General features: G+C 36.0%; 1 protein-coding gene across 1 annotated transcript; it reads right to left on the bottom strand.

Moving 5' to 3' along the window:
* Positions 1-48,485: 48,485 nt before the first annotated feature.
* Positions 48,486-71,785, bottom strand: RAD51AP2 (RAD51 associated protein 2; the record flags this gene model as incomplete). The annotated part of the gene is made up of 4 exons (XM_079720736.1): positions 48,486-48,618; positions 64,043-64,186; positions 68,085-68,168; positions 68,521-71,785. 3 exons carry the CDS (start codon positions 71,783-71,785, stop codon positions 64,068-64,070), a joined length of 3,468 nt encoding a protein of 1,155 aa, XP_079576862.1. The 3' UTR covers positions 48,486-48,618; positions 64,043-64,067.
* Between the last annotated feature and the right edge of the window lie 304 nt (positions 71,786-72,089).

Raw genomic sequence — 72,089 nt, 5'->3', positions numbered from 1 at the left:
CAAAGTGAAAGAAAGCATATCAGAGAGAATTATAGGTCTTTCACAGAATGAAAAGTCTATAAATAGACTTACTAAACACTTAAGGAAAACTTTAAAAGTATTTTTATTGCTGACTTTTCAAAAAGGAACCTATGTTGAAAATTTAAGGCTGACATTTACTTTTTGAACAGCTAAAATTCTCTTTTTCCTTTAAAGGGTCTGCTGAAAATTTTGTGTTTCCTACTTCTCTATTAAAGTTCCCGAACCTCACTTAATATGAATTCCTGTGAAAATTAGAGTTACACATTCCATAACATGATGGCATTGAAAACTCCCTCATAAAGGACTTATCTCTCCTAGGGCTTGTGAGCTAATGAAATGTAGAGTGGCTATAGAAAGCTTCATGGAAAGCATACATTCCAAGGAATAGAAGGTGAAGAGGAAAACAATGCATCAAGTTTGTGTGCAGTGTAAATTCCAGAAGAGATTCTAATTATGACTTCTAAAGTTAGGCTTGCAGTATGCTTTCAGAGCCAGGAAGACTGTGGGTGTAATGCGATGGCTAGCTTGTATTGTTTATACCCCTCATAATTTATTATTGCATAGGAAGACTTACCTACACCAAGGTGACCAGAGGATAGTCTAGGTAAGTACGATTGCTCTTGAACACCCCACCAAATAAAGTCTAGATCAAAAAGTGTAGCAACGGGCTTCCCTGGTGGCGCAGTGGTTGAGAGTCCGCCTGCCGATGCAGGGGACACAGGTTCGTGCCCCGGTCTGGGAGGATCCCACATGCCGCGGAGCGGCTGGGCCCGTGAGCCATGGCCGCTGAGCCTGCGCGTCCGGAGCCTGTGCTCCGCAGCGGGAGAGGCCACAACAGTGAGAGGCCCGCGTAACGCAAAAAAAAAAAAAAAAGTGTAGCAACCACTGTCCTGTGTTTTGCTGCTTATTGCTCAAGTGTATTTGGAACTTTCATTAAGCTATTTTGGAAACTGTCAGAGAATCATCCTGATTTTACCTTATGAACCAGTCACAGAACTTCTGAGAAGCTTTTGATCCCCTATGACATTTGGTTTTGGGTTACTTTTTCTAATTCTGCCTTTAAGAAAAAAGGCCTGTTGTGGTCCTCTCAAATGCCAAAAGGAGGAAAAACACTTATGATGATGTTGCATAACATTTACCTTCTAAATACCAAGCTTAGCATATACACAGGGTGATAGGGCATAAAGTATCTTCCTATTATATGTGTGTGTGTTTTATATTCTTTTATAAAATGTCATGGGGTGATTTTAAATGCACATTTAAGTACTATTTCCCAAGAAAATGTAAAATTCTAAATATAGAAAAGTTGAGCCCTGAACAGAATTAATCTTCCTGAAATGAAATACCTTTAAAAATACAAAAAGACTAACTGTCCAAGTCATCATTGACTCCTTTCTTCTCCATCATATCCAATATCCACTCCATCACTGGATCAAGTTGATTTCACCTCAGAAATATCCAGGGGGCACACACTCTCTCTCTCTCATCTTTCATTAGGACTATTTCAACAGCTTCCTTACTAGTCTTCTAACCATCTGTTTCAACCACTTTAGTCCATTCTCTCTGTAGTACTACCAGAGTAGTCTTAAAACTGATGAGTTTGTATCCCTGATTGATAACATTTCCTAGTTCCATATTGCCTATATGATTAAAAAATACAAAATTCTTAGTGCAGTGTCTCACAAAGTGTGATTCCCAGAACAACTGTATCAGAATCTTCTAAAGTCCTTACTGAAAAAAAAAAAAAAAGCAGATCCCTGGCCCCAGCCCAAGACTACTAAATCAGATCCTTGGGTCTGAGTTCAGTAATCTACATTTTAACTCAGAAAGAATAAGTCTCCTGGAGAGAAGAGAAAGCATAAAATATTTTAGAAGTTTTGGAATTTTTCAGTATCTGGTAACATTATGAATAAGAACTCCTAAAAATCATGACTGAAAAATTCCTAAAAGTACTAGATAAAGGAATGAGGTAATATGTAAAATATTAAAGGAAATCCATCCAGTCTAGAAAAGAAAAGGAATAACATGGATCCAAAGATGTGAAACAGAGTAGGAAATTTGATCGCAAAGTTTCCATAAAGTCAGACCCAAGTCTCAGGAAAAAGGGGAATTTAAAATATATATATAGCAAACTCAGAAATAGATAGCAAAATTCCTCTTCTGTCTTAGCCTTGGTTCTGAGAAGAAAGAAATAAAATCATTTTCCCTGAGTATTCATAACCACTACCTGGTTCCTTATGTGAGTTGATGTCTTAAATTCACACTATTTGCTTGGAGAAAAACATAAAGGCAAACTATTTTATTTTATAGTAGACCCAAATCTGCAGCATCCCCAAAGGCAAATCTCTTTCAGATAAACATGGAGTCAGTTCAAGCAACAAAGAAGTCACATAGATAAATTTCCAAATATGAACTACCAATGAAAAGCTATAAAACACACAAGGAGACAAAGAATTACGGTGAGAGTCATCATTTACAAAAAAACAGAACGCAGTTCAGAAAGGCTTTAAACGTATATGCTAAGAGATATAGAATGTAAAATAAATGTTTACAATTAGCAAAAAGATTACGGTCTATAAATATTATTTCTCACTAAAAGGAACAGTGGTTACTTGGAGAATTGGCTGAGCCAGATCTGGAAAATAAAGTATAAATGTTGATCTTGGAACACCTTGTCCTATCAGAAAGCAATGAAGCTATTAAAGGCTAATATAGCCATGTCAAAAGACTCAAGGAACAACTGAAGAGGCCCCAACTGAAGAGGCATACAACTGGCCAACAACTCCCAAATTTATATCACCAGCTCAAAGTGCTCTCTTAAACTTCAGACTAATATATAAAACTATCTATTCGGTATATCCACTTGAAAAATCTCATATACATCTCAAACTTAGCATGTTCAAAATGAACTCTTGAATCTTTCCCCAAAATCTGTCTCATCCACAGTCATCCCTACAAAAATTATTGCATAAAACCTTAAAATTACTGAAGCCAAAAACCTTGGAGTTACCTTGACTTTTCCCTTCTCATTTCTTATGCAAATTCTTTTTTTTAAATAAGTTATTCACAAAAAGAAAACCAGAATCGACTGATGACTCACCACTTACACTGCTACAGTGAACCAAGCCACTATCATCTCCTATTAGGATTATAGCAACCCTTGTCCATTGTAATCTATTACGCCCAATATCAAACAAAATAAAAGCCAATGTTTTTACAATGGCCTAAAAGATCTTACCCATTCTGCTCCCTCTTACCTTTCTGGTTTATTCTACTTCTCTTTCCCTCATTTACTCTGTTCCAGCCATGTTGGCCTCCTCGCTTTTCCTTGAACACACCGTAGGGTCTTTGAACTGACTATTTCCTTAGCCAGGAATCTTATTCCCCCAGTTATCCCCTGGTTAATGTGCTACCTCTTTCAAGTCTTTGTTTAAAAGTCAGTGAGGCCTACTGGCACCGCCTCCAACTTCCAATCTCTATGTTCTATTGTTTTCTCATAATATTTATTATCTTCAAACACACTCTAATTTATTTTGTGTGTTGTTGTTGTTGTTTTATATAAATTTATTTATTTTTATTTATTTATTTTTGGCTGTGTTGGGTCTTCCTTGCTGCACGCGGGCTTTCTCTAATTGCGGTGAGTGGGAGCTGCTCTTCGTTGAGGTGCGTGGGCTTCTCATTGTGGTGGCTTCTCTTGTTGCAGAGCATGGGCTCTAGTCAAACGGGCTTCAGTAGTTGCAGCATGCGGGCTCAGTAGCTGTGGCTTTCAGGCTCTAGAGCTCAGGCTCAGTAGTTGTGGCGCATGGGCTTAGGTGCTCCACGGCATGTGGGATCTTCCCAGACCAGGACTCGAACACGTCCCCTGCATTGGCAGGTGGATTCTCAACCACTGCGCCACCAGGGAAGCCCTGTGTTCTGTTTATTGTCTGTCTTCCTCTATTGGAGAAATTCAATAAAGGCAAGGATTTTGTTTTGTTCTGTTTTGTTTTGTTTTGTTTTCCAAAGTAGTCCAGTATTTAGTAAATGTTTATTGAATTAATCAGTAAATCAATGAACATATAAATAAGAACTTCTATTCATCAAAAAACATCATAAAAGGTAAAAAATTGGCCACAAAATATGAGAAAATATTTACAACAAGTAATTAAGGAAGGATTAATATCAATAATATTTTAAAATAAATACTATGAATAAATAAGAAAAAAATAAATATCCTAATAGGAAAATATGCACAAAATAAAATAAAAAAGGAATAGGCATTTTCTAAACAGGAAATGTGAATGTCAATAAATAATGAAAAGGTGTTTAGCCTCATTAGTGATCAAGGAAATGCAAATTAAAGCCATAATAAGATATTACATATCTACCAATTGGTAAAAGTAAAGTTTTCTGGCATTAACATAACAAGACACCTTTATTTCCTTTCTCATTTAGGAAATTCCAAAGTTTTAGGAGCTGTGTGACAGAAATGGGGGTGAAAACCAAATATATATTTCTTATTATAAATCCCAATACCACAGGTGTTTGTACTATTTGTTATGCTTTAGAATTTATATTGCATATATTTATTTATATATATATATATATATATATATATATATATATATATCTCATTACTTAGTGTTGATTAAAAGTGAATAATAGATCAGAAGTTTGCCCAGAAAATAAACCATCTCCTTGAAGCTAATAATGCTTTGTTAATTCAGGTTCTGTGCTGAAAATTGCTTTACTCTCTGTTGATAACAAAGCTGTCTGATACAGAATATTTAAGACCCAATGATCTACATGAAAAGAAACCTTAGTTAAGGCAAATATTTAGAGTGAGATTAAATTCAAGCATGTTTATCATAGGTTATAGATATTTTCTGTTGCATTTTACTGATAGTCAAAATAAAAGATGATTCCCTAGATATCAAGGTGTGTTAAGACAAAGGCTGTATTTACCCATCTGGTACGTAACCTTTAACCCCAAGGCTTGTGCTATCATCAGAAATTTGTAAATATATTTTAGAGAATTACATGAGTCATGTTTATTATAAGAAAGCGCTGTTAGTTTATGAAATATCCTGGTTACTTAATTTGTCAATTATCTCGCCATTTTTTTTCTCTCCTTTTCTCTCCTTTTCTGGACAGAAAAAAATCATAATTCAGTGGACTAATCATCAAATAGAATTGACTCTGGCTATTTCTAATTCAACCAAAATACAAAATTCTGTTTTCTCCACATTTGAGGTGACCTTTAAATACATTTACTTTGATAATGATTGCTTTAGCATAAGAAACAAGATTCTTCTTGTTCTGAACCCTATCCGCCCCACTATATGCCTTCATGCACTCCTCATTCTAGTTTATGATTTCTGTTATAGACCCCCTGTCTCTAGGCCCAAAGTCATCCATCACCCCCAACTCGGCATATGAAGTTCTTTACCATTCACCCTCTGTCTTTACTTACCAATCCCTGACTCAATCCACACATTTAACTTTCACTGTTTCTCAAATCTAACAAGTCTGCTATAGCCTGAATGTTTGCATCCCCCAAAATTTATATGTTGAATCTAGTCCCCAGTGGAATGATATTTGGAGATGGGGACTTTGGGAGGTTATTAAATCATGACAACAAAGCCCTCATGAATGAAATTAGTACTCTTATAAAAAAGTTCTAGAGAGCTTTCTTGCACCTTCCATCATGTGAGGACACAGAGAGAAGATGACCATCTATGAACCAGAAAGTGGGACTTCATCAGACACTGAATCTGCTGGTACCCTGTTCCTGGGCTTCCCAGCCTCCAGAATCGTGAGAAATAAATGTATGTTGTTTATAAACCACTCAATCTGTGGTATTTTGCTATAGAAGTCTGAAGGGACTAAAATATAGTTCATTCATATAAGCAGGATTTTGCACACTTGATCCTTCTGACTGAAAAGCCCTACTCATCTCTGAAGACCCTCCCCAAATCATACACCTTCCATGAAGCCTTCCTACTCCTTTACCTAACAAAGCAAGTTGTTCTTTTCTTTAGGTCTTCATTGCATTTTGTGCTAGCTTTGATTAACAGTGTAATTATTTGCTTAAGTATCTAACTCTCCAAGTGCCGTGGGAGAATACTGTCTTTAAATCCAGGCAAGCAGAGCCCCTGCCTTGGCCCTGCACCGCTGCAGGACCCTCCTCTTTTACAATACCTTCTTGGAAACTTCCTAAGTCTTTCTCCAGTGCCTGGGATTAGGCAGAGTGGGCAGTGCTCTCAGAGCCTGACATCCTGAGCCCAGAGCTGAACTCACATGGGCTGGGTTCTATCTCCCATTTGGAGGGCCTTCTGATTTCTAAATGCCAGCATGACATTGATCAGATGCCCCAAGATTTGAACTTTTCAATCTTGGTTCTTTCATTAATTTGCTCTAATGATGACTTTAGATAAATTAAAATGGACTTCAATTTCTTAATCGTGAAATTAGAGGATTGAACCCTAGATAATATTTGAGATATCTTTCAGATAAAAGAATTCATGACCTTCCATTCATCTAGTCTTATTACTTTAATTGATTGAATATATAATTATAATAAGGAATGAACACTCACCGTATCCTTAGTTGCATCAATAAATACTAAGAGCTGGAGAATGAAATATTTGCCATAATATTTAAATTAATAATAAAACAAAAATACATGGTATATTGTATTTGGGGGCATATATTCTCAATGATCCATCTCCTAGGATTCTTCCGTTTGATTTTCTAAAGTATATTTTTTTAGTGATTTTGAAAGGGAGTAGAATATGCCACTCCAAAATATGCTACTTTGTCATGTTGATTACTTTGAGCTGAAGGCCATCAAGACCCAGCCAACTCAGGAAAAAATTTTATCTCTCCCTTAACCACCTAGAAGAATTTAGAGAGGTGGCCTGTACTAGAAAAAGAAGTATTACCAGAGATAAGTTTTTACCTGAAAGACTTATCTGCATGGCAGGGAAAACTTCTAATTAACAAACACCAGCTCTTCTGATTGTCCTGTGATTCCCCTTCTCCCCTTTGAAGCCCCAGGCCACAATCCCCTTCCTTACCTCAGGATGGCATAGAAGATTCAATTACCCAACTTATCCCTGAGGCTAGTATCTTTGGAACTTCCAGACAAATTAAGTTAAATTTGTTTTTTCTCCTTAATATGTCTTGTGTCAATTTAATTATTAAATCAGGCAAAGAACATAGAAGAAAAGAAGGAAAAATATTTCTACCCCTATAATTTATTATTAACCATTTGGAGAATTTAATTTCATTTTAAGATTAATTAATTAGGGTATGCAGTTTTAATAATCTATATTTTTTCTTTTATGAGAATTCTAAAATCTAGTATTTAAATAGACATAAGTAGATATTAAGTATAATAAAAAAGAAAAATAACACTTAATCCTGAAATTTATTATGACAGAAAAAGCACTACAATGCCAACAAATAGTTGACATGTGTTGAACACGTTGACAGAAACAGCAGCTAAAAGATAACATAAAACAATCCATATTTTCAGCACTAAGCATGCTATGTTTTATTTGATTAATTTCAATAATTTTGCAGTTAGTACTTGTAACATAATTTTGGTATCTGTATGCAGTAATTTAAAAGAAAAGTGGATATCAGAAAGAAAATGAAAAAAGTAGAAATAAGCTAAAAGAATACAAGGGCAAAGGAACTAAAAAGTAAACATGAGAAAAAGGAGTACAAAGTTTCACCACACAATCCCTACGTGTATTGTTTTCAATGTACAAACAAGTTCATTCTTCATAACATTCAAGTTAAGTTGGCAAAACAAAGCATGATAAATGTTTTTTTATAAGGTTCTCGACAGAATAATTTTTTTAAAGATTAAACAGTATCATTTAAATGCTTCTAACTTTATATTTGTTCCTAATTAGATTCTAATTGGTTAGTAGTTTCCCACTTAGCCCCAGAGAAAGAGGGGAGTACCTGACCTATATTTAGTGACTACTGTCTCTGAATTTTTTGATCATAGGAATGATAAAATGGTTTTAGAAAAGCAATATTAGTAACTATATCCAACACTGCACTAAAAATGTGACCCCTGCAGAGAAGATCACAATTTTGTTTCTCTATAATACTTGAATTTTTAAAGACTTTGGAATGCTTTAGCTAGCAAGGATCCACAAGGGAAAGTTCCACCCTCCATGTGAAATGCCTGAGCCAAAATGATTTTGGAGTATAGCATAACCATTCTATGGAGTTACCTGCTCAATAGGAGAGATGAAGAACCCAACCAACCTTTTAAAACAAAGGAGTAATGTCAGGACTGCTTCTCTAAACGTGGTCTCCACTGAGAGAGTGACTTGGAGTTTCACCTTAGGCATCAAAGGGGTATATGTTCACTCTTTGAAAGAAACCCTCCAACTGTACATTCCCATCCATTTAAAATGTATCCATGATTTACCAAGCCCCATACAAAAGGAATTTGGCAAGTCACACAACTTTGGGGATAAGAACCTATTTATATCAGCTGATAGTTTTGCAGGGATTTAAGAAATACAAAGTAAAATAAACAGGATAGTGTTGATTTACATGTAGAAGTAATGCTTATGAAATGTTAAGCAATGTGTAGCCTTAAAAGGAGGTATCACAACTTTCCCACTGGGACGCTATGTATTGTACTGCATTAAGATGTTTAAGGGAGACTACACAGATCCACATTTAAGATGGAATGTTGATTACAGTCAACACAGAAAAACTGTAAGTGTAAAACATTAGATGTCTCAGGATTCCCTTTGTAAAAATTCTCTGTGCCTTTTCTTTTTCCACATTTTAAGTTGTAATTTTCTTAGGCCACCTCTTTCTTTCCCCTTTGACGCTATGTAATGATATTACAGTGCTAAGATTTGAAATTGCATGTGCTCCTAAATGCTGGTGAAAGAAATCTCAAAAATATAAGAAAGAGAAAATGTTTCTCTCTCCCTACTGGTGCAGAAAAAATATTATTCTGCCTCATACAGCTAGTTCTGATAAAATGGTCAATGGAGAACATCTACAAGTATAAGATCGATACATCTTATACTTTGATAGATGTATCAATCTTATACATCTATCAAATATGTGTGAAAAAGTGTAATCTATTCTAGGTTAGGTTATTGAAACTGTCCTTAGAAGTGTTATTTGTACAAAGGAGTCTTTTGGGACACCGGACTTTAAAGCTTATTGTTCTGCCCTGAGAAATATAACCTGTTAGCCTTTCAAGTTTGTGATTCTGATTGTGAGTATTTCAATGATTATTTGCCCTGGTCATAATATTCAAATTGGTATCCTTATAAATAGTTGTGAGGTTTCTATTTTAACAGTGCTCCAGAAGAGCACTTTTGGAATTTCCTTTCTTCTCCGTTTGTACATAAATGTCCCAATAACACCATGAAAATGCTGAATTCTTCATTCAAAGGGTTCAAGACTCTTTGTCTCATCAATTAAATCTAGTATATCCTGGGGCATTCTGAATCACAGTAACAAACATAAAAATCCTGAGACTATATAATTTTTAAAATGCAGAGGGAAGATAATCATTTCTAGCTAAAAATATATTTAGGGAGGACCTACTTAGCATCTTTCTTGTAGCCTGGAATTTGACCAAAAAACAGTATACCTTGAACTTCTCTTTTCCTTTTAACTTGAATTTCCAGCATGTATTTGCAAAACCATGTTCAAATATAGCATGCCAGTCCCTCATGGGAATCTCCTGATTTACAGATGAGCAAATTAGAGAGCAATGGGGTTAAGTAAGAATGTCAGAATCACACATAAAGCAGGAAAAGAGTAAGACATTAAGCTGCTAAGTACTAATTTCAGGGTGTGTGACCCAGCAGCTGCTTCTGAAGGAATACAATTAATTCTGTATGAGATTTTATCTAGTTATTAATGCCTCAATTCTAGTGCTAGGGGAAAAAATTCTGAACTGTTTCTGAAATGTTACAGAAATAGACATAGTTAAATGGAAGAGAAATCCTTTGCTATATTACTCATAATGAGTCTTTTTCTAGATCACTCATAATAGCTATCATTTTACTTTGTTTTTCTCCAATTTTACTCAGAATTATTATTAGTTCTCTTCCCCTTACAGTATATCTCAATTTAACTAAGATTAACATTTCTATAAGCATATTGCCATAAACTGGATTTTGTTATCCGTGTAGCATTGTTGATGCTTTCATAAAATGACATTTAGAAGGAGAAAATACAGGTATATAATGAGGTGGAATAGGAAAAGCACTTCAGCCCTCAACTAGAAGAAAACTTAAAAAAAAAATAAAGTGATTAACTGTTATTTTATTTATTCTTTCTGTTAACTACAATGAGGAAGGAAAAGATATGATTAGTTAAACCAAATCCATATTTCAAGTAATCAAGGAGAGGAATGAGAGAATCAATTGTCCAACCAACTGATAAGAAAAGCAATTGTGTTTTCAGATGTTAATTTGACCTTATTGAGCCAAATCATTCTTTCAATAGTATGACACAAATTAGGAAAGGCCCTTGTGGAGTGTGTCTAGGAGCTGAAACAACAGACACAGACAGAAATAATCATGATAAAATGTTCTGTGACTGGAAATAGTGCTATCATTGAAGAAAATACTACAGGAACATAGAGAAGGAAAACATTATTTTTGTTTAGTGGTAATGAGGCAAGGGTGAGAAAAGACTTCAAGGTGATAATGTTTTCTACCACCTTGTCCAAATTATCCCTTGCTGTGATGAATAGGTTAATAGAAAAATTACTTATAAACTATGCATTGTGGCACAAGTAGTAAGCTCTCCTCTCAGAAAGATTTAACAAAGTTGGATGGTTAAACTGTACATTCTTTTACAGTTACAGCCTGCTGGCTCAAGCAGAAACTCCTCTATCAAAACCTCTGTTGTCTGGCTTTAACCTATATTTCTAATTTTATGTTTCAGCAAGTCACTTTTTACTTACTACACTCCAGAAAACCAGAATATTCTTGAATTTTCTCCCCCTGTATACAATTTTACCATTTCCTCTGTCTAAAATGTCCTTTTCTAATTTTACTTTTGTCTGTCATAATTATCAATCTCTCATTCCAGACTTAACTCAAATGCTATGTCATCCATCTTTCTATTCATCTGTAGTGGGTTAAAGACTCAAATTCTTTGTCATGGGCTTCTCTGGTGATGCAGTGGTTGAGAGTCCACCTGCCGATGCAGGGGACACAGGTTTGTGCCCCGGTCCGGGAAGATCCCACATGCCGCGCAGCGGCTGGGCCTGTGAGCCATGGCTGCTGAGCCTGCGCGTCCGGAGCCTGTGCTCCGCAATGGGAGAGGCCACAACAGTGAGAGGCCCGTGTACCACAAAAAAAAAAAAAAAAAAAAAAATCTTTGTCATTCCCCTGCCAAGAGGTGGGATTTATTTATCTACTCCCTTAAATCTGGGCTGAGACTGTGACTATTTTGACTAGTAGAATACAACTGATATAATATTGTGTCCATTTTGGACCTAGCCTTTAAGAGAAATGGCAGTTTCTTCATCCTCTGTCACAGTATGCTCCCTCAGAGAAAAGTCAACTGCCATGTAAGAACTCCAACGGCCCTGCCATACTGTGAGGAAGCCTGAGTTACCCATGCAGAGCGGCCAGATTTAGAGTGAGATGCCCGGCCAGGCCCAAGCGTTTCCCGGCATCCCAGCTGATGCTCTAGACGTATGAGTGAAGGAGACGTCTTGGACTACTAGCCTAGTTGAATCTCTAGATGGCTGCATTGCCAGTTACTACCTGACTGCGGCCCTGGGAGCGTCCAAGCAAGAATGGCTCAGCTGAACTGAGTCAGCCCATAGGAAAGTTAGAGATAATAACAAACCGTTGTTAAAAGTCACTACATTTTGGAATGGTTTGTAATACAGCAATTGATCATCGAAATACTATGCAAAAAGTATATATTGAAAAACTATGGAAATAGTAAAAAGATCAGTGGTTGCCAGGACTTTGGGAGGAGGGAAGGATAAACAGGTGGAGCACAGGGGATTTTTAGGGCAGTGAAACTCTTCTGTATGTTTCAATAATGGTGGATACATATCATTATACATCTGTTGAACACAGAATATGCAATACTAAGAGTAAATCTTAATGTAAACTATGGACTTGGGGTGATAATCACATCAATATTGGTTCATTAATTGTTTCCCAAACAAATCCTCCATCCCATCACCTTCACAGGATGAAAGCATTTAACTAGAAGAGGCTACCTAACATTGAGGGTTTGGTGAGTTTCACAAAGTGTGACGATAGACTTAGTCATGGAAGAATTTTTTTGTGGAGAGGGTGGGGAATGTGGTTTTAAAAGGTTTCTAACGAACTCAGAGTGATTTTTTCTTTTTTGTTTATTCTTTTTCACTTGGTATTTAATGTTACCCCTGACTTTTGATACATTTAATTTAAAGTACATGTTTCCTAAATTATAACATTTTATTTTCTATGCTTCATCATTTTTATGTTTTTTACAATAAATTGTATATAATTTTATAAGAGAATTGTTATTTATTCACATTATTGGTAATATGAAAATATTTAAAACTTCATTGGTAATAAAGTTTTAAATAGGCTCTTCAATCAGGAATATCACTTCTGTATCAGCAAAATAAAACAAAAATTTATTATATACAATACAATCTTGTGATTTGTATTAATTACAGAAAATATTACAACTAAGACCAATCTAGATGAATAAAATCAGAAGATAAAAATATTTTAGTTTAAATTTTTTAGATTAACATAAACATAGTACTAGTAAATATTTCTTGTATTTGATTTGCTTAAGTAGGACACAGTTTTATTAAGTTAAGCTTGTCTCAATATGTTTTTGTTTTAAAGTCTCTAGGTATGTAACTATAATCAGGTTACTTAGTCATGAAGATGATAATATTTACTTCTTAGGGAATTTAAAAGAAGGAATGTGGACAAAGTACCTAACTGCCTGACAGAGAGTAAGGTTGGTATTAATGAGAGCTCTTTAATTAAGGTGAGCTTTTAAAAGTTAATTTACATTCTGCTCTCTCTTCCAAATCTGCCATCGTTACAAATGCAAAACCTTTTTAGGCACTTCACAAAAAAGGTTTACAAAGGACAAACAAGCGCATGAAAAAGGGCTTAAAAATCATCAGTCATCAGAAAATGCAAATTAAAACTACAGTGAGCTGCCATTACACCCTAAGAATGGCTAAAGCGAAAACAAATGTTGGAGAGGATGTGAAGCAACTGGAATTCACAAACGTTGCTGGTAGGAACGTAAAATAGTACAACTTCTTTGGGAAACTGTTTTGCAGTTTCTTAAAAAGTTAAACATAAATCTGCTCTGTGATTCTGCAATCCCCCTTCCAGGTATTTATTCAAGAAAAATGAAGTATATACCAACCAAAGGCCATGTACAAAAATGTTCATAGTAGCTTTATTAATCAGAGCCATCATCTAATTCATGAGTAAACAAACTTTGGTATATTTATACAGGGAAACACCACCCAGCAATAGAAAAGAACAAATGATTGATATACACAACAGATGAATCCCAAAGCATTATGCTGAGTGAAAACCTAGACATAAGAATGTATGTGCTGTATTATCCCATTTATATAAAATTCTAGAATAAGCAAAACTAAATTTTTTTTTATTATGTGGAGAAAGGTGGATGGGTCTTTTCATAGTAACAGTTTTATTTGTTTTTGTGTATGAGGGCTCTTATCTTTATTAGGTTTGGGCTTATATTAATCAATATTGTTAATTTCATCCTTTATCATTTTAATATAGTATTCTAAAGTAAGTTTTCCTTTTAGTACCATCTTTGGTTGCATTTTCTGTAGTTTGTTCTCTACTATAACTTATTCCTAAAAAGTTTGTCAATTCAATTGGGTTTCTTCTTTTAACTGGGAGTAGTAAGAAGAATTGTTGTTGTTGTTTTCTTTTATCAATTAACTTTCTAATTCTTCTTTGGTTGCCCTTTTTAGTTTTACGACATTGTGATCAAACAATTTGACCTAAACAATTTCTAATTTTTGAAATATATTGAGGTTTTTCTGAGACTTAACATACGTTCAACTTCTGTACCTGTTCCATAGGTGTTTAAAGGAATGTATATCATCTATATATATTTATTTAAACAAGTTTAATAATTCTTATTCAGATGCTTTATAACCATATGTATATTAGACCTGTCTGGGTCTCCTTTTCATAGTATATTTAACAATGTTTTATATTTCAATTATATGTTGCCTGATGAATAAAAGTTTGTGTCTGTTATATCTTACTGGTAGATCATGAAGTCTGTTGATATAAAATATGCTTATTTGCCTCATGTAACACAGTGTAAGAAAGAAAACCACCTCAAGTCATGCAGCTTGATGGGATTAAAACTAAGACTGTCTTCATAACATTAGTATTTGGCTACCTGTATTAATATGTTTACTACTCCAGGGTATCCAAAAGAAGTTGCCTAAATGTATTTTTCAAGTTGCTTATTTCAAGCACAACTGGATCTTTGGAAAATACATAGCAAGGATAATCTTGCACAATTTCCTACATACAATAAACGTTGAGAAACGAAACTAGTAGACTGAAATTTATTCCTAAAGTTATGGAGTTGAAAACTAAAATTCAAAGATGATTCTGATGTCATACTGTATAAAATAAACAAACACAGGGCTTCCCTGGTGGCGCAGTGGTTGAGAGTCCGCCTGCCGATGCAGGGGACACGGGTTCGTGCCCCGGTCCGGGAAGATCCCATATGCTGCGGAGCGGCTGGGCCCATGAGCCATGACCGCTGAGCCTGCACGTCCTGAGCCTGTGCTCCGCAATGAGAGAGCCCACAACAGTGAGAGGCCCGCGTAAAAAAAATAAAAATAAAAAAAATAAACAAACACAATTATGTAGGAGTGGATCTATTATTAGACTTCACTGTTTTATTCTTCGGCCCTAACATATTAGGAGTCCTCTGTCCTGCCCATTATTCCAAGAGAAGTTCTCAGGATTTTTACCTGGAGGAAACCCTAGCCACTGGCTGCTTTGTATAAAGATGGCTCTCCTCTGTAATTAATCATCCAATCAATTACCCTGGTATTGCCCCAAGCACCTTTTTGATTTATACTTGATCCTGAGTTGAGTGTTTCTTCAGGATTCCTCTGGTAAAAACAGTTTTCACCTTTGCAGCTGGTTACTTCTATCCATGTCTATGTCTTTTCAGGTTATAATTTCCTTTGTCAATCTGACCCTACCTGCTTTCCATAAATCAAAAATTATGCAAAATATCTGAAATATGAAATACGGATTTCCAAATGGATATGGACTACTTTCTTGCTTTTCAACACTGTTATAGAACACACCCACCCATGTGCACATACACACAATTTCAACAGGACCAGAGGATTTTAGGAGGGACCTGGATCTTCAGAGGGACCTGAATAAGACCAACATCTTGGCTAAGTCAAGGAGACACCGTTCATATTATGTTGGTTTTGCTTTTTGTGAGACTGTACAAAACAGGACCTTAGAGGAAGAAAGCATGTATGCTCAGTCTGCCATCTTGAACTTGAAGTATGAATCGTCCACTGGTCTTTTAAATGGGTCTTTCTTCCTTCTTCATGCTAGTTATAATTGCTTTAGAAGTCTCAGAAAATCTCAGAATTGGTTATTTCAAAATGTGTACAACTCTGGCATCTGGGTTCTATGTAAGATCAGCCAAAAATCTTTTGTAACTTACTATTTCTAGATATGGTTAAATTAAAAGAGGGATATTAAAAAAAAAGAGGGATATTAACAGTTTCCCAGATAGGGGAAAAAAGAGATTGTAGGTTTAAAGACAAATAGTTATAATTCTCCAAATGTTCCCATGTATTTGCATTTGCCTGTTGACTGCTTTTATCACTCAGTAAAACTAATGGTCTTCTGCATCCAAATACAATAGAAAATAATCTTTACTGAGAAAAAAATTAAAAATATGAATTGTTATGTGGTAAAGTCTTATTGAAACATTTTGGCAATTTCTAATTGCCAAATTAGAATTGACTGAGGCCTCCTGAGACATGAAAACAACATTTGCTGATAGCAGAATATATTCTAGATAACAACAGGACTCAGTGTTTTGGCTTTAAGTATTTGTTAATTCAAAATGCGTAATGCCCATTTATAAATGGGAGCATATACATCTACAAAATCAAAACAAAACTTCTTTCCCAGAGATTTTTCTACTATTCCAACAATCCAGTATAGCAAAATAGTATTTCCAATATATCTTATGATTAAAACAAATATCCATATCACCTGGAACCTCAGAGGAAAGTATTTATTATAATAAAATAAGCAGATAATATTTTGATAAATGTGAACCCATGTGTGTTCATGGAGTCAATGACAAAATTTTGTCTTCATGACACCCACTGCTTATAGGACAAGCTTCAAATTCTTTCCATTAGCATTTAAGGCTCTCCTAATTCCAGCTTCTATCTCTTCATCCTGTCTTGTCTCTCATTACTTTCCAACATAAATAAATTTTTAAATCTAGGAAACTATTTTCCTCACTTGCTCATTCATTGGTTTATTCATTCAATAAATGTTCATTAAACCCTCGCTATGTATTGGGCACAGTTTTAGGCACTGGGGATATATAAGTGAAATGACAGACAAAAATTCCTGCTCTTGTGGAGTTTATATTCTTGTGAGGTCAGGGGGAGACAGACATTAAAGCATAAATTTAATAAATATGTAAACTATATGTCAGAAGCCAAAGATTATGGAAGTTGCCCAGAATAAGTGCTAGCAGGAGTACATGGGAAGAGGGAGGGGTGCAGTTGATCCAGCTCAAGCCGTTGGCTTCCAGTAAAGCCCTTCATAACTTCTCCAACCTATAATGATTGTTGCATCCCATGAACCACTGTAACACTACTTGACAATCTGCATCATTCAATTGACTTTTCTTAAATACTGTCTTATATTGACATAAGAAGTAAAGTAGAAGCAGGAGGCTTGGGAGAGCAGTCTAGGAGTCTAGTTCTAGCTCTTTTACTTGGTACATCATATAACCTGTCTGGGTGGTTATATGATGTACCTTTAAAATGAGAGGTTTAAACTAGATGTTATCTGAATATCTTTCGAAATTAAAACATCATTATTTTTATGTTTAGTGTTCTTCTCCCCTCATCCACAATTTCACCATAAAAATCCTTCCTAAGTGTCCTTCCTTCTAGAACCATCCATATATGTAATGCGTAATAAGCTGTAATACATGTTAGTTGATTTACTGGCAAAAACATCTTCAGTCTCATCATCAAAACAGCATTCATGAGCTTCCCTGGTGACACAGTGCTTAAGAATCTGCCTGCCAATTCAGGGGATGGGTTCCAGCCCTGGTCCGGGAAGATCCCACCTGACACAGAGCAACTAAGCCCGTGTGCCACAATTACTGAGCCCATGCTCCGCAACAAGAGAAGCCACTGCAATGAGAAGCCCACACACCTCAACGAAGAGTAGCCCCCGCTCGCCGCAAATAGAAAAAGCCCGCACGCAGCAACAAAGACCCAACGCAGCAAAAAAAAAATTAAAAACACCATTCAGCAATGGAAACTTTTCAGGCACATCCCAACTTTTCTACTGGCTGCAAATATTTCAAGCAATGAACTCTCTCTCTCTCTCTAGTCTCTGAGTAAGGTCTGGATTTTAAAGGAATTTAAGCTCAAGTACTTATGGTTCTCAAACTCTATTGCTAATATTCTATGGATACAAATGGTTTATTTAAAAAGCATGTGATTCTCTCTAGGAAAATCTGCCCCTGCAAGGCTTCCACATCATCTGGAGTTTGTATTACCACATAACCACTCCCAGTCGCTAGTCAGTCTATAACTCTGGAAAAGAAATTAATCCACCAGACTGCCCAGATGAGTGCTTTGCTGACTTTGATGTGCATAGGAATACCTGGGCAACTTGTAAAAATGCAGATTCTGACTCAGTAGGACTGGGGGGTGACACTTGCATTTCTAACAATCTCCTAGGTGGTGCCAATCCTGCTTGTCTACATACCACACTTCCAATATTAAGGGGCTAAAAGAAATGATGGCATTATTAAACACTTTCAAGATGGAAATATGACTTGTTCATTTTTACCACCATTGAATTGCTGAAGCTACTTTTTTCTCCATTTAAAAAGAATGGTCTTTTCTTATAGTCTATCATATTTGTGGATAGTTCTACTGAAGGATGCATATTTATATTATTCTTAATCTATCAAGGAGTGGACTGAGGTAAAAACATTATTTACATTATGTGGTACAATTAATCCTAACAGGAAAATGGTCACTCTGATTCAGTAAATAGAGTTTGGGCCTAACATTTTCTTAAAAAAACAAAATTTTATTGATATAAACCACATCATAACTGTCAGGGATAGGAAGGAAAAAAATATTGTTTCTGACTATCCTCCAAGACTTGTCCAAGTATTTTTAAAATTTTTCATAATTAACAAATTTATTTTTTTCCATTTAAGTTGCTACAAAAATACTTACTGCATACAATGTTTTGGCTTCCATGCTATGTGCAGATGTGAGTGAGTCAGGAGAGGAGAGTTCATTCAGTCAGGCAAGGTTGGAGTGGGGAATGGACCTATGTCTCACCTTAGAATGAATGCTTACAGATAAAAAAATAAATATATAACTGAATAGAGCCTGAGAGAAAGTGCCAAGGCTGAGCCAAAAAGTTTGTCAGATGAATCATCAAAGCCAAGAGATCTTAAAATTTGGAATACAAAATACAGAACTAAATAGGCTTCAAAAAAACAAGTAAGTTAAGAATAGGAAACCATGGTTCAGAAAGGGTAAGACCAGCCATGGTCTATATCAATTCTGGAGAAAATTAATACTCACACAAGGCTTCCACTGCTCCTATAGATAACTGTGTGAGTGGATCAGATTTATTTATCAAGAATGGGATTGATACTAGATAAAGAAACTATTTATCTTGCATAAACCTTTATTTTAATTAAAATAAATTCAGCCTTACCTGCCTGTGCAATTTATTATATAATCTAAGTTAGGAAAATTCATATTAACAGATTAGATAACCATCATCCATTAAAATGATATTAGAATTGTCTCTGTAGATTAAATAATAAAAAGCAATCTGTACTCATCTGTACAAATTTCTTAAATGACTAGTAAATAAAAATGAAATTTTCATCCACTGCTGTTGCCCAGTCTAGTTACTGAAAAAAATTCTGTTCCTCAAAAGATACCATAAGAACTCTTAAAGTTTTAATTATTGACACAGAGTTTACTGTTCATCTTTTTATTGTTCAATGCCAGTTTGAAGTATAAATATCAGAACATTTAACTCAGATGTGGAATCAGCAGAGTTACACAATTTATATTTCATGGCTCATTCCCAGAGGGTGTCAAACTGGCCAAAAAGGAAGAACACAAGCCAGACTCTGAAAGGCTGGAAGGAGAAAGATTGTATATCCTAAGCACAGAGCCTGTTGAAAGAGAGCTCCTGGTCAAAGGTATAGTCATGGGGTGAGAGTAGAGGGCCCTAGGGGGTCCCACTGCCACATGAAGCAGGCATGTTCTCTCTTGAGCCTGACCACTGCCAGGTTCGACGGCTTAAAGCCCCTGAACTGACACATTATGCACCATGTTGGGACGGGGTATGAGGAAGTCAGGCTGTTCCCCTTCTCGAGAGACTGCTACCCCAACCCAGACAGACAAGAAACCCCTAAGGATATTTCACCCTTTACACGAGAACATGCTTGGTGTCTGGATTAGGGGTGAATGAGAGGCTTATCCCCACAAACATGAAGCTTCAAGCTGGCAGCCTAACAAATGCATTATGGTGCTCCCAGCCAGAGCAGGAGGGAACACTCACCACGCCCTGTCCCAAGAGGATGCAGGCAAGCACACCAGGCCCTGACCCCCCATATGTCCACATCAAGGATCCTGCTGTGAGCAGAGGACACCACGGGTCTCAGAAAAGGGCACTGAGAGAGAGGCTCTGTGGCCAGGACAACAGGGTCCCTGAGTGAGCAGTTAAGATCTCATTTAAGAGAGGCAGCAGAAAGTGAGACTCAGCATGAACCAAGGCTCCAAACCTCAGGGTATATTCAGTTGTCCCATCAGACTTCTTACAAAACATAAATTCAAAGATAGAATTATTAAGAATTTTAAGATAGGGGGCCTGATGTACTGCACTGCCCACGCCCATGAAGACTGTCCTGCTCTAGATACATAAGAATACAACTGTATAACACCATCAACATATAGTTGCTAAAAACTGGGAGGGGATCAGTTCTCCTTGGAGAAATGACGGATTCCAAGTCTGGGCCAGGGAAAGTGCAAGTAGAACATGGACAACCTAGTGTCAGAAAGCAAAGAAGTAGCCAAAGACTAAAAGGAATGTAGCAAATGGACATAAGAGCCAGTGTAAATGTGCTCCCATTGCCCACATTTAGGATAACTTGAGCATCAAAATTTGTAACTGTAATTGATTGTAATACGTTGAATAAATAAAAATCCATAAGGACAAATGATACTCAAAAAGAAAATAAGAGAGAACAGGAAAGAAGGCAGGCAGGGAGGGAGGGGGGATAGAAAGAAACTCACTTGCTTCCATTGGAGGTAACTATTATCCTAACTCCTTACTCTGAAAATTGGTGATTGGAGGGAAAAAATAAAGCATTTACCCTGCTTTTTAAAAATGAACTACAGTTCACTGCCAGTTGATGAATGAAACCTCTTTTTTACAGAAGAATGATGCATAATAAATGTAGAAGGAATGATAGTCTTAAAATGTAATTAAAAGAAATAGTTCAGTCAAGGATCATCAATGGATATTAAAACCATTTAGATGGAAGGTTGATGGGGAACAGGATAGCAAAAAGGAAAATTTACTTTTATAATGGAAAGATCTTGTGATTACCACCGCAACCACATAATCAGACCTAGCATCACAAATAGTGACATTTTATAGCTCTTGATGTGCTACAGTATACTTGTGAAGACCTCTTTGCCAAAAATGATCAATGGAATCTAATTAAGCCTTTAGACACAATCTACTGTTATAGGAAACACAGTGGGTAGAGAAACAAATGACATCATAGGAAGCAGAGAGACAAACCCAAAATGTAGACATTCTATTAGGCAATTGATCTGGTCTCTTCAGTAATTCAATGTCACGAAAAATAAAATTGAGAGGGGGATGGTATTACACTAAAGGGGCATAACCCAAAATTTAACATGAAATTTGATAGATTCCAGGTTCAAAAAAGTCAGTTATAATAGCCATTTGTGAATAGCTGGAAAGGTTTTAAATATCTAGCTTTGGATAATACATGAGAATTGTTGTGAATTTTCTAGGTGCAATAATAGTATTTTGCCTGTGTGAGAGAATGTCCTTATCTTTACAAGACATAGGCTTAACTGTTTAGGTGGGTGACTTTCTCCGAAATTATTCTGCAAAGAGGCTAAAAGGTTAACTTTTGAATCTCAAAGGAGGGCATGTGGAGGTTGACTGTATTATTCTTTCAGCTTTTCTGTGTCAAAAAATTTTTACAGTGGAAGCCAAAGTCTTATTAATATACCTTACAAACTTTCTCTTTAACAGCTATAACCTTTTTCAAACAAATCTTACAAGGAGGCACAGGAAGTAAAGCAGACAACAGCTGAGCTGTTCTGACTGGAGCAGGTTGATGAACTAGAAGTCCATCCTTATCAGCAACCCCCTTGTTCCTTGAAGGGATCCCTGAAGCATTCAGAGGAACTCAGTTAAAACCCTCTGGCTTAGTAAACCATTTCTCATAGTGAATAGAACGGCTAGGATGGCAGTAGAGCATGAAGTACCTGAGGAAAAGAAAAGTGTACTTGAAGAAAGGGCATAAAAAAGGAAGATGACAAAATAAGAACTTAATATGTATTTCACATTCTTATTAAGACCAGTCCTCTCCTAGGACATTATGGGGCACGTAGGTAAATTGTCACTGAAGGCATACACAAGACCCAACTTCAGAGAGAAAGAGGCCTCTCGTCACTGGGTGGCATTGTCATTAAATCAGTGGAGGATTTACCGTAGAACATAGAGCCAAAGTGTCCATCCATTCAAAACATCTCACAAACAGATCCAGAGGGAAGTTCTAGCTTCCCATGGTCTTTTTAAATTAAAAATGGACATATCTTATATATCTTTTGATATGTACTCTTAAAATTCAATTGAATGCACTTTAATTACTAAAAAGTTTTAGACTTGGTGTAGTCTCTTTTGTAAAACAGCCCAACAAGTCTTTGTTTACTTCCTATTTGAAATACATTTCACTTTAAGAAAGTAGCTTACTAAGTGTATGCATGTTTTAATTATGCTCTGTTAAAGCATAATTAGATAGTATGAGTTTTAATTAGGTACTGAGCTTTTATTTTCATTCTTTTGTATGCTATTGGGTATGTGCGGGTGTTTATGATGTTAAAGACCTGACTCTTTCTTAATTAGTTTCCACCCATTCTGATTTTTCTCTGAAATAATAAACCCACATCATCTATTGTGTACAGATAAATACACACAATTTTCTAAGAGAGAAAGATTTTCTAAGGAATTGAATTTGTGAGCATAATAAAATATTTTTTCTAGGTGTTTTACCTATGGATAGTTGCTTGGGTTAAAGTTTCATAGATCTTCACCATTATTCTGAAAGCTTAGGAATTACTTTTTTAAAAATAATAACCAGTGGAGTTTCTTGAAAGCATACTGTCCCACTTGCTTCTAATGGCATTCCTACAATGTAGGTGTTATTTCCCCCTCTTGAGAAAGTGCCTGGACTGGAATTAAACCATACATAAGACGTACCTGATTCGAAAATTCATGTGCTTTCTGAAATATCAACTAGCATCATTAGAAATTAAAATTTAGAAAGTAAAATGAGAATATACCACATCAACAAGTTTCCACACATTTGGGTGCATATAATGTGAAATAGTTTTTGTTGCTGGTAAGAAATCATAATGAGACTAATTAAGCCATGAAAACAGTTGTTTTTCAACCTGTCTTAAATATTGAAGGGACTAGGCACTGTGAAACTACAGGAACAATCATTCTCTCAAGCTATAAGAGAAACACTAAGCGGTGATCTTTTAACTTGCTTTTTCAGAAGTAAAAATAGTCATGAGTTGAAAAGAAACATATTTCACATGCTTAAGCAAAAGAGGAATACCTAGAATATGTCAACAAGTAAAGGTTGCATAACCGTCTCCAACCTTGCCAGTGACCCCCACAAATGCATCAAGACTTCCCACTTTGAATGGTTGTACGACTATGCCAGAAAAAATCATTTTTTAGGCTGGTGTTTGCTCAGCATGTTATACTACACTTCCATGAATAACACTATTGATTTTTTTAATCACAGATATAATTTTTAAAGCCAAAAATTGGACCCAAGAGCAATATCAAAATAGTTGCCTTCTATCAAAAGGACAAAGTAGGGCTTCCCTGGTGGCGCAGTGGTTGAGAGTCCGCCTGCCGATGCAGGGGACAGGGGTTCGTGCCCCGGTCCGGGAAGATCCCACATGCCGTGGAGCGGCTGGGCCCGTGAGCCATGGCCGCTGAGCCTGCGCGTCCGGAGCCTGTGCTCCGCAATGGGAGAGGCCACAACAGTGAGAGGCCCGCATATCACACACACAAAAAAAAAAAAAAAAAAGGACAAAGTAATCTGTATTTTGACATCTGTAAAATTTGGATATTGTTACCTCATGGATCTGGTATTAGAATTAAATAAGAATATACACACGAAAGCTATTTTGGTGCTTAATACACAGTAGGTTCTTGCAGTGGGTTGAATGGTGGCCCTCCAAGAGACATGTCCATGCCCTAATTCCTGTAATCTGTGAATGTTACTTTATTTGGAAAAAAAGGTCTTTACAGATTTTTGCCAAGAATCTTGAGATGAAGAGATTATCCTGGATTATCTAGGTGGCCCCTAAATGCAATGGCAAGTGTCCTTATAAGGGAAATAGGACACTGATAAACAGTTGTGAAGATGGAGGCAGAGATTGGAGTGATGTGGCCGAAAGTCAAGGACACCAAGGAATTCCTTAGGCCACTAGAAGCTAGAAGAAGCCAAGAAGGATTTTACCCTATAGAGCCTCCAGAGGGAGTGTAGCCCTCCTTACACCTTCATTTCAGAAGTCTGGCCTCCAGAACTGTATGTGAATTTTTTCTGTTTCAAGCCACTCTGTTGTTGTAATTTGTCATGGTAATGATGGGAAACTATTATAGTTCTCACATGGTAGTTAATAATAATTAAAGTCATTGCTGTCTTCCTGTTGGTTTAATGCAAGGGTTCTCAATCTTCAATGCACACTTAAATCACCTGGAAATCTCCTAAAACATGCAAGCCCAGACCCCGCCCCCTAAGATTCTGGTTTAATAGGTAGCGGGCACGGAAGAGGTATGGTTCTCAGTGGTTTTTAAAATCTCCCAGTTAAATATAATGTAAAGCAAATGTTAAGATACATTGTTAACATCGCTATTCAAGAGTCTGTCTTCCCAGACTTCCCTGGTGGTGCAGTGGTTAAGAATCCGCCTGCTAATGCAGGGGGCCCAGGTTCGAGCCCTGGTCCAGGAAGATCCCACATGCCACAGAGCAACTAAGCCCGTGCGCCAAAACTACTGAGCCTGTGCTCTAGAGCCCACAAGCTACAACTACTGAAGCCCATGTGCCTAGTAAAGATGATCCAAAATATAGTAAATAGAATGGAGAAAATACAAGAAACATTTAACAAGGACCTAGAAGAACTAAAGAGCAAACAATGATGAACAGCACAATAAATGAAATCTAAAATTCTCTAGAAGGAATCACTAGCAGAATAACTGAGGCAAAAATGGATAAGTGACCTGGAAGATAACATAGTGGAAATAACTGCCACAGAGCAGAATAAAGAAAAAAGAATGAAAAGAATTGAGGACAGTCTCAGAGACCTCTGGGAGAACATTAAACACACCAACATTCTAATTATAGGGGTCCCAGAACAAGAAGAGAAAAGTAAGGGTCTGAGAAAATATTTGAAGAGATCATACTTGAAAACTTCCCTAACATGGGAAAGGAAATAGTCAATCAAGTCCAGGAATCACAGAGAGTCCCATAAAGGATAAATCCAAGGAGAAACACACCAAGACACATATGAATCAAACTATCAAAAATTAAATACAAAGAAAACATATTAAAAGCAGCAAGGGAAAAGCAACAAATAACATACAAGGGAATCCCCATAAGATTAACAGCTGATCTTTCAGCAGAAATTCTGCAAGCCAGAAGGGAGTGGCAGGACATATTTCAAGTGCTGAAAGGGGAAAACCTACAACCAAGATTACTCTGACAAGCAAGGATCTCATTCAGATTTGACGGAGAAATTAAAAACTTTACAGACAAGCAAAAGTTAAGAGAATTCAGCATCATCAAACCAGCTTTACAACAAATGCTAAAGGAACTTCTCTCGGCAGGAAACACAAGAGAAGGAAAAGACCTACGAAAACAAACCCAAAACAATTAAGAAAATGGTAATAGGAACAAACATATCAATAACTACCTTAAATGTAAATGGGTTAAATGCTCCAACCAAAAGACATAGATTGGCTGAATGGATACAAAAACAAGACCCGTATATATGCTGTCTACAAGAGACCCACTTCAAACCTAGGGGCACATACAAATTGAAAGTAAGGAGATGGAAAAACATATTCCATGCAAATGGAAATCAAAAGAAAGCTGGAGTAGCAGTTCTCATATCAGACAGAATAGACTTTAAAACAAAGACTATTACAAGAGACAAAGAGGGACACTACATAAAGATCAAGGGATCAATCCAAGAAGAAGATGTAACAATTGTAAATATTTATGCACCCAACATAGGACCACCTCAATACATAAGGCAATAACAGCAGTAAAAGGGGAAATGGACAATAACACAATAATAGTAGGGGATTTTAACACCACACTTTCACCAATGGACAGATCATCCAAAATGAAAATAAATAAGGAAACACAAGCTTTAAATGACACATTAGACCAGATGGACTTAACTGATATTTATAGGACATTCCATCCCAAAACAACAGAATACACTTTCTTCTCAAGTGCTCATGGAATATTCTCCAGGATACATCATATCTTGGGTCACAAATCAAGCCTCGATAAATTTAAGAAAATTGAAATTCTATCAAGTATCTTCTCCAACCACAATGCTATGAGACTAGATATCAATTATAGGAAAAAAAAACTATAAAGATACAAACACATGGAGGCTAAACAATACACTACTAAATAACCAAGAGATCATTGAAGAAATCAAAGAGGAAATCAAAAAATAACTAGAAACAAATGACAATGAAAACACGACGACCCAAAACCTATGAGATGCAGCAAAAGCAGTTATAAGAAGGAAGTTTAGAGCAATACAATCCTACCTCAAGAAACAAGAAACATCTCAAATAAACATCCTAACCTTACACCTAAAGCAATTAGAGTTAAAGAAAGAAGAACAAAAAACCCCAAAGTTAGAAGGAAAGAAATTATAAAGATCAGATCAGAAATAAATGAAAAAGAAACGAAGGAAGCAACAGCAAAGATCAATAAAACTAAAAGCAGGTTCTTTGAGAAGATAAACAAAATTGATAAAAAATTAGACTCATCAAGAAAAAAAAAGGGAGAGGACTCAAATCAATAGAATTGGAAATGAAAAAGGAGAAGTAACAACTGACACTGCAGAAATACAAAGTATCATGAGAGATTACTACAAGCAACTGTATGCCAATAAATTGAACAACCTGGAAGAAATGGACAAATTCTTAGAAAATCACAACCTTCTGAGACTGTGCCACGAAGAAAAAGAATATATGAACAGACCAATCACAAGCACTGAAATTGAGGCTGTGATTTAAAATCTTCCAACAAACAAAAGCTCAGGACCAGATAGCTGCACAGGTGAATTCTATCAAATATTTAGAGAAGAGCTAACACCTTTCCTTCTCAAACTCTTCTAAAATATAACAGAGGGAGGAACACTCCCAAACTCATTCTATGAGGCCACCATCACCCTGATACAAAACCAGACAAAGATGTCACACACACACAAAACTATAGACCAATATCACTGATGAACATAGATGCAAAAATTCTCAGCAAAATACTAGCAAACAGAATCCAACAGCACATTAAAAGGATCATACACCATGATCAAGTGGGGTTTATCCCAGGAATGCAAGGATTCTTCAATATACACAAATCAATCAATGTGATAAACCATATTAACAAACTGAAGGAGAAAAGCCATATGACCATCTCAATAGATGCAGAAAAAGCTTTCAACAAAATTCAACACCTATTTATGATAAAACCCTCCAGGAAGTAGGCATAGAGGGAACTTACGTCAACATAATAAAGGCCATATATGACAAACCCACAGCCAACATCATTCTCAGTGGTGAAAAACTGAAACCATTTCCTCTAAGGTCAGGAACAAGACAAGGTTGTCCACTCTCACCACTATTATCAACATAGTTTTGGAAGTTTTAGCCACAGCAATCAGAGAAGAAAAAGAAATAAAAGGAATCCAAATTGGAATAGAAGACGTAAAGCTGTCACTGTTTGCAGATCACATGATACTATACATAGAGAATCCTAAAGACGCTACCAGAAAACTACTAGAACTAATTAATGAATTTGGTAAAGTAGCAGCATACAAAACTCTTGCACAGAAATCTCTTGTATTCCTATACAGTAATGATGAAAAATCTGAAAGTGAAATTAAAGAAACACTCCCATTTACCACTGCAACAAAAGGAGTAAAATACCTAGGAATGAACCTACCTAAGGAGACAAAAGACCTCTATGCAGAAAACTATAAGACACTGATGGGTCTTCCCTGGTGGCGCAGTGGCTGAGAGTCTGCCTGTCGATGCAGGGGACGCGGGTTCGTGACTCGGTCCGGATGGTCCCACATGCTGCAGAGCGGGTGGGCCCGTGGGCCATGGCTGCTGGTCCTGCACATCCAGAGCCTGTGCTCTGCGGTAGGGGAGGCCACGGCAGTGAGAGGCCCGCGTACCACACACACACAAAAAAGACACTGATGAAAGAAATTAAAGATGATACAAACAGATGGAGAGATATACCATGTTCTTGGATTGGAAGAATCAACATTGTGAAAATGACTATACTACCCAAAGCAATCTACAGATTCAGTGCAATCCCTATCAAATTACCAATGGCATTTTTCACAGAACTAGAACAAAAAATTTCACAATTTGTATGGAAACACAACAGACCCCGAATAGCCAAAGCAATCTTGAGAACGAAAAATGGAGCTGGAGGAATCAGGCTCCTGGACTTCAGACTATACTACAAAGCTACAGTAATCAAGAGAGTATGGTACTGGCACAAAAACAGAAATATACATCAATGGAACAGGATAGAAAGCCCAGAGATAAACCCACGCACATATGATCACCTTATTTTTGATAAAGAGGCAAGAATATACAATGGAGGAAAGACAGACTCTTCAATAAGTGGTGCTGGGAAAACTGGACAGCTACATGTAAAAGAAAGAAATTAGAACACTCCTTAACACCATACACAGAAATAAACTCAAAATGGCTTAAAGACCTAAATGTAAGGCCAGACACTATAAAACTCTTAGAGGAAAACATGGGCAGAACACTCTATGACATAAATCACAGCAAGATCCTTTTTGACCCACCTCCTAGAGAAATGGATATAAAAACAAAAATAAATGAATTATACCTAATGAAACTTAAAAGCTTTTGCACAGCAAAGGAAACCATAAACAAGACAAAAAGACAACCCTCAGAATGGGAGAAAATATTTGCAAATGAAGCAACTGACAAAGGATTAATCTCCAAAATATACAAGCAGCTCATGCAGCTCAGTATCAAAAAAACAAACAACCCAAGCCAAAAATGGGTGGAAGACCTAAATAGACATTTCTCCAAAGAAGATATACAGATTGCCAACAAACATATGAAAGGATGCTCAATATCACTAATCATTAGAGAAATGCAAATCAAAACTACAATGAGGTATCACCTCACACCAGTCAGAATGGCCTCATCAAAAAATCTACAAACAATAAATGCTGGAGAGGGTGTGGAGAAAAGGGAACTCTATGCAGTGTTGGTGGGAATGTAAATTGATACAGCCACTACAGAGAACAGTATGGAGGTTCCTTAAGAAACTAAAAATAGAACTATCATATGGCCCAGCAATCCCACTGCTGGGCATATGTCCTGGGAAAACCATAATTCAAAAAACCATAATAAGTCATGTACCACAATGTTCACTGCAGCTCTATTTACAATAGCCAGGACATGGAAGCAACCTACGTGTCCATCAACAGAGGAATGGATAAAGAAGACGTGGCACATATATGCAATGGAATACTACTCAGCCATAAAAAGAAATGAAATTGAGTTATTTGTAGTGAAGTGGATGGAGCTAGAGTCTGTCATACAGAGTGAAGTAAGTCAGAAAGAGAAAAACAAATATCGTGTGGTAACACATATATATGGAATCTAAAAAAAAAAAATTGTTTCTGAAGAGCCTAAGGGCAGGACAGGAATAAAGATACAGACGTAGAGAATGGATTTGAGGACACGGGGAGGGGGAAGGGTAAGCTAGGACGAAGTGAGAGAGTGGCATGGACATGTACATAGTACCAAATGTAAAATAGGTAGCTAGTGGGAAACAGCTGCATAGCACAGGGAGATCAGCTCAGTGCTTTTTGACCACCTAGAGGTGTGGGATAGGGAGGGTGGGAGGGAGGCATAAGAGGGAGGGGATATGGAGATATATGTATACATATAGCTGATTCACTTTGTTATACAGCAAAAGCTAACACAACATTGTAAAGCAATTATACTGCAATAAAGATGTTAAAAAAAAACTATTTGTTATAATGGGGAAATCTACATACTACCCTGGAATTCTTTCACACCATTTTATTCCTCTTTAGAGCTTTCAAACCATCCAGCAGACACATGCAGAAAAATCTGTTTGAAAATTATAAGTGAGAGATGTTTTATAAACTCCAGATGGAATTTGGTGTCTAGTCAGATCAAATATGAAAAGACATCCAGCACCAGGGTAGATATCTAGCAAGTAAATTCTGTCTGACTTTGTGAATAGAAATTTTCTGCATTTTACTAACTGAACTTTAGTGTGGAAGCTAAGCAATTATTCTGTTATGGGGGGACAGGGAAAGTGGAGGAATGGTGAAAGGTTACTATCATTTATTGAGAACTACAACATAACAGGCACACAGTGATAGATATTTTATATCCAATATCTCATTATAACCAACCGCCTTATGACCTGAGTATAACTGAAGTTCAGTAAGGTTAAGTGTCTTGCCCAAATCTTGGATGACCAAGATCCAAAATCCAAAATCCAACTCAAAAGTATTTTCTTTTTCCATACAGTTGATATGCACTTTCTTGTCCAAATCTTGGATGACCAAGATCCAAAATCCAAAATCCAACTCAAAAGTATTTTCTTTTTCCATACAGTTGATATGCACTTTCTTGTCCAACCAGTCACTCACGAATTCCCATTTCACTCTTAATTCTTCACTACCAATTTATTCCATCCAACTTTTAACCAAAACCTTTCTCTCTTCTATTTAAACAGATGTTTCTAATTTCAATATTCACTGATTTTCTTCTCCATGTCCAAGTTATCTCACTTCCTGACTTGTGATGTTACATATAAACATTTCAAATTTTATGAAAAAATGTATGAAAGGAGTTAACATGTACCATTTTGAAGGCTTCCCAGTTTTAATTGGCCTTTGCATAAAGAGCTGCTGATGGATTTTAAATTTCGTCCTTTCTCTTTTCTGCAGGTGCTTGCTTATGCATCAGTGGTGGGCTGAAATATATGACAACGTTCCTTGCTCAAGGAAAATTCAGATCAATCTAGGCACTAAGTCAATTGTATACCACCTAATAGGGAATGTATTTATTCAAAAAGTATTTACCAGATGGCAATTGTGAGTCAGGAACATATAGTACTTATCACAAGTTGTCACTGACGTTCCTCATGCTCCTAATCTATCTTTCCAGCTTTTGCCTCCACCCCTCCATCAAAGGCAATTGCAAGTAACCATATTTGGACTACCACCATTTTCTAAACACACTACAGGTTTTCCCCATCTGAGGTTTTATTTACTCCTTTCTCCCTACCCAAAAGCCTGTCTCACATCTCGCCTTATAGAAATCCTATTCATTTTACAAAGCTCATCACAGCTCAAAGGTCACCCCTTCAGGAGACCTTCTCAACCACCATAGCTGGAAGTGCTCTCTTCTTCCTTCCAACTGCTATAGCATTGTATTTGTTTTTCCAATCATTTTTATTTATCTTTTTATGGTATAATGATTCACACAGATACAAAAAAATCATATAAGCCATTTGTATATGGCTCCATTTCCACATGGATTTATTATAATAATTGCCAGTTATTCTCTTGCTTAATTTTCTGATTATTTTCCTTTATTATACCCAAATGTCCCATTAGATATGCCATATACTTACTGTATAATTTTCAAATGTTCAAGGATTTCAAAACATATCAATTCCTTTTTTCTGGATAATCTCTCTCCAGAGCACTCCTACTCTGCTCTGGACTGGTTGCTCTCCAGGCCTGTGACAGAGCTGTTCTCTTGGGTCTTCCTTTTCCCTTCATCCTGATCACTTCTGGAAAATTCCATGATAGATTCATGATTTCCTCTATCCCATAATACTGCTTTTTAAAATTTAGCATCTACATTCCAGTAGCTTTCTAATAAAAATGAATGGAAGGTAAATTTTCTGAGTATTTGATATCAAAATTATTTTTATTTGATTAAAAGTTTGGCTTGTTATAGGATGCTAAGTAATAAATTATTTTCCATCAGATTCTTGAAGGCATTGCTCTCTGTCTTTCTATTCCCAGTTTGTAATAGTATACTTCCAGTAGTATACCTCCAGTAGCAATAGTATACTTCCATATTATTTGGTATGGTGTTTTCTTATTCTTTAAGTATCTATTGAACACTTGTTGTGCACCATGTGCAGAATCTCATCTACTTAGCAAGGCAGTAGAGTGTTACAGTTAGGCACATAGACTGGAGCAAGGCTACCTGGGTTCAAAACCCAGCTTTGCCCCTTTCTAGCCTGTGAGCTTGGGCAAACTGCTTTACATATCTTTTTTTCAGTTTCCTCATCTATAATATTCAGAAAATTAAATGAGTTGTTCCCTGATGTTCTGGCACATAGTACACACTTAATAAGTGTTTGCTATTATCATCAAGGCTCTACTTTTCTTGTGCTATTAAGTAAAAGTCGGACTTTGCTCAGGTATGCCTTAATAAGCCTCTGCTGTTTGTAGGGTATGTTTGTTTCCCTTAAAGTCCAGTTTGTTATTCTTTTAATTATGACACTAGACTTGTCTAGACAAACTAATGCAAAATATTTTTGGTGAGTCCAAGATAATTACCTCTTTAACAGTCCTAGAGTTCTAGGATATGAGGAATTGCTAAATGGGATTTCACACTGTAAAAAGGTTTAATTGTTTCACCTAAGTGAGCATATACCTTCAGAGGAAATGCATTCAAGAAGTGATTTGCTAAAATCTTTTCAGTGTTTTGATTTTACTTGAGTCTTACATCAATAAACACTTGAGGAAAAAAAAGCAAATTGATTTCCTGAGATTCTATTTCTCTTCATAATATTTTTCCCTAGTAGAGTTTACATTTTGCAAGGATTTTCATATTCAAATACTACTCTCAAAAAGAAGGAATCGAAAGTTCCAAAAAGGAAAAAAGTCAAAAGAGAATAGGTAACATGGAAAAGAATAAGAATACTTAAAAAGAAGGGTTAACATGTAATTCAGTTAGTGAATGAAGAGAAATTAATTTTTTAAAAAATTTAAAAGAAAAAGTGGCTGGGAAGCAGAACAAAAATGAAAACATATCTATGAAACTTATTAATCAGTTTATAGAGAATAACATCTAAAGACAATGTGCACAAATTCCTGAGTGGCTCTGAAGGTGCTAGCTCTTTATGTTTGCATTTCCTTAGCTATTAATCAGTCAGCTTTTGTTAAATAGTGTGAAGCTCTTGCTCAAGGTAGAGTCATCCCCATAATGTACTCTAGGCCAACTCTTATACCCCAGACCACCTTTATCCTTCTGAGAAAACAAAAGAAGATATGGTTCCCCCCAGGCAAATGCTTGATGGATGTGAAATATTAAAGTCTGAGGCAAAACAAACCAAATCACATTATGAGAAGCACTGAAGGAAGAGTATTGTAAAAATTCCAGTAATGGTTCCTTGCAAGAATATAGAAATCACATTCAGAAAATGTGCTGACTCTGACCATAGTATGTATCTTGTCTGCATGTCTCTCAAAGGATACTGGAATCAGAGGCCATTTCCATGGTTTTTAGCATATTTCACACAGCTTTACTGAGATATATTTCACAAATTATAGAATTCATCCATTTTGAGTTTACAATTCAATGATTCTTAATAACTTTGCTGAATGGTGCAACCATGATCATAAGTCAGTTTTAGAACATTTCATTCCCCAATAAGATCCCTCATGCCCATTTAAACACATCCTATCCACAGGCCCAAGTAACCACCAATCTACCTTCTGTCTCTGTAAATTTGCCTCTCTGGACATGTTATATAAATGGAATCATACAATATGTCTGGATATTGTATGGATACTTTGAATAATGTTTTTGAGGTTCATTCATGAAGTAGCATATGTCAGTAGTTCATTCCTTTTTATCGCTGAATAGTATTCCATCATATGGATCTACCACATTTTGTCTACACACTCACTTGATGGACATTAAGACTGCTTCCAGTGTTGGGCTATAAGAATAATGCTGCTGTAAACGTTCACTCACAAGTCTTTGTTTGGACATATGTTTTTGTTTCTCTCGGGTAAAACCTAGAGTAGGATTGCTGGATCACATGGTAGTTTTATGTTTAACTTTTCTAAAAGCTGCCAAACTATTTTCCAAGTGACTGCATCAGTAATGTATGAGGATTCACATTTTCCACATCTTCACTAACATTTGTTGTTGCTTATCTTATTTATTATAGCCATTCTGCTGGATGTGAAGTGATATCTTTGTGGTTTGGATTTACATTTATTTCTCTAATAATGATGTTGAGCAGCTCCTAGCATTTTAAAGTTGCAAGCTCTTATTTTACAAATTAGTAGACTGACAACTAGAGAAGTGATTTATCTAAGGTGATTCAGAAATTTAGTGGCAAAAATAGAATTCACATCTCTTGGTTCTTTAGTGCTTATTTTTCTCTATGAAGGAATAAATATAACCATTTAAAAAAGAAAGTTAGACCCCCTCCAGTAGATTACAACTGCCTTTAAGCAGGAATCAAGCTCTGGATCTGTCACTATACTCAGGTCAGTTTTCATGTAACCTTTATTTTTTCTTTCCTCTTGCTGTGTAGAGAATCTAGCCTATGTTTGATGTCCATAAATAGCTAAGTGAATGAATGAATGAGTGCCAATAAATGTTAAAAGTACAATAGCTATCTGAGGAAAAGCCAAAAGTGATTGAAAGAATGCACAAAATACATATTGTGAAAGTATACAATCAACAAGTGAAATAAATAATTTCTTGTTACTCCAAAATGGAATGAGTGCTCACTGCCCCACCTACACTTTCTAAGTGAAATCTTTCATCATCTCTTAGTTATATTACAACAATAGCATCAAAATTGTCATTCCAGCACCAGTTCCCCCCAACTCTTGATCACTGGTAATATAAATATCTGAAGTCATTCCCCTGCTTAAAAACTGCCATTGTCTAGCCAGTTTTCTTAAGACAGAGTCCAGGTTACTTAGGATGACACACAAGCTCTTGTCACATACTAAGTGGACCTTTAGGACAAGGTAAATAGCCTGGAGATCATGGATGGGCCAGCACCAGCAAGAAAATCTCCATTCTGAGGCAAGTTTTCAACCTAGCATCTCTTAACTTTCCAAGTCTGGAAAAAACAAAACAAAACCAACAAAAACATACAATTAATTGCTCCTGCTTGGGCTATTTGGGTGGAAAACATGAATGCTTTCTAACATACGGCAGTCCAGTACCTACGCCTCAGAATTGGTTATCCTGTTGTCTGTCTCCAAAACCATCTCTATTTCTCATCTCCTTTTAGAACAGAACCACCACTCTGACAGAAAATAAGCCCTGATCCAGCATGACTGGTATAAATCCAGTGCTTCCTGAGGTAGTTAAGCTGAGGCTTAATGCTTTTCTGAGCTCACAAATGGAGAAACTCTGCTGATATTTTTGTTCTTCAGCACAGTAATCCAGACTCTAGGATGACTCACTCACTGTGTTCACATGCATTTTCACAAATATTAACATGGATTAATGCATCAACTCTCACTTGGCATGAGTTTACAGTTTGTGAAGAGCAACTGTGAATTAGATTGTGACAGAAGATCCGTCTATGCAGAAGAACACCATGCTCTTTCCAGCTCCTGGAAAATGTAATGCTGCAGACAGGCCAAGGTAAATACCACATAAAGTAACAATATATTTTTGCCTTCTCTTAACTTATCAGATTTATTATAGATGCTTTAAGAACTAACTCTAAATCCTTTTTTTACAACACATTTGATCAACAATTTTGAGCACTCTTCAGTGTGATTTCATTTTTGCCAGAGTCAATGCCTTTTTCATGTCTTAAAATGACCCACAGCTTTTGTGAAATAACAAATAACATAGATATTTGGTGAATGTTTTTAACAATACCTCTTGTTATTCAAACCTTATAGAAGTACAATTATATGTATATTTAAGTATCATGTAAACTTGTGGTATATTTTTATATTTTTGTAGACATTCCAGATGGTTGAACACCTAAAAATCTTTAAATAATTTTTAAACCATGGCACAAACAGTTTTTGCTGGCATTCTAGAAACCCACTCATTTTACTAGCATATGCCTCCCTGTCATATTTTAACAGTCCCTAATAATAAACAAAACAGTTAGCACATACATAGCATTGATAAGCTGAGGCAAACTATAATGTGGAGAGAAATTATGGTGCGGTGGCAAGAACGCTATAGAAGTATAAGGGGATATTGTTTCTAATGTTGACTTTAGCACTAACTGTACGACCTTTGACAAGTTACCTCACCCTTCTCGGCCTCCATTTCCCTATCTCTTGGATGAGCAGTGTCACCAATAGGGTTTCCTGAAAACAGAGTCTAGAAAAAAAGCCTACATGCAAGCAGTTTATTTGGGAAATGATCTCAGAGAGCAAGAGGAGTGAAACAGAGAAGGAGGAAAAGCCAACAGAAGGATCTGTATGGTGTCAAGTTGGCCACTGTCTTGGGTGACTGGTGCTCAGAACCATCTGGGAGCTTCATGAAATGAGCAGTCTCAGGGCAGTCCACCAAGGGGACAAAAAGGGAAAGGAAGCATTTATTCATCAACTCAGTACCTCATCAATCAAGGGTGGCCCTAAGGGTGCTAAAGGCCCCACATTTCAGGTTTGCACTTGCATGAGTGTAGAACAGGGTCCCACCTGTCCACTCAGAGCTGTCAAAGAAGCCCTGCTCAGGAAGTGAGAGGTGTTAAGAGAAGCCTGAAACAAAGTGCTCTCAGGTTACACTGAAGGGTAGCAGGTCAAATCCTGCACAGAAGTGGTCACCTGAGCAGTAACCAGCATAAGGAAAGCCAAGTGCATTTGAAACAGTGGTCAACGTGCTCTCAGAAACCTTCAGCTCTTATATTATTTAATATTAATATTTATAACTACCATCTATTTAGTTTCACTGTTTACAGTATTATCTAATTTTTGCCGCACAACAGACCTGTAAGTAGATATTGTTATCTCTATTTCATAGATGAGGAAACTAAGTCTAGAAAGGTTAAGTAATTTTCATAGGACAAGTTTCCTCAACATTCAATACTTTTGACACTCTGAGTCAGATTTTTTTTTTTTTGTAAACATCTTTATTGGAGTATAATTGCTTTACAATGGTGTGTTAGTTTCTGCTTCATAACAAAGCAAATCAGTTATACATATACATATGTCCCCATATCTCTTTCCTCTTGCATCTCTCTCCCTCCCACCCTCCCTATCCCACCCCTATAGGTGGTCACAAAGCACCGAGCTGATCTCCTTGAGCTGTGCGGCTGTTTCCCACTAGCTATCTATTTTACGTTTGGCAGTGTATATATATCCATGCCACTTTCTCACTTTGTCCCAGCTTACCCTTCCCCTCCCCGTATCCTCAAGTCCATTCTCTAGTAGGTCTGTGTCTTTATTCTTGTCATACAGAGTGAAGTAAGTCAGAAAGAGAAAAACAATACTGTATGCTAACACATATATATGGAATCTAAAAAAAAATTAAAAAAAAATAAAAAAACTGTCATGAAGAACCTAGGGGCAAGGTGGGAATAAAGACACAGACCTACTGGGTCAGATTTTTTTTAATGGGGAGGCTGTCCTGAGCACCATAGGATGTTTCACAGCATCTTCGGTCTTTACCCACTAGATGCCAGTAGCACCCCTAGGGTCATGAGGATCAAACCCTCTGCTGGATGTCCCCTGACAGGCAAAAATCACCCCCATTTAAGAACCACTACCAGAAAGTCAAAATTGCAATAAGCAACATAATTGCAATAAGCAACATAATTGCAATCTGAATGCAGAAAGGACTGACTCCACACTTCATTTGAAGCACAGAAGTGTCCCTTTAACTGTCACAGATTAACCCAGCCATCTGTTTTAAGGGAATCAAAGCATTATAGAAATCAGATGGTTAAAAACAAATCTGTTCTTAAGATTATGTTTGAGTAAATGCAAAGGTAGGGACACAGAGTTAGTAGTAAGAATACTGATGTAAGACACAAACATCCCAGCACACTCCTGACAGTACAGGAAATGAGTGGGGTGTTCAGACTAGATCAGAATTACTTCCTAGGAACCCATAGTAATTGGTTCTTATCACCTTGGTAATAAAAAAAAAAAGGAGCTGATATCAGAACCTTTATTAGTCTTTATATATGCACATATGTACAAAATGAGTTATTAATAAAGTAAGTAAGTGGTATTAATATCTCCTTTCTCCTTCCCAAAGGAGAAGGCAAGGAAAGAGAAGTCGATATTATATTTCTAAGATCCTAAGGGATCCTTACCTCCTCACCTCCAGCAGAAAGCAAACAGTTTTGTGTTTCAATAGTCCCTTTTAGGGAGTGAGCTAAGTGGGTCTAGAGTAAAGGGAGAGAGAGGTTTCTGGTGGCACTGAAAAGAGGAAGCCAGACCAAGGAGACTAAGGAAAAAATGGGAATATCTGATTTTCCCAAATGCAAGACAGCCTTGCCTGCTTAGAAGAGACACTAGGAATGTGGAAATCGCAACAGACACATGGCAGCCTTGAGAACAAGGGTCTCTGGAAGAGCGAGCAGTCTAAGCTTGACTGAGATCAGACTTCCTGCCAGCCAAGGTGGGCAGCAGTGAGGACCATTCAGTTTGATTCAAAAAAAACTAATTAATGTGATAATTTTCATATCCTAGAATTGGTGGACAAATATTCATACTTAACTACATATATGTAAACTGTAAATAGTGTTAATTCCAGGTTGACATTCTAAACAAAGGAACTGGTCACCTTTATAAGGTCTGAGTTTAAAAGCGTCTTTAGTTATAGTTAAATATCTCGTCTAGTGGTCTGTACAGTCTATCTAATCATAACAAGCAAATCTGGGACCTATGGGGCAGAGGCAGGAAGGCGACCCCTTTTCTGAATGCTACGCTAGCCAGGCTAATGTATTTATCGTAATTGGTATGTATACTCTTTAATTCAATTTAATTATTTAATTCAGAAAGTATAATCACTCCCTCAACAAATACAAAAGAGTACCTGCTGTGTACCAGGCACGGTGCTAGAGGCTGGGATTCAATATTGAGAAAAGCAGATCATCACGGTTCTCATGGATCTTAAACTTCTAGGTGGACTGGTGGACACCAGTAAAATAATTACACAAATAAATATAAAATTATAGTTTCAGGAAGGAGGCATACAGGCTAACATGAGAATTAAAATCGGACGGTTTTCCTTGTTCAGAAGTCAGGGAACATTTGTCCAAGATGTGAGTGAGAACTGAAGAGATGAGCAGGAATTAAATGAGCGAAGAAGGGAGGAGAGGGGGACCTAGTTCTAAGCAACAGCCTGTGCGATCTCTGCCGAGAGGGAAGAAAATGGCGGGAGTGCAAAACGAAGGCCCGAGAAGTAAACGAAGATGAGAATACACGTTTAAGACCATGGTACAGACCTCAGTCTCTACGAAAAATAGGACACCACTGAAGCAGTGTAAACTGAGGATTAGACGAGAGGGTGGAGGTGGGAAGTGACATGATCAAACTGACACCACAAAACTGTAGCATAAGCTATAAAGGGCAATGTCATGGTCCTAGGATTTAAGAGGAGAGCTGATAAGGGAGAGAAAGACTCACGTTAAAGGTCAAAAGAAATTAAGCAAGGAGAAGTAAACTGCTAGAATGAGTCCATTATGTGCCCTAAGAAATCTTATAGGGCAGTGAAGGATAGGAAATGCTCAGAAGAGAGAAGCTACATGGGAAAAATGACTAACCAGTTTTACCAGAACTGTTACAGTTCTTCTCACATGGTCCTCCTCTGGCTAGAATTATCTGTGATATTTTAGGATGTGAACATTTTTCTCATTTTTTTCTTGTGTTAGAATTTTCATAGAAGTAATTCATGTTCATTAGGAAAGTACAAGTGTGAAAATGTAGATAATAATCGTCTATAATCTCACCAGAATTTATAATGACATTATTGCTGTCTGACTCACCATTCTCTAAGGGAAACTAAGCCCAGTCCAGTGGCCAGGGTAGGTCACTGGTTCTGTGAAGTACAAAGTACTTGAGGGAACAGAAGACACTTAGATTACTGGATAAGTCAAGCCACAGCCACTAGAGAAGAGGCCAAAATCCAAATTCTGGAAAAAGCGCATATGGACACCAAGTCTAGAGGTGTCAGAGATAAGAATTGAAGTTAGTAGTACAATATGGAAGCCATTGGAGTCAGAACTGTCCTTGAACACCAGCTGGTATTTGAAGCTTATTATTACAGGCAGGCAGGTTTTTTTGGTGCATGGGAAAATCCACCTAGCGCTAACATCTAGCCAGGTTTCAAACTGGTCTTTTTAAAACCAGTATCAGAACTATTGATACTTAAGATATTTGTCAAATGACACCATAAAACTCCTAGAAGAGAACATAGGCAAAACACTCTCTGACATAAATTGTACCAATGTTTTCTTAGGTCAGTCTCCCAAGGCAATAGAAATAAAAACAAAAATAAACAAATGGGACCTAATCAAACTTACAAGATTTGCACTGAAAAGAAAACCATAAAAAAAAATAAAATGAAAAGACAACCTACGGAATCGGAGAAAATATTTGAAAATGTTGCGACCCACAAGGGCTAGATAATCTCCAAAATATACAAACTCAACAACAACAACAACAACAAAAACCCAATTGAAAAATGGGCAGAAGACCTTATAGACATTTCTCCAAAGCAGACATACTGGTGGCCAGTAGGCACATGAAAAGATGCTCAACATCACTAATCATTAGAGAAATGCAAATCAAAACTACAGTGAGAGGGCCTCCCTGGTGGCGCAGTGGTTGAGAGTCCGCCTGCCGATGCAGGGGACACGGGTTCGTGCCCCGGTCCGGGAGGATCCCACGTGCCGTGGAGCGGCTGGGCCCGTGAGCCATGGCCGCTGAGCCTGCGCGTCCGGAGCCTGTGCTCCGCAACGGGAGAGGCCACAACAGGGAGAGGCCACAACAGTGAGAGGCCCACGTACCGCAAAAAAAAAAAAAAAACTACAGTGAGGTACCACCTCACACCAGTCAGAATGGCCATCATGAAAAAGTCGACAAATAACAAATGCCGGAGAGGGTGTGGAGAAAAGGGAATGCTCTTACACTGTTGGTGGGAATATAAGTTGGTAAAGTCACTACGGAAAACAGTATGGAGGTTCCTCAGAAAACTAAAAATAGAATTACCATATGATCCAGCAATTCCACTCCTGGAAATATATCCAGACAAAACTATAATTCAAAAAGATACACGCACCATTATGTTCATAGCAGCACTGTTCACAATAGCCAAAACATGGAAACAACCTAAATGTCCATCAACAGATGAATGGATAAAGAAGATGTGGTATATATATATATACCACATCCATGCAGCAACATGGATGCAACTAGAGATTATCATACTAAGTGAAGTAAGTCAGAAAGACAAACACCATATGATATCATTTATACGTGGAATCTAAAATATGGCACAAATGAACCTATCTACAAAGCATAAACTGACTCATAGACATAGAGAACAGACTTGTGGTTGCCAAGGGAGAGGGATGGACTGGGAGTTTGGAGTTGGTAGATGTAAACTGTTACATTTAGAATGGATAAACAAGGTCCTAATATATAGCACAGGGAACTATATATTCAATATCTTGTGATAAACCATAATGGAAAAAAATATTAAAAAAGAATGTTTCTATGTGTATAACTGAGTCACCTTGCTGCACAGAAGAGATGGGCACAGCATTGTAAATCAACTGTACTTCAATTTAAGAAAAAGAAAAAAAAAGGATATTTGTCAAAAACACACATAAATACACACACACACACACACACAAATTCCTGGTATCTTCCCCAAACCTAGTGAGTAAGTATCTCTGAAGTTAAGAATCAGAATTATACATTTTCAACAAGTTTAGATAATTCTTTTGTGTACTCCAGTGCCAATATCAGGGGTCTAGGCTATGACTACCATGAAGCCTGCTGCTAAAAAAAAGCCCATGACTATTAAGAGCTAGTGACTATTCGAGTAACATTGACCTACTCTGCCTAGTAAAAGAAGTTCGTTTTCTCAGTAATTAGAAAGAAGCAATTAAGGTCCATAAGCCCTGGTCCCTGCCTTCACTATAGCCTTCCCAAAGCCCAAAGTCTAATACTGTAGTTCATCAATTGCATGAAATATTTTGGATCAGTAATCTTTTACAAATGAATTCAATTATAAGCTACCAAAAGCTGAATGGAATAAAACCTAGCTTCATTTAAAATATCATTTTTCCTTATTACATTATAATATTCCCTAAACCAACATAAAACCAAAAGAAGACTCACTTTACGTTCTTTTCTTAAATTTTCACCAAAGTATTAGGAGGTAGATCAAAACTTTCTATATCAGTGTTTTATAGCTATCTCAGGTTTATAAAGTGCTTAGCTAATATTGGAAGAGCAGAAACCATCAAGTGTCACTTTTTGTTGTGGATTAACACATAGAAGGACAGACTCTGTGTGAGAATAATAGAACAAGACCAAGAAATCACAGAAGATAAAAAGCTGAATAAGCTTTTATTGAATAATAATAAAAGCTGAATCAACAAAATATCAGTCGTTTCTTAAAGCAAGCACAACTGATATTCATAAGTTAAGTATAGGATTTAAGAATTATAAAATAATCTTCCTATGATATTCAGGATCAGTCAGATTCTCAAACACTGGATCTAATTCTGAAGTCCCCAAATCCAAGAAATATGTGACATATTTATAAAGCATTCAGAACTAAAACCTGAATATAGGCTTGAAAATATTTACTTTAAATCACCTTAGCTGGTGAAAAATAAATAAGTGAACTATTTTATGTATAGCCAGGTAGAAATGTTTTGTTAAAGCAAAAATCTGTAAAGGGTGATGTTTATTTGGTTTGTCCTCTCTAAATATTAGAAACAACAAACATAATAAGTAACTAAACACAATAATCTTTAAGATAGCAATAAGTCTTTGGACAAGAATAAAACTGGAGAGGAATGGAGAAATGTCTACAGGGGGCTAAAGGAAAAGGTGAAATTCTTTGCCCAGATTAACTATCATTCAAGTATGAGGACAAAATAAAGACGTTTTTCAACATGCAAGAACTCAGAAAGTTTTCTACCTGCATTGGTTAGGATTATTTCAGGTGCAAATGAAATAAATCTAATTCAAATAAGTTTAAACAGAAGAGGGACTCTATTTGCAACTAAGACCCAGTGCAGCCTAAATAAATAAATAAATAAATAAATATTTTTTTAAAAAGGGACTTCCCTGGTAGTCCAGTGGTAAAGAATCCGCCTTATAATGCAGGGGACATGGGTTCGATCCCTGGTCAGGGAACTAAGATCCCACACGCCGGGGGCCAACTAAGCCTGTGCGCCACAACTACTGAGCTCAGGCACCTCAGCTAGAGAGCCTGCGCACCACAAACTACAGAGCCCATGAGTCCTGGAGCCTGCACACCACAACTGAAGAGAAAACCCACGCACCGCAGCAAATGATCCCGCATGCCACAACTAAGACCCAATGCAGCAAAAAATAAATAATAAATAAGTCTTAAAAAAAGAAGAGGGACTCTATTGGCTCAAACAACTGGGAAGAAAGGGGGTCATGCAGGTCTGACTGTGCCCAGAGTCTCAACTATTATCATCAACTCTTCCTCTCTCTCTCTTTTTCTCCTCGATCTGTTTGTTTGTTTTTCAGTCTGTGGCATCATTCTCTCTCCTACTGAATATATCCCTCCTCCAAATTGTGGGAAAAGAAGAAAACATGTTTGGAACTAGTCTGGTTTTATATCATCCCACTAGTAAAAACAAATCAAAACTGCATCACTATATATAAATCCCCTGGAAAGACTGATCAGACTTGAGCCACCTCTTTTAAAAAAACCCCTGTGCTCCAGGTGATCTTGGACTATGATGGGCTACACATTGATCAGATACCCATGTCTGTGGTCACAGACATAGAGTATAGTGACTTACAGCGCCACAAGGGTCACATCAAATGGCTAGGGCTAGAGGAGTAAATTTCTAAAGAAAAGCATGTTATTGCCATAAGAAGGTAGGAGACATAGTAGGCAGCTAAAACAGCAGTAATGCACTATGCCACCTATTTATCCTTTCTGAAAAAAAAATTCTGGAAATCATAATTCTGCAAAACAAACAAGCAAAAAGAAAAGAAGAATAAAAATTCACAGAAAGAAAAATGCACGAGCAAGCAGAGAAACAAGGAAAATGTATATTTCTATCCAAATAATTGTTGATAATATGCTTATGAAGTAAAATACAGTTAAGATATACATGTATATTATTATGTAATTATGTATTTTATATACATTACATATATAATTGTTAAGAAGGGAGTTATAAAAGCATAATAGGCATTTAAAAAACTGAAAAATTGCAGATGATTCAAGATCATTGTGTAGGGGGAAGGAAGTGCTCAAGAGCAAAGAAAAGGTATCCTAAAAATCTCATCTTATTTAAATGGATAAAAGGGAGAAAGTTTTATATGTATTGTTCAGTTATCTATGTTAATAGGAAAACGTATGTTTAAATAATATATGTTGAAATTTTAAAAGTAGCACGAAAATAGTGGCTCTCAAATTTTTAAAGCACTAGAAGGGGAAAAACATGGGAAAAATTATCAAACCAGGACAAGTCACAAAGTGAGTTAAATACGGGCAAATAAGAAAGCATAATAAAAGGAAGAGACAAAAGAAGATGGCAGAAAAGAGAAAACATATAAGTAATTACAGTAAGTAGAAATGCATCACATTCCCATATTCTAAGAAGACTGTCACATGAGGTTTTAAAAAAAAGCAAAATGCAAAATTCAGTTTTATTTTAAATCAAAAAATATATTATGTTTAATTTTTTTTTTTTTTTTTTTTTTTTTTGTGGTACGTGGGCCTCTCACTGCTGTGGCCTCTCCCATTGCAGAGCACAGTTTCCGGACACGCAGGCTCAGCGGCCATGGTTCACGGGCCCAGCCGCTCCGCGGCATGTGGGATCCTCCTGGACCGGGGCACAAACCCACGTCCCCTGCATCGGCAGGCGGACTCTCAACCACTGTGCCACCAGGGAAGCCCCTATTTTTAATATTTAAAATATTTTAAAGGAATGACACAAAGAGATTGAAAAGAATGGAAATATCAAGATATTCCTGTCAAATGATGCCAAATTTAAATCAAGAATGGCATTGTTAATATCTAAGCAGAGGTAGGGCAAAAATCAATGTGACCAAAAGGGAAATTTTATATTGAGAAAGTATAAAATACCTCAAAAGAATTTAAACTTTTATTCACCAAACAGCACAATAACAAATTATATAATGGAAAAAAGTTAGATCCAAGGAGATTCAACAAAAATTAAATCATGAAAACTTTTAACATACACCTCTCAGAAGCTGAAAGAAGTACACACACAAAAAAAGAATTGTAATTCTATAATGACAATGCTAGACTTTTTCGACATTGAACTTTGTACCTAACATCTAAAATATATACATTATTTTTAAATGTCTATGGCATATTTATAAAAATTAATCATGTACTAGGCCACAAAGAAAATCTCAATACACTACAAAATGTAGAAATAATATAGGCCACATGGTCTACCCATAAAGCAATAAATTTAGAAAGTAACAAAACAGGAATGTCATTAACCTCTTGCCAAGCTTGGAGACTCAGTAACAACCTGCAACACTGCTGTGGAGATTCTCCCTTCTAGCCTTTCATAAGGAGTCCAGGGCCCTGACCCCTTATTCTTGATCATAATGGAGGGTCTCTCTCCTGCTGGGGAAGGGGAAGGTATGGATGCTCTTCACCTAAAGCTAATGGAAAGAATAGGTAGGGTACTCTGACACAAATTTCACTCAAGGAAAACTGGGAAGGATTGCAGGTCTTTCTGAGGATGTCCATTATTCTAAGCGTGTCATTTTTAGTGAGAAAATGATAGCTAATTTATTTATAAATTCACTGGGTGGCTTAAAGTACAAGACAGAATAGGAGCAGACATGAGGTGGAAGGCACAGTCTGGGACACATTCCATGAAGCTGTTGAGAGTGCTAAGCACAGGTAAACTGGCCTCAGTTTCTCCCCCATCCACTCTTCCTCCTCTGCATGCTCACTTATCTTACAGTCTCCAATAACTCCAATCAATTTCCAGACAGCATCAGTCTTTTTATTTCTGCTCCATGAATCTCTTCTCAAACGTGTCAGCCTCTTGCTGAAACTTCTCTACCTTACTGGACTGAGGGAAACTTGGGTCTCCCCTAAAAACATTGCTTCCCATGCAGCCTTCTCAAAAGGAGGCTGGTGTTTCTCCCATGGCACTTCTACCACTGATTCTGAAGTAGGGTAAATGTCCTTCATGTTTTCATTGCAGCTTTCAAGAATTTGCCCTACCTCCTTCCTAAAACTCCATAGCTTTGAAACCAGGTTATCAAATTCACCCTCTAAACCATCATTATTGCTGTCATCTGAAGTCCCTAGGTCATACCCCTCACTTCTGAACAATTTTAGCCTGGCTCACCATCACTCTCTAATACTACTCCTTTCATATTTGTGGTAATTTCAGTGTACATTTAAATAAATTCTCCTGGCACTCCAACCTGTTAGTTACTTGAATTTTTTCCTATAATAATAATCTTCTCGTACTACCTCAGTCACTCTTTCCCATTGCCAGATGCTAGACACAGCAATCTCTCCATAATCTCAGTTTCATACATCTTATTCTCTGCCACAATCTCCTATCTTGCAAGCTCGTTTCCTATAGTCTTCCAGACCCAATAATCCTTTGATTCCACTGGGACTTCCAAGTCATTAATCCTACCACTCTTTCAGGGTCCCTCATTCCTTTTGATGTCCTTACTCTTCTCCTCACCCAGTTTAGATTACATAGTTAATCCTGATGATTAATCCTTGTTATATTCCTTGCCCTTCTCTCACTGATTTGAATTTGCTTGGTGAAATTTATGCCACTGGTTATATCCAGTCCTCTACCAACTCTAAGTCTGAACACATGAAGCTGAGCATGACTGGAGAAAAATGCAATTCCACCCATGACTGCTCTCACTTTAAAATTCAACCATGAACCTCAAATGGGACCCTAATATTGCCAGACAAAACAACTCATAGATCTTTGTCTACTGATTCTCCTACTCTCCTAGACAACTATTTCAGATGTTCTTCTCTCTTTGGAAATCCTACGAACACCTCCTTTATAAACATCAGTCTCAGCATATAATCAGTTTCCTATATTATGAAGGATTTGAAATAATCAAAAGAGAACATCCAGAGACTTTCACCATCACATCTACACACATCTGCCTTCTCACCTGTTAGCAGAAGTAATAAACTTTCAAGCTCCTATCTAAAGCCAATCTTCCACAAGTTCACTAGATAACCATCTCTTTTTGCCTCCTCATAGACAAGTTTCTAGCAATTCTTCCCTTTCTCTCCTACATCAGTTTTATGCCCTTTATTCTCCATCAGCATACAAAGAAACGATCATTTCTCCCATGTTTAAAAAAATCCTCTTTTCACTCTTCCCCTATAACTACTACCCCCATTTCTCTGTTCCCCTTTCCAGCAAAACTCCTTTAAAAGCCGTTGGTATTCACTGTGGTCTATTTCTCTCCCACTCTTTTTTAAACTCATGTCAATCAAGCTTTGCCCCACTGCTGCACTGAAACCATTCCACTCAACATCATCAGTGATCTCCACATTGCTAAGCTCAATTGTCAATTTTTTTTTTGCAGTACATTTTTTTTATTGGACTGTAGTTGCTTTACAATGGTGTGTTAGTTTCTGCTGTACAACAAAGTGAATCAGCTATATGTACACATATATCCCCTCCCTCTTGGACCTCCCTCCCACCCATCTAGGTCATCACAGAGCACTGAGCCGAGCTCCCTGTGCTATACAGCAGGCTCCTACTAGCTATCAATTTTACACATGGTAGTGTATATATGTCAATCCTAATCTCCCAATTCATCCCACCCCCCTTCCCCCACTGTGTCCACATGTCCGTTTTCTTTATTAAGAAAGGAGTGATACACTTTCTTCACTTGGCTTTCCATATACCACACTCCCTTGTTTTTTCTATTAGCTCACTCATTTCTCTTCTCTCCTTTGATATTTTCTCTTCTTTCTATTGATGTTTTAATATTGGAGTGTCCCATTGTTAAATCTTTAGTCCTCTCCTCTATCTACACTCATTCTCTTGGTTATCACATCCATTTCCACAGTTTTAAATACCTTCAATAAACTGCTGACTACCAGATTTAAATCTCTAAAACAGGTGTTGCTTCAAAACTCCAGACTAGCCTATCCTACCCTTAACATTTCCACTTAGATATCAAAGAAACATCTCAGATTCAGTATTAGTTAGTTAGCCAGCTCAGGCTGCCATAATAAAAAACCACAGACTGGGCTTAAACAACAGGAATTTATTTCTCACAGTTCTGGAGAATGGAAGTCCAAGATAAGGGTGACAGCAGGGTCAGCGTTTGGTGAGAGGTCTCTCCGTGGGTTGCAGATGGCCACCTTTTCTGCGTGTCCTCACATGGCCTTTCCTCGGTGTGTGCAGATCTTTATCTTGTCCTTTCCTCTCCACCATCTATTTCCAACAATCAGAGTGATCATTTTAATCACAAGTCAGATCTTACTCTCTCATTTCCTTCAAGGCTTTGTTTCAGTCTTAATTTTTCAATGACCCCTACCCAGACCACCCTATTTAATATTAAAACCTCCTCCTCCACATACATTGCCCCCTCCCCCACCCCATTCTGCTTTTATTTAACATCTTCTAACATATTATATAATTTACTTAATTGTAATGTCTATTGTTTATGTCTGCCTTGATTAGCATTTAGGGTCTATAAGAGCAGTAAATTCTGACTATTTTGTTCACTGACATATTCTGAGTGCCTAGAACAGTGCCCTATACATAGTAAGTACCCAATAAATATTTTGGATGAGTTAGTAAGTTAATTCTTTTCTTATATTAATGAATAATAATAAGTATTTGAGCAACTGTTCATGACAGTGCTTAGTTAAATATTAATTGTCATCATTTATTAAATGCCTACCATGTACCAGGCACTCTGTTGGACAGCTTACAAACTTTATAATTCTGATAAAAACCTTGAAAGTTAGGCCTTACTATCAACAATTTGGAGATGAAGAAACAGAGAATCTAAGAAATTATAATGGGTTGGAGCCAGATCTATCTGTCTTCAAAACCCCATGCTTCTTTCTGCTACAATATGCTGCTTCTGCTTTCAGTTTATTTGTTTCACACCCTTTTGGAAATGCAGGGTATGATGTAACCAAAAGTCATAACGTTGCATTTATTTTCATCTCTTGCCCGACTCCTTTTCTACCGAAAAACCAAAACCCAATCTGCTGATTATGTCTCCATATGTCAGAGAAAGAGGTCCACGTTTCCCATAGTACTCAAGTCAGAGGGAAATATTTAAAGAACTAAGTATTAGATCAGAAAGAAGAACTTTCAACATAGACTCTTAAACATCAGTGAAACTGAAAATTAGCACATAGTTATCAGGAGAAATATTTTTATTTCTCCATTTTGCTTCAGAATAGAAAGTTAAGGCAGGCATATTTTGTCAGAATTTCCAAAACTGAAAAGACTTTCATGGCTGAAGGTCGAGGAATGTTAAAAATTTAAAAACTTAAAGAATATTGAATCTATCTATTCAACAATCCTTTTAAAATGTTTTTTTAACTCCTATCACTAAATAAATTTTACCTCTTATAAATCTGCAATTAAGAATGGGATGAGGTAATAATCAATTCATCATAAACTAATATTTAGGGACTAACTAATGTTAAATAAAATCCTTTCTCACATATAAGAACATTGTCAAATATGACATTACTTCTATTTTGTCCAATGACAACTTGAAAAAATTTTAATAAGGTCATGTTTTAATTTTTTAAATTATATGTTCAATGTAATATATTTAGAAGCTTTTCCACCTGTTTGTCAAGCTAGGCTTCAGCATAAATAAAACTATGGTTAAAATATATACATATATGTTTAAAGTGATAAGAAATGTGGACATGAACATAAACTGATTGTTTTGTGCAACATTTAAACTATTACATAATCTTATATGTCTGAGTTAAATATTCATGTGCTGATAGATTTATTAATGTCTCATTTATTTGCAATCTTCTTTTTAAAACCCAGCACTGGCAAGGTGCTAACATTTAACTAATGAGTAAAGGAGACAAGATATTCAGAGTTCCTCAAGAGCCCACTTAATGGGGCTTACTATCACTTAATGTCATGCCATGCCTTTAATGTTTAATATAAAAATAGTTTTTAATAAAGGAAATTAAATTTAACATTTTCATTAAATTTTTTAAATTTTAGCCAATACACTAAATTATGAATACTCAAAATATAGATTCATAAATAGAATTGTAAACATGTAGAAATGTTTTAACATTTAAAGATTAAGATACTATGCACTATGATTAGATACATAACTCTACTTTTTTGGATTTCTTCCTTTCTACTTAGTCTGTGAGATTTAAGAAAAAGAAGAGAATTGACTTTATTTTTATTTAACTTTTATATGTATGACTCCTGTATCTTCCCAACCAGGTTGTCAGCCTCATGAGAACAACCAAGTTTGATATTCATTGTATATCCAGGAGTTATCCTGATGTCTTGCATATTGTAGCACTCAAAAGAAAGGAGAATAAAAGGAAGAAAAGAAGAAAAGCAACATTAAAGCAGATAGCAGTTATAAAGTTACTGGAAAGAGCATTAGCCTTCATTTCAGTTCAACAGCATTTACTATGTGACAGGTACTGTGTTAGGATCTAAAGTCTTATAATCTGCTTACTTGAAAAAGTCTCTTAAACTAAACATTAGTTTCATTATCTGGAATGGGGATGAAAATGGATTGGTAAGAAGATTTAATGATGCAAAATATAGAATGCACTATAAACTTTTCAAAAACTATACAAATACACATAAGGATGATAATGATAAACTAGCTACAATTCTGCACTTCTGGTTTAGAGAAAGAATTTTCCAAGGGCATAGGAATCACTAGAAAATGAGAGCATTCATTATTATTATTATTTTTTTTTTTTTTTTTTTTTTGCGTTACGTGGGCCTCTCACTGCTGTGGCCTCTCTCGTTGCAGAGCACAGGCTCCGGACGCGCTGGCTCAGCGGCCATGACTCATGGGCCCAGCCGCTCCGCGGCATGTGGGATCTTCCCGGACCAGGGCACGAACCCATATCGACTACATCGGCAGGTGGACTCTCAACCATCTGCGCCACCAGGGAAGCCCGGGAAGCCCTCATTCATTATTCTTTATTGGAGGTATAATGTGTGAAATATTAAAAATTAATTTGTTCTAAATCCTGGAATTTCAGTACATTCTTCCTATCCCAGAAAACCTCTTTTAATCTTCTGATTTACTGAACACAAATCAATTTCTCAAATTAAAAGGAATTTCAAAAAAATAAAATAAGGAACAATTTTTCACTATAAGAAGAGGATTAAGTCCTTCAATATATTTTCTTTTTAATCTATAATCCCCATGATTTTATATAAAAATCATAAAATGAAAAATATATCATTAACAAATGTATAAATCTCCAGTTAAACTAAATTGTTCATCTTCAGGCTATTCTGAATAGAATCTTCTCTGTCCGACCCCTAATGTATAATTATTAAAAATCTTAAGATTTAGTTTAAATTCTACATGTTTCATATAAATTCTCACTCCCCAGCCAGGTTCAATCTTTCAGATTGCTACACCTCTACAGCACAAAGATTGTTCACTCTGTTCTGTATTATCTGTCAATATGTTTTTCCCTTCAATTAGATTAAAACTCCAGACCTTGTCTATCTCTATAAATACCACAGTACTTGCCAAGTGTTTTGTATATATCAAATACTCAAGGAATGTTTATTCAACTAAATAATGTGTTTTATCTATTTTAATCTAATAATGTTTCATGCTTTCTTTCAAAGTTACCAATATGCACTATTTTTATGCCTAAAATTACTAAGTATTTTGAAAATTTAATTTCAAGTATAATCTCAATACTTTCATAATTCTATCTCAATTTAAAACTTATCACCTTGATGTACTGTCTTTGTAAGAAAAAGCCGTTAAGCAAAGGAACTTTACATCCAAGTTCTAACAAATTCCCAAGCAGTTTTCAAAGACACATAGGAATGTGTTAGCCATAGCTAAGAATTCTACCATAAAATCAGTTTGAGTCAAAAACTGGAAAGAGTTGCAAAAATGAGAGTTTTTTCCCTTCTGTTGTTATGAAATTATGATGTCACTCATGTGATAAGAAAGGAAAACTAAGCAAAATATTTTTAAATAAAGAGAAGTTCAAAAGTGCTATATATAAAACCATGAATGTACTTAATGTTACTGAAATGTACACCTAAAAATGATTAAAATGGTAAATTTGTATTATGCATATTTTACTGCAATAAAAAAACTGCTATATCCTTTTCAAATTTGTTTTATAGTAAAAGGACTTCCATGGGACCTGGCACAGAACATTACACATGTTAAAATAAATTGGCCAAACACGTATAATGGTTGAATTGTGCCTTAATAAAGAAAGTGTCCTGGAAAGTAAATATTCAAAACAAATAGCAGACTTCAAAGCATAAGGGTAAATATTCCTCAGCCTATGCTTCATATGTGGAATCCTTTAAGGCAGGATACCTTATTAGTAACTTTTTTATTTATAACCTATAAGTGATGATAAAACTCCTTTCTAAAATATTAATAATATTAACTATTAGTAATTACATGCTTGCTATGTACCAGGAGCTGTGCTAGACATTTCATGTACATTATCTCTAATGTTAGTCCCATGAAAATCGATCACATAACCCTTACTTCACTCCACTAGTCCCCATAACCACAAACTTTAGAGCTACTGAAACTTCTTTTTTCAGATGTGGAAAACAGACGGCTTCCATAGTATTGTCTTTATAAAAGACCTCAGAAAATCCAAGCCATCATTCTTATGATATAGAATAGGAATTAATTTAAGAGGGAGCTCCTTACAAGCCAGACAGGCCCAAACCATTCCATGGGTAGGTTCCCTTAAAAGGATGGCTCCTGTATAGAAAGAATGATGAGTAATACGATCTGAGTTTTACAAATGAGAGGATTTATAGAAATGAGGTCATTTATTCAGTTCCAAACTCATCATATACCCTCTGTAAATGTTTGTTGAGAGCATGAATAAATGAATGAGTTAGGAAACAGATCATATACTTCCTACTTGAGATACATGAGAGATAATGATGATCACTCCCCTAAATCTTTATTCTTTTTCTTTTCCATCATCCTTTAATAGCAATTAAAAGTTGCTAAAGTACCTAAAAATATTTCACATTCTTTGTTATCTACATTCAATAGCTTTTCCTCTTGGTATTTCTCCTTTTATTTCCAATTAGTAACCCACAGTGTGTTTCATTTGCAGAACAACAGAATATCAGAAGTTATTTTAGTGATTACAGTATACCAAATGAAGAAACATTTGAAAGCCAAATGAGGCTACATGACATATTCAAGGTCATGCAGAGAGAGTCAGAATGAAATCTCAAATCTCCTATTATATTAGTTGTTTAATGGATTTTGCCTCTTAGATTTTTGGGGGGTGGGTGGGTGTATTTTTCTTTATTGAAGTATAATTGATTTACAATATTATATTAGTTTTAGGTGTACAACATAGGGATTCAATATTTTTATAGGTTATACTCCATTTAAAGTTATTACAAAATAATGGCTATACCTGCCTCTTAGATTTTATTAGCTAAATTTGTATACTCTCTTAATCTGGAACCATAATATATACATGAATATTCCACACAGTAGTTGGCAAACTGCTGGACACTTATTGGGTCTAAATACATACTTGATGGTTATTAACATTCATATAGTCACGGAATTGGAATTACTAATAGTATTTGGTTGTCCATGCAGCACATCATAGGGCATTCATTATACATCACAAAAGTAACACATTAAAATATTCCCTTATATTGGTTAGTGGTTTTGATTTACACTTGGTAGAAACTCTCCAGGCCTAGCATAGACTTTTACAGCTCCATCTTAATGTTGACCATTTAGTCTCTGGTGCATTTTGGCTCCTAAGTGCAGCTCTTGCTAACAAAATAGAAGATAAAACTTGCTTTGGAGCAATTTTATCATGGCTTAAAATGCTTTGAAATGTCTCTGTTCAAAAAGAAAAGCTTTTGTTAATGTTGATAGTGTAATTCCTTTAAAGAATCCCAAAAAAGAAAATCTATGAGAGAAACACTTTCAGAAGTTGATAGGTAGACACAGCCACAATTTAAAATGAACTATAATTAGTTCCTTTTTCCTTAAAAGAAACTGTATTGATAGAAGGTGAAGGCCTAAAATATTTGAAACCTAAGTCTTCTCTTATAAGATCCCTGGCTAGAAAAGTTAAGATTATAGGAACCTTAAATAAATACTGCTAAGTGAAAGAAGCCAGGGTGCAAATATGTAAAACATGACTCCAACTATATGATATTATCGAAAAGGCAAACCTACAAATACAGTAAAAAGATGAGTGGCTGTCAGAAATTGTGGGCATGGGGGAGTGAAGATGGGTGAATAAGTGGAGCAGAGAGGATTTTTAGGGCAGTGAAACTATTCTGTATGGTATTATAACAGTGAATACATGATTCTATGCATTTGACAAAACTCACAGAACTGTACAACGCAAAGTATGAACTCTAACGCAAATTGTAAATTTTAGTTAATACTAATGTATCGATTTTGGTTCAACAATTATAACATATGTACCACAACAACACAAAATGTTACAGGGAAACTGGGGAGGAGGAGTGGGTATTAGTATACAAAAACTCTGTGCTTTCTATTTAATTTTTCTGTAAATCTAAAACTACTTTAGGAAATAAGTCTATTAATTTTTTTAAGTTAGTATTATAAAAATGTTAATGGTTATAAAACTATACTCTCTCATTTCTTAACAAGAGTTTTAATCTAGCATGAGAGTGTTATATCTCTTCAGATAAACACACATTCAGCTCCATAAAACTTTATAACATTGTATATTTATGAATCGTTGGTGCAATTACACTTTCTGTGTATACAGCACCTTCGAAAATATTCCTAGATGCAAGTCCAACTTTGTGGCATTCTAATCAAAATATGTTCACTTAAAGAAATTTCTTTCCTGTCAAAAAAAAGTTTTAATTATTAAATAAAAGTTTAAAAAATACATGTGATTTAAGTCTGTTTTAGAGAAATAAATCAGTATGTACTCAGAATTATACATTGAGCTAATTTCTATACCACTCTGCAACATTCAAATTAAAATTTTCTATCCATAAGTTTGTCACTCCCAAAATAGGAGGGGATTTAGATGTGTAGAGAAATTTTGTGAAAGTATATAAAATGTTTGAGCAAAATGCTACTAAAGTGATTAGAAAATGAAGTAGCAGCTGGAAGACTCTGATCCACCCAGCAGGCTATGAAAGAACCCTTTGTTCTGCCCCATTACAATAAGCTGCCTCTAAATGTTGGTTATTCACACGAAGCCCATATGTCCTATAGCAAGTTGTCCTACTCATAAAGGTACTTGACGGCTGACAATGACAATAACAGTAATGCTGAAGATAATCATTCCAAGTGTAGCATTTAGAATAGTGGTCGATTTGTGTGGTATTGTTTTGTGAAACAAACTTTAAAAGACACAAAATATAATTTTATAAAACATTGATTTTTGCCTATAGGTGAAAGTACATAAAAACTTCATAAAGTTTTGTTGAAAATCAGTGTTCTCAAGAATAAACAATAAGGGGCTTCCCTGGTGACGCAGTGGTTAAGAATCCGCCTGCCAATGCAGGGGATGCAGGTTCGAGTCCTGGTCCGGGAAGATCCCACATTCTGCTGAGCAACTAAGCCGTGCGCCACAACTACTGAGCCGCGTGCCACAACTACTGAAGCCCACGTGCCTAGAGCCCGTGCTCCACAACAAGAGAAGCCACCGCAATGAGAAGCCCGCGCACCGCAACAGAGTAGCCCCCACTCGCCGCTACTAGAGAAAGCCCACGCGCAGCAACGAAGACCCAATGCAGCCAAAAATAAATTAATTAATTTAAAAAAATAAACAACAAGTGTGTAAATCAATTTAAGTAGGTGTTGTTTGTTTTAAAAGGCATTTATACAAGCCTTGTGAGGAAAAAGTTGGGTTCTGCTTTGAAGCTGGCCTAAATTCTGAGGGAGACAGAGTAAGCAAGAAAGAGCCAAAGACAAAAATGTCAAAAAGCCCCATTGGATTTAGCTATATTCTCTTCTGCAAACTAAAAAGGCTACAAACTTAGTAGATTAATCAATAAAAATACAAAGCCAAGCATAAAAAAATCATGAAATAAATGCTATATTAATATTCAGCATATAATCAATGAACGTTTTTGAATACAAGACATTGATAAAGTGCTTTAGAGACTAAAAAGAAGTTCCTAATATGATGCCTATGCACAAGCTTAGATAGGTGAAGAGATAAATAGTATGACAGGTGTAATAAATGTTTTATGAGTGAATTTTTAAAGAAAGCACTAATGTTATTTATGGTTCATAGTAATTATAACATATTCAAATAGTTGGAGAAAGCATTATAGAGATTGTAATGTGAGGCTGGATAAGATTTAAATAGGTAAGAGAGGAGAGCACTTTAAGAGTGGAAAGAGCATTAGTAAAATGGGAAAATATTAGTTGGATTGGAGAAAGTGAAGCATTAAGAGACTAGTTTAGTTATAAGGAAGCTGTGGGGTGATCACCCAGAAAGTTACATCAGGTCAAGTCACATTATAAAAAGAATGGAAAAGGATGAATAGGTCAGAGAACTCCTTAGGAAAAGAAAGCAACAGGATTTGAGAGCACGAAATAAATGCCAGGTAGAAGAGTGAATGATGACTAATAGAATTTTAGATATGAGTTGAAGTTATTGACCTGTAGCAATGTGGAAATTAGAGCAGTATACGATAGCAGTTAGGCACCTTGGCCCTGAAGCAGGCTGCCTGGGTTTAAATTCTAATTTTGCCAGTTAATACTTTTTGAACTTAGACCAGTTATTTAAACTCACAATGTAAAACAGAGATAGAAATCTGTGAGGTTATTTAAGGATTAAATGATTTAATATATGTAAAGATTCAGAATAGCTCCTGACTCATAGCATACATCTAATGGATATTAGGTTTCTTTATTATTGTTATACAATTGAAATTAGAATTTGAGAAAGATATAATTTGGCACCTAAACCATAAATTTGGTATGGTAAATGATCCCATCAAATTGAGGAAATTTCTAAGGAACACAATACAGAAGTAAAAAGCAAAAGTCCATGGGCTAAACTTTGGAGTTTGCTTATATCTAAAAATCAGAGAGTTAAAAAAAATAGTATGGTCAGGAAAATAAGAGGTAGTGTATTATCACAAAGCAAAGGTATCATAGGTGCTAGGCAGCTAGCAATGCAAAGAAATAAGAGAAAAGGCACACTGAAAAATGGCCAAAGTCCTCAGTGACTCTTAAGAGTGCTTTTTCTAGTGAAGGAGGCAGGGAGGGACAAAGAGAAATAAAGACTCTGAGAAGAGAAGGGATATGTATATATATACATGAAAGATTACAAAATAAATGAGTAGGAATTAGAGCTACTGAATGTAGAGCAATGACATAAGGGAAAGAAAATGCAACGGCAATTTGCCAGGCAGCAGAATCAATCACAAAGATTTTTTAAGAAGAAGGAGATATATGGATTATATAATTAAGTATGTCAATAAAATTATGTTTATTGAAATATGAATATTATGTTAAATTGGTATTAAGACTATTTTTAAAAGCTAAATCAGAATTACTATAGTTGCTTTAAAAATGGTTATTTTAGTCAAAATGTCAGACACACTAAACCCATTTGACTTTCCATGTTTCAGTTTCTTTAGCATTAAGTTTTTTCTCCTCTTAATCTCAAATTTTTAACATGTTGAAATACATACATTATTGAATTTATTAAGTATTCTGTAAAAAAAGTATAGTTACAGAACAGATAACAACTAAAAATACTTTATGTGCTTATTAATAATAAAAAGTTATTGTTTCATAGAAATATGTAGGGGCAAGGAACTGTTAACAGTTGTTTCCTCCATCAAGAAAAATCGGATCGCTGAGTGTCAAAAAGTAAGAGAAGGACTTATATTCACTGTTTCTTTTTTTTCTTTATCCTTTGCATTTTGTATCATGTCTAGATATTAACATTTCAAAAACAAATAAAATTTAAAAGACTATTTAAAGGAAAACATAAAAGTAAAAAGGAAAAAATAAATAAAAACTTGTTCTAATAGCTGGGTTTTTTTTTTTTACTAATGCAAAGGGAATATGTAATTAGAAAATTTAAATGTATTAAACTGATTTTATAAAAAATTTGAATGGGATAAGAGATAGGACATTGAATTTTGAGAAGTATTTTTATAATTGTTTTCAAAATTATTTAGAAATTATATATGCTTTTACTTTCTTCTACCTTATTTTTCTCTTCATCAAAAAAAGAGGAAGACATTTAACATTCTGACAAGCTAAGCAGCTGAATTTCTGAAGAAAGATACATAGTAAGCGATCTAGAATCAAGCTTTGTTTTGACATCTTTGGCTCAAGGAGAAAATGCAACAAAGAATAGCAAAGAAGAGGGAAGAGAACTTTAAATGCCAGTACTCGCAGAACTATGTGCCTCAAGAAGAAAAGTTTAATCAAAGTGATACATTTAAGACATAACTATTCTTGTTCACTTTGAAGACATGACTATTCTTGTTCACTTCGTTGATTCTTGCATTCAGCTAACACTTATTGAATACTTATTGTGTCAAGCGCGGTTCTTAGGCACTGGAAATACAGTGATAAATAAGAAAAACTTTTGCTCTCCCACAGTTTAAAATTTAGTGACAAAGGCAGACAATAAACAAGATAAATAAGTAAAATACAGTCTGTTGATGGCAAAGTATTAAGGAGGAAAAAATAAAAGCACGGAAGGGGCATATGAATGTCAACAGAAAGAAAACGCCACACTGAGAAAGTGACATTTGAATAAAGTTCTAAGGAAGAGAGTGCAGGGCAAGGTATACAGATATCTTAGGAACAAGCATTCCAGGAAAAGAAAGCAAGTGAAGAAGCCCTGAGGCAGGGACATTCCTAATGTATCCAACAAACAAGGTCAGTGTGGTTTCAGTAGAATGTAGAAGGGGAAAATAGTAGAGAGGAGTTTAGGGAATTGAGGGCGTCAAATCATCACATACCCTTGTACATAAGAATTACGGCGTTTTCTCTGAGTCAGTCGGAAAGCCTTTGGAAAGTTTTGAGCAGAGTTGTGATGTGCTATGACATATCTTAAAGAATCATTCTGGCTAATGCGTTCAGAATAGATTGAAGGGGAGCAAGTACTAAAAGCAAGGAGACCAACTGGGACTCTACTGCAATCATCCTGGCAAGAAAAGTTAAAGCCAACAGGATTTGGCAGTGGGCCAGCTGTGCATAGTGAGAAAAAAGTGTTAAAAATGACTCCAAGATCTCTAACCTGAGTAACTGAAAGAATGAAGTTACCACTCACTGAAATGAGAAAGCCTGTGGGAGGAGGGGTTTGCAGGGAAGTATCAGGAGCTCAGTTCAGGACATGTTAGGTTTGAGATGCCTATTACACATCACAGTAGAGATGCTGAGTAAACAGTTATGAGTGAAGTTAAGGGAAGAAGTCCTCAAGGCTTCTTCTTTTTTATTGTAATTTTTATTTATTTATTATTTTTGGCTGCATTGGGTCTTCGTTGCTGCGCGCGGGCTTTCTGTACTTGCAGAGAGCGGGGGCTACTCTTCGTTGAGGTGTGCAGGCTTCTCATTGCGGTGGCTTCTCCTGTTGTGGAGCACAGGCTCTAGGCACACAGGCTTCAGTAGTTGTGGCTCGCGGGCTCCAGAGCACAGGCTCAGTAGTTGTGGCGCACAGGCTCTATTGCTCTGCAGCATGTGGGATCTTCCCAGACCAGGGTTTGAACCCGTGTCCCCTGAACTGGCAGGCGGATCCTTAACCACTGCGCCACCAGGGAAGCCCAAGGCTTCTTCTTTTTTTTTCTTTTTTTAATTACATGTGCTCAAAATTATAAAATTTATTAAATTACAGAAACATAATTGTAGAGACTTTTAAATTATGAGTTTATTCTTTTGCCTGTACCCCGGATAGGTAAAATAGTTGAATGACTATTTCTTCTCAGTTTGCTGTTATAGCATGTGCCCATGCTTAAAAACAAAAACAACAGCAACAAAAACATGAAATGGGAATATTTGAAGGATAGCTTCAGTGATATATTTTACAACTATATGGAAAAAATATAATTTAGAACCCTTCTGATATCTTTATATCCTAGTCCCCGTAGCGCAAAAGATAATTTTTAGTAGTATAGATTCTGCCACAAACTACTGTATGTCTATGTAAATATGTATAATGTCTGTGTTATTAGAAAAATTTCCCAAACTGATGGCTGACTCTACAAATATCCTTTCATGTGGCCATTTAGATGGAACTAAAGATCAACTTTAGTACATATTTTGTTTTCTATTTTGATTAACTAAATAATGTTAAATGGATGACATTAACTCGGAGGCTTGCATACTTAAGGCACTGACTATCAACATAACTTTTTCAAGTTGATTTAATGGAAGGCTCTGCTTCTCTTCTCATGCTCACTGTTAATGCATCCAAAAGCTTGTTACTTTAAACTGAAGTAACACAGAGATTTATTCTAAGGTTGAATAAAAGCAAGTATTTTTTGAAGTGGCTTTCATCCTTTGAATATTTTTCTTCTTATCTGAAAGCATTCAACTTTTACATTTTAAGAACAAACATAAAAAGAACAATGTGGAGAGAGGGTGGATTTCAATTTTAAGTGTCTTCTACCATAGCCCTCAATGCGGACTCTTCAAACCTGGCTATGAAGACAAAAGCAAAAGAGCCAAAATGTTACCTCCCTCCTATCCTCCAACTTTCTAATTCCAGAGACAAGAATTCACAGAACTAGGGAGAAGAGGGAAGCTGGGGTCTGTTTCTGTGTGCATATGTGTGTTTGGGTAGGTGGTATTGGGGGAAGGTGTACTTGAGTAATGACACTAGCACGAGCAAATCTTCCATTTGAGGAGGTGTAATCTTCCTCAAAATTTTAATGAGAAAAGCTCTACAAATCAAAGTAATAGTGGGGTAGTGGCATGGAAAACCACTGCAGCAGTATGTGCTAGGAATTTAAACTTATCACGTAGTTCAGAGTGTGAAAGAACCAATAGTGGCTGTAAATTTATATACTATTTATTAGAGAAAGAATGAAAGCATATATAAAACCTCCTAAAATTAGGAATAAGACTGGAAGCACAAAAACTTGCCCTAGAGAAACTTAAATTCAGTATTCACACACAGCAACAAGGAGTAGGGAAAAGGACAAACCTTGGTTTGTGAAGACAAACCTTGATTGTGATGAGATCTGCCTTGTATAAAGATAAAAGAAAAATCCAACATGGGACTTATAATAACAATAAAAAGAAGGAAAAGGAAGATGAGAACCCATGTAGAAAAAAAGTTGAAGGAATATCTTCATCAGACTCAAAGGAATAGGCATACTCTTAAAGATAACCTAATTCAGGATACAGGAAAAAAATTAAAGAACAGGTCAAACATTCTAAATAGTTATTAATTATTGAGTATTTACTATGTATCAGTATATTGTTATTCGTTACTGAGGCGTTCTGTCAGAGCTGTTATAAATATATCACATGTATTAGCTCATTTAATCATCACAATGATCCCATGAGATATTATTATCCCCTTTTTAGATATAAAGACTTTCCCAAGATCATAAAGCTATTAAGAATCCAAAAAGGGCTTCCCTGGTGGCGCAGTGGTTGAGAATCTGCCTGCCGATGCAGGGGACACGGGTTCGAGCCCTGGTCTGGGAAGATCCCACATGCCACGGAGCAACTAGGCCCGTGAGCCACAACGACTGAGCCTGCGCGTCTGGAGCCTGTGCTCCGCAACAAGAGAGGCCACGATAGTGAGAGGCCCGCGCACCGCGATGAAGAGTGGCCCCCGCTTGCCACAACTGGAGAAAGCCCTCGCACAGAAACGAAGACCCAACACAGCCATAAATAAATAAATAAATAAATAAATAAATAGAAATTCGTTTAAAAAGTACATTAATATTAAAAAAAAAAAAGAATTCAATGGCTTCCCTGGTGGCGCAGTGGTTGAGAGTCCGCCTGCCGATGCAGGGGACGCGAGTTCGTGCCCCGGTCTGGGAAGATCTCACATGCCGCGGAGCGGCTGGGCCCGTGAGCCATGGCCGCTGGGCCCGCGCCTCCGGAGCCTGTGCTACGCAACGGGAGAGGCCACAACAGTGAGAGGCCCGCGTACCGCAAAAAAAAAAAAAAAAAAAAAAAAGAATTCCAAAAGACATAGCTATTATGAGCAGGTGTAGAAGTTTATTCATTTGTATACTCAAGTAATATTTTATGGGTACTTACAAGGGGCAGGTACTATTCTAGGCACTTGGATATATTAGTGGGAGGAGGGGAAAGAAACCTGCATTCAAGGAGCTTGTATTCCAGCAAGATATAAATTATATAGTGTGTGAGAAGGTGATGAGTTCTGGGGGGGAAAATAAGAAATTAGAGCAGGATATTGAAGTTAGAAAGTACCTGGTGGGGGATCAAAATTAATGTATAGAGCCGAGTTTGAAATGGTTTTTAATGTGTCTGAGAACCTTGGCTGTAATACAATAGTTTAATCCAGTCATATTTATTTTGTGAATTGATATGTCAGTCTTCCTTCTGTCATTGTATGCTTTCTGATTTTTATCTTTTCTTGATGCTTCCTTCTTTCCTTACTTTTTGCTAAGTAGCCCACTTTATTGTTATTTCTCTGCCAAGTGTTTTGAAAAGTATTACTCTACTAATGGTTACCTTTAAATTATGTATATCATTTATTTCCTCTATGTACAGAAACTAAGCTCCACAAGGCCAGTCTTATACATGTCTTCTTACGTATTCTATTTCTGAGCCTAATACAGTAGCAGGAGTATCAAAATATTTTTGTTTTATGAATAAACAAGTTAATAGTAGGTATTAACTACATGATCATAATTCTGTTCTGGGGTCAAACATAGACTCTGGAGGGGGAAACTAAAACTAGAAAGTGAATACAAAGAAAGGTGAAAAAATTGCTACAGAGGAGAGTGCCTCTATCCCAATCCTGACTAAGTGATCTTGAAAAACTTACCCATCCTCTTTGCACTTCTGGTTTTTTTTCACTTTAAAAACAGGGAGAGTGGATTTGAACAGTGGTTCGTTATCTTTTTGTGAGTCATAGATCCTCTTGAGAAACCAATAAACACTAGCAATGTTTTCCACAAAAGCTTTATATACATATATCATGAAAAATAAGTTGACATATTTTATAAGATTATGAAAAGCCCTTAATGTGAACATTGTTTTTTTAATGTGAATATTGTTCTACCAAACGTAAGGTAGATTGGTAGTGGGAAGCGGCCGCATAGCACAGGGAGATCAGCTCGGTGCTTTGTGACCGCCTGGAGGGGTGGGATAGGGAGGGTGGGAGGGAGACGCAAGAGGGAGGGGATATGGGAACATATGTATATGTATAACTGATTCATTTTGTTATAAAGCAGAAACTAACACACCATTGTTAAGCAATTATACTCCAATAAAGATGTGAAAAAAATATTGTTAATGCAATATGAAACACTAAAGAAATATTTTATAACATTTAAAGGTAGATATACACATTAGATACATAAACACAAAATTCTCTCCATATTTTATAATAAAGAAAGCCCAAAACTCTTAAGCTGGAAGGAAGCATTTATCCAAAGAAAGAAACAGAAGATTTATAGATGTGAAATGTTTTAAAGTATTAAAATCCAATACCTTCTTCTAAGTTCTCGTAACATAATTATTGCAGATAGGGATGAAGTTGTTTAAGCTTAGCTTTTCTTGACAAACCAATTCTGATTGGTCGACTGCATGTCTTAAGAGGTAGTACTCTTGAAATTCCATATGAAAAGTTACCACCTAAAAGTATAAGATGATAAAAGTACATAAGGGAGTAAAAATCACTCATAGTTTCTATGCTTAAAAATTTTTACTAACTTCTAATCATGATACTAGCAACATTTACTGAGTCACTGAGCTAAGTGCTTTGAATGCATTACTTTACTTACTCCAATCTCCATTTTTTAAAAGTGGAAAACTCAGCACAAAAAATTTAAGTAACTTGACAAACGTACAATAAAATAGCAGCTAAATAAAATCAGCGTTCCAGTCAGGAAATCTGACTTAACAACAACAACAAAAAACTATATAGGTTTTAAAGTTAACTTGATGTAGTCGTTGTAAAGACCATGTTGTTTTTCTATTAGAAGTTACTAGACCATACTGTTAATAATTACATTTGGCTTCTAATAGAGATTATTATCAATAATATAGCACAAATGTATTTCATCTGTTATGTATCAATGGAGGGCTCTAATTTTGAAGTTTTTAGTTAACATCGCACTAACATTTTCTAAAAAGTTCAAAACATTTCATGGAGGTATGTATGTTACTAAACCAGTTAACCAAACAAGTAGAATCAATTACTCTTGATAATGAGTACCTCTCATTAACAAAATACCTCTTACTTTGAGTAGTTTTTAAAAAATAAACAGTAGGGTACATATGTAAAGCTAAAAATGTATCAAGCTTTAATGAATTAGTGTGACCTTAACATAACAGCACATTATGCTAAAAGCAGTGTAATCAACCTAACGTTAAATATGATAAAAGGTAAACAGCATGATTTCTACTAAGCTGAATCAAATAGAATCTGTGTGTATCTATGTAAACAATAATGAAATAAAATACAAAACTTAGCTATATGTAAATAGGGAGAAAACACAAGAATAGCTATAAATCAGTTTATGATATTTTATTCAACATTAAAATTATAAAGTTAATTATAAAAATAAGAGGAAAAATGTATTGCTAGATTTTTACATTTTTTTAAATGAAGAAGGATGGTCTAAAATAAAATTGTTGGATTATGAGTGATACACTAGATTTGGTTATAAATTAGGTAATTTCAGCAAGTGTTGATGCTAAGTGTACTTCTTTATTATGAAATTATTGTTTCAGAAAAAAGCTATGATTAGTCTATTTGATTATTTTTTCAAAGTATAGCTTTCCTCTTTCACATTCTAATACAATAGATACTTCTGGTAATTTTGCAATGGATGGGAAATGGGAAATCACTGAACCAATTTGTATCAACAGCAGGTCTTTTGCAAAGCACATGACCTTAAACAGTAATTAAATTGCGGCTATAAGAATATGCTTCTTTGTCTCCTTGGATTTCCTACCTTTTTAAAAAAATAAATAATGATCCCTTTTATTATTGCTATATACTAGATTAACTTACTGCTTTGTATTGTGTAACAATTCTAAACATCCAAGAATACCAGAAATTGCTCATTTTAGAAATCAATGTTAAAGAAAAAAGTCATGAAGGTTGTTAGTGGTCTTTTAGAAATAATGCCAAGTCAGTTGTTTTCTAAATCCTTGTAACTCAAAGTTCCAGCTCAACTCAAAGTCTAGCAGCATCTCCATTTGCTAGGAGCTTGATAGGAATGCAGAATCTTAGAGCCTACCACACAACAAAATCAGAATCATTTAATAAGACACCCCGGTGATTCATATGTCAGATGAAATAAAAACTCACTTGAGAGCTGTGAGTTTCAGTTTTATTTGGGGACTTACTGTGGGCCATAACCCAAGATACAGCCTCTCAGATAGCTCTGAAGAGGTAAGGGAGGAGGTCAGCATATATGTGATTTTGGAGAAGGGGTACCTGCAATCAGACACACATCTTGGTAGAAGGTTACTGCTAGTCAGGAGGAACAGATATCTTAGTTAATTATTTTAGTGCTTTTCTAAGTATGGGAAGATGCAAGAAATTGGATTCATACAATTTTCCCCTGAAAATATCTATCTGAAGGCCTGTTCTGCCAGTTTTTCCAGAGCACAGAATGCCTCATTCCTGATCTCTGCCCTGAACTCCTTTCAGGGTGTGCTACAGGTCAGCAAGTGCGGTGGCTAATGACCCAATCCTTGTAGAGTCGGGTGACTAGTGACATTCTTTGTCAGTGACATATATCCACATTAAAATTAGAGAAGTATTGGTGCTAAATGATATATAAAGCACCTGGCACACTGGCTAGCTGGCATTTAACACGCTCAAAGTACTTGCCTTCTCCATACCACAAAGAGAGAAGAGAGAGACAAGGGGAGATAGGATACCCTGGAGATATTAGTAGTAGAAACTTTAATTGGAGGCATCATGATGACAAGTGGGTAGGTATCAATAACATTTCTGTACAATCAGAAGTTTTCCAATACCTTTAAAATCACCCTACATAAGCAGGCACCCACTCTCCCTAGGGAGTTAGTCCATTATTATCCCTGCTTCACAGTATCTCCCAACTTTTCCCTTACACTATGGATTTTAACAAGCCTCAGGAAGATCATTCCATTTTTATGCACTTTGAAAGTGGATTCAAGACAACGATCCTAACATAGTATTAAATAACTCTGGCTGACCTCACACGTTATTTTTCATATTTCATGACAAGGAGAAACTTTTCCCTGTGAAGCCACAATAGAGTATCATGGGTTCAGATATTTCCAACAAGTGTAACATTTCTTTCCCAATTTAGGCACATACTTTAATCTGCCTCAAATATCCTTTTTATTATCACAATTAACATCATGATGACAATATGGGTTTGTGCTCCCTAATCCTCCTTTATTCTATCAGAGAATATGTTCCTAAACCCAATTTCTTCCTTTCTTCCTGTCCTAGAAGAAATAACCCCTATCCTTTTCAGGGCAATTCCACCATCCCGCTTTAGTCTTAGAGAGTATTGTGCCTTTAATTATTTCCTTTATTTGTGGGAGAAGAAATTTCCCATGGGCTTTTGATCTTCCAAGGACTTGGATTAATTTTTAAGAGTATTTCATTGTAAGCTAAGAAAAGAGGAAATTATGCAATTCTGAAGTGACTAAATAAAAGTATCAGGGACAGCAATTCTACTGATGAGAAGCCAGGAGAAATGCTTTGAGAAATGATGCATGACTGAAGATATTTTGTTAAATATACTTCACCTACATGATTATTATTTCTAGATCTAGTCTTATTATGTAATACCAGCAATTTCTGACCAAATGAAAATGTAGTTATTCAGAAAATAATTCCCTAATTTTAATCCAACTCTTACCTCACCTCCATTGGTACTACAAGTTAGAACAGGTGTTAGACTTAGTGTGTCTTATTCTGATATTAAACACCTCTTAGGCAAAGGATAAGGTTAGCTGTTTTACTTTTCTTCAGTTTGATTTTCTATAGTAAGCACAAGTTTAAATGCCATAGTCCTAAATCATGTTAATATATGTAAATGATGCTAATTTCTTTCAAAATCACTACATAAAATGTACATATAAAGAGCCTCATAATCTTTCAAGAATAGAAAACAATGATAATAAATGTATAATTGGGAGTAACATCAACATAAATCCAACTTAGATAAATGTCTTTTTCATTTTTGCTAATTAATGTTACATCATTAGATGTGTATATTAGATATATATATGTATATATATATAAAACACCTATTTTATCATATAGTTATTGCAATGCATCACTGCAAATATTTAAACAGTTTTAGAGTGCATTTTCTAATTACATTCTAAATGATATTTTAATTTTTAGCCAATTTTTAACTATAGGAATTTGCATCAGTAAATTATTAATGTTTACAAAAGTATTAAATTTTTGTATTTATTTGTTAACACCCTAAGTATTTTTTCCTTATGCTAAAAGTACAAAAATGCAATAATCATCTTAGAAAGTATTATAGAAAATAACTAAAAATCTTACCTCTCTTCAGTAAATAATTAAATTTTTCTTCCTTAAATTCATCAGAGAAAAAAGCTGGTCTTTCAGGTGAAGTTCTTTCACAATCTAAAAATAAAGATCAATGTGTTATAGCAAAAAGTAACTTTTATATAAAATGTTAATACCATTAAAAAATTACTTTTTCAGGAATATTTCCTCCCATTGGCTCCTAATATTTAGATAAGTAAAACAGGACATTTCAAAGCTCCTTTCAAAAATTTCATCACTTGTTCCCATCAACTTCAGTATATTATTTAATGTTTGAACAACCTTTATAGAAAAATAATAATGCATCAATAAACATTGTCTTATACCTTATCTTCTTTTTTGCCAAAATTATATATTTGGCCTACAGAAAAAAAAAAAAAGCAGCATTTTCTTTTAACTCAGAAAGTATATTTTAAAACTAATTTCATACCTTTCTTAGAAGTAGAATAGAGTAATTCTTCCTCTGATGTTCTTAGACAGCAATGTTCATTAGGAACTTCCTGTTCTCCATTTTTGGGTACTTTTTTCCATTTAAATAAACTTTGGTGTTTTTTATGCGTATTAGGACCTGCTATCGTATCGCAGAGCAAAGAAGATGAACATATTTTGTTTTCTGTACCCATTTTCAAGCCTTTTTTAATCTCCGTTTTTACCTCCTCAACATCATTATTTTCTACAAAGTCATTTTCTTGCCCATTGTTGGTTTCCACAGTGCTTAGAATTTCATTTTCCATACTAATTTCATGAAACATATGAAGTTCTTCAAGTACTAAATCAAATTTACTCTTCATCTCAAAATCCTTTACTATTGTCAGAGTCTCTCTTGATAAACACTTGGCAGGTAAGTCCTGAAAACATTCATTGTTCCCAACACTCAAAGGAGTTTCAAATTGAAGATTAAAACATTCTGAAGAGTCATTCTTTGGATGAAAATGCTTTGAATTAGCTAACTCACTTTCTTGAAAAATATTCTCAGATTCATTTCTGTCAGCTACATTATTTCGATTAACATATTTAGTTTCTTCTACACCTACTTTCTTACTCATTAATGAAACTGGTTGCACAAAAAATATGCCTTCCGTTGAATAAAAACTCTTTTTCTCTTCCTTTCCTATCTTAATATCTTCATGAACTTGGCAACTGTTTGTTAAACTTTGTGCTGTGACTTTTACTTCCTCCTTCAAAATTAAGTCATATTTTTTTCCTTCAATTTCACTTATCAAGTCCCCAAAATTTAGCACCGGAGTTATAGTCGTCAGATTGGTTTGTTCATTGTGTTTTTTGTCGTGGCTTGCCTGTATAGCCTGTTGCCTAATATTGAAGAAATCTTCAAATATGCATTTAAAATTAAATCTGTTGATCTTATTATGCTTTTGTTTTCCTTCAGAATATAAATATTTGTTCTGCATATTTATTTCATAAGTTTTTTTATTAATATATTTCTGGATCTGTATAAATTGAGGACAAGACTTAACATGTGTTTTAACAGTTTTAGGACTACAGTGCACCCAGTTTCCCACACTCATGAGTCGTTCAGGACAACTCTTATTCTTGTAACTAATTTCTTTTGTCAAAAAAATTTCATCGATGTCATCAAAGTCCATTAAAAGGGGAATTTTTTCATTTGTTTCAAAAATTGGAAAGTGTATGTTTTTAATCATCATACTGGAGGAACTGATAAGTTTTTTCACTGTAACGTTTTTTGGATAATTCAAATATATTACCCATTTGCATCTTTCTTCTAATTTAGAATCATTTTCAATTATTGTTAAAGAGTCAAAGTTATTGAGCAAAGATGTTATGTTGGTTTTCAATATAATATTTAGAAGGTCTAAAACACTGGTTTGTAAATATATGCTTAAAATATCATTATTTCTATTGACATTCATATTCTTAGTTATTAGATTTTGAACATCAATTTGATTTTTACACTTCAAAATTCCATACCAGGTTAAGATATTATCTTTTTGATTTCCTGAAATACTTTTAAGGAAATAAAAAATTCCTGTAATGAAATTTTCAAAAATACTGCTTAAATGAAAGTCTTTTTGTGTAGTATAACATCTCAACTGTAGCATATTATCATTTTCTCCTTTACCTTTGAACCAAAAAATTTTTATTAAAGCTTTTTGATTACCCAGTGTTTCTATCATGAGAGGCTTTGACTTTTCATGTGTTTTCATGACTTCTGTATTGTGATAATTTTCTTTGCTTAAAAGATCTGCTTCTAATAATTGTTGCAAATTCAATATTTCTCCAGTTATTTTCATATTTTCACATTTAGTTTTGTAACTATCCATAATCCAAAATTTTTTCCTATTTTTTCTCAAAATATGTCTAGTGTTACAGTCCCAGCTTTTCGATTTTTCCAATCTGGTAGATATGTAGCTGTCCAGGCATGTTTTTGCCTCTCCCCAATTTGCATTTTCTAGTTTTATAGTGAAATTCTTTGCAGAGTCTATTGCATCAGACTTGATACTACAGTGATTATAGTAGTGTAAACTGATCAAGTCTTTTTTTCTCGCACAAACACTTTGGTTGCTGAGTGACTGGTGGTTACTTCCATAACATTCAGAAAAAATATTTTCTGCATCCACAATTTTTTTATCATCCTGTAACTTTTGCTTCTTAACATCAGGTCTATTTTGGGACCAGTGAATGTTTGTGAAATCCCTCATATATGCCTCATTTTTGTCATTTTTCTTCATTATTTCCTTTAAATAGACAGAAGACATTTTGCTATTTAAATCAGTTGGAAACTCGGGGATACTTATCGTGCTATCTCTAAAATAGCTGGGTTTGGCAATTTCCATTCTGGGCTGGGTTTGAGATTTTGATATTTTTAGTGTAGATGCTGAAATGCTATTTTCTTTTTTATTTGATGGCATAACGCTGTCAGCTTTACGTCTGTTCTTAATATCAGGAAACGTTGATTTGGTTTCCTTGTAAAAGGTAACATCTAAAAATGAATTTTCTGTCTGCTTTGTGCAATTATTGTCTTCCTGGCTATTGTCTCTCCCCTGGGGTAAATATTGTTTTCCATTCTCGTTTTTAATTGCCTGTCCATCATGTATAGAGGCGTTGGGCAGCTGACCAGCCTCTGTTCCAGATTTATCACTGCAATGCACACCGATGGACTCTCTGTCATACAGCCCTGGTTCACAAGACGTTCTAGAAGCCTTCAAACCAGAATCAAAACTTTGTGAGGGGAGAGACCGCAAACAACTCTTCATCTCAAATTTGCTATTTTGGCATACCAGATTACACATCTGCTTCTCACCGACCGATTTCTCCACACGCGAGTCTGTGGAGTTACCAAAAATCTTAGCTGAAACCAGGAGCGCCTTGAAGGGTCTGACCGGCGACTCCCAGGCTTTTTCCACCTCAGACAGGCGAGGCACCAAAGGCAGCCTCCACCCCGCCTCAGAAACACCACCGGGCTCCTCAAGACGGGGCCGCTTACTACGGGGTGGTGGGGAATCAGGGTCGTCAGGAGGCGGTAAAGGGGAAGCAGGCTCCCCGAGCTCCACAACCTGTGGCGCGCGCTGCGTGAACGACATGACAGCGAACTGACGGAATCTGTCAGAAGCTCCGGCCAGACTCGGGTCTCTCAGCAGGCGCAAAGTGGCTCCGCCCCACCGCGCCCCGCCCCGAGCCCCAACCCCCCCCCCCGAGCCCGCCTCGGTCACGCCCATGACACGCCCCTTGAGGCCTGGCCTCGGCCCTAGCCTCAGGGCTAGCCCACCTAGACCACGCCCCGCCCCCGCCCCCGTGGCCCAGGCTTAGGCCACGCCCCCAGCCACCGCACTCCCGCGAGTCCCAGGTAGTCTCTCCCTCACAGCACCGAGCGCCTGCTTTGAGGGAGAGACTACCTGGGCCTCGCGGGAGCGCCTGGGACTGTTACTTTGTCTATTTTTAGCGCCCTTTGCTATTGCTAGGGTTGTAGCTGATTGAAACTTTTTCTTCCCTCTGGTAGAATTAATGAGAAGAGTCAGAATC

This window comes from Hyperoodon ampullatus, assembly GCF_949752795.1.
Source record: "Hyperoodon ampullatus genome assembly, chromosome: 15".
Lineage (NCBI taxonomy): Eukaryota > Metazoa > Chordata > Mammalia > Artiodactyla > Ziphiidae > Hyperoodon > Hyperoodon ampullatus.
This window is presented reverse-complemented; position numbering and strand designations above follow the sequence as displayed.